Source organism: Xyrauchen texanus, chromosome 10 (genome assembly GCF_025860055.1).
Source record: "Xyrauchen texanus isolate HMW12.3.18 chromosome 10, RBS_HiC_50CHRs, whole genome shotgun sequence".
Lineage (NCBI taxonomy): Eukaryota > Metazoa > Chordata > Actinopteri > Cypriniformes > Catostomidae > Xyrauchen > Xyrauchen texanus.
The window spans coordinates 35,457,055-35,529,143 of NC_068285.1; the positions used below are offsets into that span (position 1 = coordinate 35,457,055).

The following is a 72,089-nucleotide window of genomic DNA, read 5'->3' on the forward strand; positions in this document are numbered from 1 at the left end:
CTTTTCACACCATTCTTTGTAAACCCTAGAAATGGTTGTGCGTGAAAATCCCAGTAACTGAGCAGATTGTGAAATACTCAGACCGGCCCGTCTGGCACCAACAACCATGCCACGCTCAAAATTGCTTAAATCACCTTTCTTTCCCATTGTCTTGACCAGGACCACACCCCTAAATGCATTGAAGCAACTGACATGTGATTGGTTGATTAGATAATTGCATTAATGAGAAATTGAACAGGTGTTCCTAATAATCCTTTAGGTGAGTGTATTTATCAGGAAAATAGCAAATTGCACTTCGTGACACTTCATTTACATACAATACACCCACATTTTGCACACGTATACCCACAGATGGCGCACACACTCCCATCTAAGCCCACTTGCGCTTTGTTCATGCATGAAAATTGCACTTAGAATTAGTGCGGTCATGGAAATAGAGCCTGTAGTGTTTTCTGAATGTTCAAACTACATATTTCAAAGCCTTCTTGATCTGCTGGAGACCAGCTCAGCGATGACGAGAACATGTGGCTTTGACTTCAGTGGGAACATTATAATGTTTTCCACAGACAAACAGATGGGCTACCAGTGTTTCTCATCTGTTTTGACCTTCAAGACCCTCAACAAATTGGTTAGTATTGTGACCACTGGTAATTCAAGAAATAACAATGATGCTTCTATTCAGAAGCCTTACTATTTTTTCCCCCACTATTTTTCTCCCACAGAGGGCAACCACCCATATCAGTCCATACCTGGCAGTGAATCAAAAATCACAAGTGCAGTGTGGGGTCCACTGGGACAGTTTGTGATCGCTGGCCATGAAAATTGAGAAATCAACCAGTTTCGTGCTGAGGTTTGTTTCTTTTATTTCTCTTATGTGCAAATGAGTTGAATATTTGAGTATGTTGGCTGTCTAAAGGTAGATATGTTTGTGTTGTTATTTAGGCAGGAGATATTCTGAAGACTGCAAAGGAACACACCAAGCAGATTAATGACACCCAGTCATCTGTGGATCTCACAATGGTCATCATTGCTTCCAAAGACTGTACTGCTAAGGTTTGTGTTGTAAAATTGGAGTGGTGGTGGCGTAGTGGGCTAAAGCACATAACTGTTAATCAGAAGGTCACTGGTTCGATCCCCACAGCCACCAGCATTGTGTCCTTGAGCAAGGCACTTAACTCCAGGTTGCTCCGGGGGGATTGTCCCTGTAATAAGTGCACTGTAAGTCACTTTGGATAAAAGCGTCTGCCAAATGCATAAATGTAAATGTAAAATTGAATGGTACAATGGTCTGCTGCAACTGGAATAATGCTTATCTAGAATTGCTTACCAAGTTCTTCATTTTGCAGTTGTTTGATTCCACAACACATGAACACCTTCAAGACAGAGTGACTTGTTAACTCTTCAGCCATCTCAACCATCATGGACCATGTAAGGGATCCTTAACCACTTAACTGAGATGCTTTTGTCTATTAGAAATAGTTATTTTGAGTGTGTTGTCTGTTTTGATGCTGCAGCTGTTCAATTTTGTCAATTTCGATGACTTCCCTAATTTATTGCATTTATTTATGTTGATGTATTGCGAACAAGTTGAGTGTTGTTAAATCGAGAGCAGATCGGTTAAGACCTCTAGATTCTTAAGAGATGTTCGTTATGTTTTGCTCAGGTGGTTATGGGAGGCCATGGAAATCACAACCACTTCTACTAGGATTGGCAAATTTGAGGCCAGGTTTGTTTTTCTAATAATCTGTGCTCCATGTAATTATACCATTTTGAATAGGTGTTATTGTCCTTGAATGAGCAAAGAGTTGCCTATGTCAATATTGTGTTCCTGATGTGTTGTCACAAACACTTCCAGGTTTTTCCATACAGCCTATGAAGAAGAGTTTGGGCGTGTGAAGGGACATTTCGGCCCTATCAATTGTGTGGCATTCCACCCAGATGGGAAAAGGTTAGACATTGAATTTCCAACCATTCTGTTACTGGATTTATATTTCAAATGGAGGTCACAAGGTCGTGTAATGCTCTGATAAAGGAACCCATTTTATTACATCAGAAAAGGGGATTTCAGTTAAAAATGACGAACATTATAGGACGTTTAATCCCAGGTGTAAACAGCCTCAGTCAGGGATGAATGGTCGTGTAGCTTATCAATCGTTTCGGTGATCAGATGTGGTGTGCGCAGACTGTCGCAGGGCGCCAACGGCAAGTCGTATAGTGTGCGATTGGCTTTAGAAGCAACTGTGTGAGTATTTGCCTCTCAGTCATCTGCAATAAATGGATAATGCTTGTAGCTGACTATCATTATCTTGGTTTTTATATATATTTTTCTGATGACAATTTTTACATTTGTTTTTTCTCATTCAGTTACAGCAGTGGAGGAGAGGATGGTTGTGTCAGAATTCATTACTTCGATCTTGTGCTTGAGGTGTAGTAGCTCCGGATACCACCTGCATTCAACAACACTTCTGTAACATCTGAATACCAGACCTGCACACCGAACATTACACAAGGCTGATCATGCAGGCAGCATTTTAGATGATCACCTTCATAGCATTTGATGCAGTGTGTATTTACTGAATTTAACATGTGAATGGGATTTTGTAAGTGCTTGACTATTAACAAAGAATAGATTGTTCACACACGCTGTCAAAACAAAAATTATTATACATGCTGAAATGGTTGGACAAATAAGAGTTTGTGCTATGAACCAAACAAACCAGCTCTAATAGGAACCACAACATTACAAATTTTAATTTGTAGCTAAATAGTATTAGAAAACTGGAGACTTTTTGAAATACAAGAGTGTATTTAATGTCTCTCATCAGGGAATGATCTGCAATCACATGAAGCATTGCAAAGGTCAGTCTAATTAAACTATGGGAGAAAATAGGTCTAGTACATGGCAAACAAATTCTGATATTTACAACTATAAAAGCAGTTTGAGAGTGTAGGGAGATAACTTGATTGCTTCATTAACTGGGCAGTTGCCGTTTGAGCTGTTTTCCACAAGGTTTGTTTACTGCAATTCTCTAATGGATCTTTGTAGTGAATAACAAAGTCTGATGTAAAACACCTTTTTTTTTTTTAAATAAAAATTAAACACAGATGGCTTGAAAAGTAGCAGACATTAACTCACAGTAAGTCTGTGTTTAAAGGCTAATAAGTTATTGTTGATAATTCCCCTATGGGAAAAAAATAAAATAAAAAAATCTTTAAGTTTACATCACAAAATTCAACAGAATAAAAGTAATTAAATTAATTGTGAAAAAAGATTGCATCTATGCAAGAGTAATGTAATCCACAAAGTTAAAGATATTTCTTTAATTTCTTTAACAAAGTCATTGATAATATAAGGACATTTCACAACCACAGAACTTGAGCGCCAAATGGCTAAATCCAGTCAGCCCTGTGACTGAATTGCTAGCAACACAACAATATAGCAAGCCTTTGCCATGCCCCACCAGACAGGGGAAGTTCAGAACAGAGCAATCAATACAGACACCATAATAAAAAACACATTTAAATCGCTTAAAAACGAGGTAAAGGAAACCGAACAAACGGCATCCACAGTGAAATTCAAAACCAAATAAAAGACGACCTATATGTGGGAGTCCATGATTTAAAATGACTTCCAAAAGCAGAGACCTCTGTGATGGGAGAGAAAAGATTTGTGCTGTCCCTGGTCCTGTTTGAGGTGCTATTGTAGGTCAACAGTAACATTTAGGTTTGAAGTAAGGGGGAAACACATTTTTAAAGCACTAAATAAAAAGGTACATAATTTCACACTTGTAATGTAAAATCCTTTATACCGCTTCATTAGAATACAAATTGTAAAATCAGTCTTACAAAATAATTTACAGTCTTTAGCTCTGGGGTGAACATGTGCTTATGTGGGTTTGACGTGTGAGAAGAATGTCAACGTAAGTTCATGCATCTGTGCCCACCGAGCATTCTTTTTTTCAGACAGTTTTTAATTCTTCTTTTGGCCTGCAAAAAAAACAAAGCATTAGGAGGTCAATATTGCTCAAATATTTTTCCAAGGCACCAATTCTCAAATACATTGTGACACACAAATGAAGAAAACCGCTATCAAACAAAATAACCATGTCCTAACCATCGCGATGCAGCAAGTAATGAGTACACACTTAACATGAAAACATTCCACAACCTTACATAATCATAGCTGATCAGAACATCTTTGATGGAAAGTTAAACATACTGTACATTTTTTTTATTGATTTTTTTTTTTATGCATGTTGCAGAAATGGACAGTGTTCTGAATGATGAGCAGAAAAATATTTTGTGCTTATATTTGATGACTTGAACACTTAAGACATTAATGAAAGACATAACTCACCCCTTTGTGTCCATTTTTTCTTCTGGAGCCTTCTCTTCTTTAACATCTGGAACAGATTGGGAGAGAAAATGTGTCACAATACAAACTCTCTCATACATTTTTAAATAGATTTCTCTCATTGATAACATGTCCCTTAAATGCAAGTCAAAATAATTTAATACATTTCCTAATATTGCAAAATGTAATAAATACAAAAGAAACCAATAACAACATTAGGGGTGGCTCGATACCACTTTTTCATGTCCGATACCACAACCTTGAGTATCTTGCCGAAACCGATACACTACCATCTTTTACTCCCTCTTAAACAATTAAGCCGTTAATAACACATTTGTCAGGAGAATGCACTATGCTTAACCTATCCATCTAAAAAAAGCATCATGCTCAAACAGTGCAACAAACGTTCTACTCCCCTAAAGGAAGAAATAAAGTAGCCCACAACATGACTCAGTTGTGCAATACTGCTGCTTAATTTTTATTTAAATTTTCAAAACATAACTTGTTGCAGCATTTTTAATTAGTCAGCACAATTCAAACATTCAAAATTAAATTTAAAGAATTATAATTCCAGTCAAATACTGGATGTAACTCAACACTCAATGTAGTCATACCTTTATTGTAAACCATAACTTAAAATAAATACAAAAATAATAGTATGTACAGTAGAACACAGTACAATAAGTACAATATTTGAACTGTAAAACACCTGTATAAAACAGTATGAAATTCCAGTACGAAAAGATAATTGCAATGTAAACAAAAATATAAGTCCCCCCCCCAAGACAAAAAGATCAGTAGCTGCTTGACCTTAAAACATTCACAAAAAACTCTGTGCATACACAGCAGAATACAACCTAAAAACAGTGGTCAGTGATCAGAGGGCCCATTTCTGTGCAATGAGGCTCTCGATCATATTATAGGTACTGTTCCACCTCGTTCGTACATCTTGTTGCAGACGCTTGGGCGGCATATTCAGCTCCACTTGAATGTCCTCCAAGCATGAATAGGCAAGTGTTGAGTGCTTGAAGTGACCAAAGATCTTTCTACTGATAGCCAGTGCATCACTTAAACTGGGCTGTGCTAGCAGTCCCTCGTTCACAATAAGTTGCAGGGCATGCGCGAAGCAACCCAATACTGGGAACTCCAAGGCGATCCATTGCTTTTATTACATTACTAGCATTGTCTCTTAAAATTACATGGACTTTACTCTTCTCAATTTTCCATGTATTTAACATCTCCATTGCTACAGTGGTGGACTCTCCTGTCTGTGAGCCAAGAAAGTGTTTAGCATGCAGCACTGCTTTTTGCAAATTAAAGCTTGAGTCTATCCACTATGCAGTCAGGCTTAGTAATGACATCGGACACACGTCTGAGCTCCAGATGACAGTTGTGAAGCCAATCATGGCAACATTTTCTAAACATTTCAAAATTAATTCACAAACTTGCTTGTACTTATTTGGGACAGCCGTGTCAGAGATGAAATGCCGGTTTGGCATCAAATAGCCAGGCTCCAAACACTCCATTAAGCGTCGAAACCCCATATTCTCAACAACAGAATGGGGTTGGTCATCCAGCACAATAAAGTCAGTCACTTTCTCCATTATCAGCTTTGCTGCTGTTCAGGGGGCATTTTTCACGCTTCTGAATTGTTTCTAGCAAAGTTTGTTGTTGCGGCATACTCATTTCCGTGATGCTTCTGCTGCTGCCACCTCTCGAAACACTTACGTTGCATAAATTGCACTCAGCTTTGTTTTTTCTTGAGTTTAAAATAACTCCACACAACTGACATGATGATAGTGCTGACAGGTCTCACCTATCTATCATTCACTTGACGGCAGTTTTCCCAAGTCCGATTTTTTCCTCCACCTGAAACGCGATTCGGCTAGTTTTGAGCAGCAAATGCGTGAGATTTTGTTGTGAAAACCTGGCAACCTTGGGTGATGCATGCTGCTCATCTCTCTTCACGGCATGTTGCTCAGGTGTTAAGCATTTGTATGACAGTTTAGGACCAAGTTCGTGATCGTATCGGAATATACATCCCGGCTCATACAATATCCGATCCAGTGATTTTGGCCAGTATCGAACTAATACCGATACTGAATATCGGATTGGCGCACCCCTAAATAACATGCCAGTTGCTGATATTAATGAGTTTAAATCCAATATGAATGAAATTGGCAGTACCTGTAGGCTCACCTTTCTTTTCCTCTCCATCCTTCTCTTCTTCGGTCTTCACTCGTTTAACCTTCTTGTAATTGGCTGCATTTCTCCGGCCGCCCTGTCCTTCATCCTCAGAGTCTGAGAACTCTTCATCACAGGCTATCCGCTTGTCATGGGCAAGGACTTGTGGGACAAGAATTAACATAGTCATTCTTTGCCCTTAGAAAAAAAGAGCTAAGATCACAAACTAACTGAATAGATACTAGTCATCAGTGCACATGAAGCAGGGCCATTGCAAAATGTGAAGACCTGCACTACCATGTCTTGCATCTTCTAGTGTTTGTAAAAATGTGGCAGTTAGTGACAAAAGAATGAGTCATTGGGAAGCAATTGGACTGCGAGGTGGCACTAACTTGAGATGCGTTTGTCAGGGTTTTCCTCCTCGTCTCCGCTATCTTCCTGAACAGCATCCTCTGGGATTGCCTGCATCTGCACACCAGGGGCGTGAGGCAACATTCGTAGATTCTCAAACAGACGCTGTCTGTATGTAAAAAGAGGCACCAAATATTTAGAGGTACCCAAGGAAAGATCAGATCAGCAAAATCACAAATGTAAAAAAAAAAATAATAATAATTTAAGTTGTTGAACTTGCATTCAAACCAAATCAAAACGATCAATTAAATATTCGTTTCTATTGCTACCCCTAAGGAGCAGAGGTAAGAAAAAAAAACAACTTGTGACATAAAATGGCCATAATATCAACAGTATCCGAGAATACTGTAGTTATTTTGGATTAAATATATATATTTGGTCTGAAGCCAAGTGTTTTTTAGCTTTTTAATATTATGCATCAACCACCCAGCACTATTCACTTTTGTATTTTGTTTGCGTGGTTATTGATTCCACTTACTTGATCTTTTCCAGATAGTCATTTGTGTTCTGATTGGTCATGTTGGAGGGGCTGATGTGGAGCTTGAAATCAGGTCCAAAATACTCAAAATAGTCATTGTACGGGAGCTCTGGTGTAACAAAAGAAGGGTAAATTATATCTACCATCCAAAGAATACGACATGACAAAAACTAGCAAAACAACAGCCGTTAGTGATGCACCATTAGGAATTGCGCTGTCCAGTGCTACAGCGGTCTCAAAAGTCCAGCATCGGGCCACGTTCCTGATGGTGTAGCCTCCACCTCCCAGCATGAGAAGGGGCAGGTTAAAGCTCTTCATGTACTCCACACATTTAGCATGACCTGAAGAACAAAGGGGTTCAAGTTAGACAAGCACATAAATACCAGTCACAGGTCAGAAATTAAGAGGGGCTCATGGATAAAGTGCCACCAAAAGTGACAAATTGGCCCCTTGATGGAAAAGATAATTTCTGACACTGCCAGTCATTGAGAACCCATTTCCACATGGTACCAAGATGAATTTCAGGTGACTTTATCAAGTGGTCAGTGTTAAATACAGGTCTAAACTGGGTTTTAAAAAGTGTTGTGATTGGACACAAAAACCACATACGACAACATTGCATGAGGTATAAACACTAATCCCTCCTGAATGTGACCTGGACACCAGTAAAGCACCACCCTTTCACCTGTCAATCACATGTGGCTTTGAAAAGAAATAACTGTCAGATCGGGAAATTAGAAAATACAGATAAATACATAAGCACGAGAACTTCACAGATTTTCTTCTGTGTGTCCGAGATCAACATTCAGAGTAACTAATGAGAAGCACACACACACACAAGGGCCTTTAATACAGGTAAATCCACTAAAATAAGAGATAATTCTGATCAAAATATTTTAACTATTAGATTCAATTTCAACTGCACCTGGAAGAAACAGCACGCCGGTTTTGTTGATACTTTTTGCGCTTTAATATCATATACTGTAGAATCAAAATGACAGAGATTGATGTATGTATTGATGTAATCAGAGACTCTCCCCTCAATATCCACACACAAGTGGCACAGGAGATGCATTTAAGCAACCAGATGTAAACAGCGATGGCTCTCACCTGACCACAAAGGTTTGGATCACTCGAGACACATCTTAATACTTTTCCCGGGGAGGGAAAATGGCTAATTGGGCCCAATTTGGACATTTTCACTTAGGGGTGTACTCACTTTTGTTGTCAGTGGTTTAGACATTAATGGCTGTGTGTTGAGTTATTTTGAGGGGACAGCAAATGTACACTGTTATACAAGCTGTACGCTCACTACTTTACATTGTAGCAAAGTGTCATTTCTTCAGTGTTATCACATGAAAAGATATAATCAAATATTGACAAAAATGTGAGGGGTGTATTCACTTTTGTGAGATACTGTATGTATGTGTAATATATACACATATTATATATATATATATATATATATATATATATATGAGAGAGAAAAATAAAAAATTATTGATTTGAACTTGAATACAATTAATGAATATGACTAGGGACGTAACGATTTACTTTTCTCGATGCATTGATTGCATCTAGAACAGCAGGATTGGTATCGATCTTGAAATATTATTTTTCAAATCACGAATTATGAATAAATCGTCAATTTAAAATACAACCCCAATTCTGAAAAAGTTGGGATAGTATGAAAAATGCTAATAAAAACAAAAAGGAGTGATTTGTAATTTATATTCACATTTGCTAAATTGAAAGCACTACAACTACATATTATATGATGTTTTTCCTTGAATTTCCTTGTTTTTTGAAAATGTACAGTAATTTCAAATCAGATGATTGCAACACACTCCAAAAAAGTTGGGTCAGTTGAGAATTTACCCATATGAAACGTCACCATTTCATCTCATAACACTTATGAAGCATTTGGGCACTGAAGACACAAGTTCATCCAATATGTAGCTCTTCAGCTGCACAATTGTAAGGGGTCTTTGTTGCCGTATTGTGCACTTCATAACGCACCACACATTCTCAATTGAAGATGGTCAGGACTGCAGGAAGACCAATCTAGCACCCACACTCTCTGCTTATTTGGCCAGTATGTGGTTTGAAGTTGTCCTGCTGAAAATTCCTGGATGTCTCTGGAAAAGATGGTGCTGGATGGCAGTATATGCTGCTCCAAAAATTTTAAATATCTATCTGCATTCATACAGATGTGTGAGTTACCCATGCCATGGGCACTGACACACCCCTGGCCCATATGGACACTGGCTTTTGGACCTGATGCTGATAACATTTGGATGGTCCTTTTACTCTTTGGCCCAGAGAACGGCTGTGTTTTTAAAAAACGCATTTGAAATGTGGACTCATCGGACCAAAAAATGGTTCCAGTGTTCTACTCTCCATCTAAGATGAGACAGAGCTCAGAGAATTTGGCAGCACTTCTGGACAGTGTTGATGTAGCGCTTCTGCTTTGCATACTAAAGTCTTTAGTTGTAGTGTTTTCAGTTTAGCAAAGGGTGAATTTAAATTTACAATAATCACTCCTTTTTGTTTTCATTAGCATTTTTCATACGGTCCCATACGGTACTTTTTTGAAAATTGGGGTTGTACTAAGAATCACAATTCAACAAAACAGTGAACAAAATATTAAAAATACAAAAATATTTAATTAGTAACAGGTGCAATTTAATGGAGACATGTATGGTGGCATTCTTCACGGGATCACGCCTGCTCCATTCTGTCCGTAAATCTCATTAAACCATTTTCTGAACAGTTTGAGCATCTCGTGTCTGATCTCTCCTCAGGATGGCTGCAATAGACAGCTCGCGCTCTCAACTTTAGTGAAATTCGCTGAAAGCAATTTACAGCTGCAAACGCATTGTGTGGCCACTACTCAAATAATAGTTGTCATTGCGGGGAAACTTAGCCATTTATTTTAAGATAAAATGTGCCATTTTACTGGTATCATTGTTTAGTTGGGGACTTGCCATTCAGAAAACATTTAAGTTGAAGTCATCCATTAAATATTGCTCTCTCTTTTCCTTATTTGTATGAGGCTTTGAGGAAGCTGAATGTAGTTATATGATGTTACTTTAATGCTGTAAAATTTGGATTGTTTTATCATTTCAGGAAATATCAAAACATTCAAAGTGTTTTCCAGGCCCGAAAAAGTCATGCAAATTAATAAAATGCCAGTAGCCATATCACCCTGTTGCTCAAGACTGGATGCTTACTTAAGCTAAGCTGGGCTGAGCCTGGTCAGGGTGTAACCCCGGTGTCCTAGCCAAATTTCCCCCATTGGCCATTTCAATCATGGCTTCCTAATAATCCCAATACATTAATTGGCTCCATCACTCCACTCTCTCCTCTCCACCAATAGCTGGTGTCTGGTGAGCGTACTGGTGCACTATGTCTGCCGTCGCATCATCCAGGTGGATGCTGCACACTGGTGGTGGTGGAGGAGAGTCCCCTGTTCAATGTGAACAGTGCTTTGAGTGTAGAGTAAGAAAAGTGCTATATAAAATGTAACGTTCATTCATCAAATGTAAAAAAATTATTATTTATATATATATATATATATATATAATTTATTTTATATTGTGAAATACTGAATACTGTTGTAGTTCTGCATGGCTCTAAAATATTTTATAGGCACATCACACTCTGTTGTATTCCAAGAAGCCTGTCTGTACATGAATTTAAAGTGTTCTCTTTCAAGCTACTTTTGGTGAAGCATTTTGTCCTATTTTTTTTGTAGTTGCCTAAAACACAAAAAGGACATTTTCGACAAAGGCCAAAAATAAACAAACACTTTTGTATGTGGTGCTTGCAGTACCTTTGATGGTGAGGTTAAAGCAGCCCAATCGGTCTCCAGACAGAGAGTCAGCACCGCACTGCAGAACCACAGCACTGGGCTGGTACATCTCCATTACTTTGGCCATGATCTGCAACACATTCACAAACATGGACAGATTAAAAATCGACTTATTTCAATGCAATTCAGTATTAAGAACATTTAAAAGGACAAGCGTATTTCGAGATTATTTTATCTTTTGCAATGCAAAATGTTTACAAACTTACAGGTTTGAATATGGCTTCATAAGATTCATCATCTATACCATCCCTGAGTGGGTAGTTCACAGCATAGTACTTTCCCTTTCCAGCACCAATATCCTGCAAAAGAACATTTGAGGGTATATAGTTTCACGTCCATGTTTCAAAGTGTTTACTGGCAACATCAGCAGCTAGATGATATAACAGAGTCAAATATCAGTAAAAACCTTTCTGAATAAAGATCAATGAAAAGGGACGTACTCGGAGGTCTCCTGTACCAGGAAAATACTCTCCATACTTGTGGAAGGACACAGTCATGACACGGTCTGTTGTGTAGAAGGCTTCCTCAACTCCATCACCATGATGAATGTCGATGTCAATGTAAAGCACTCTTTGATGGTACCTAGAGAGATTGAAAATGTCAAAGTGTGTGCTACAACAAAACAAATTATCTTTGTACAGATGCAGTACACACCAATTATGAATTCTGTGAAATATTTCACAAAAACAATGTGAATCAGGGCTGCATAATATATCAAAACATTGCAAAAAAAATAAAATAATATATCACAAGGGCTTGTGATAACAATGATTTTAACAGGGTTTGTACAGATGCTTTAAAAGTTAAATTCAAGCACTTAAAAGGATTTAAGCAAATTTTTATTTGTTTTCAATGACTGCTCGAGATTATTATACAATTAAATTATTTGTAAATTTTAAATAAAAAATAATTTTATTCATTCAGTTAATTGGATATAAAACACTGCTTATTAAAAGTACAATATACAGTGAGGAAAATAAGTATTTGAACACCCTGCTATTTTGCAAGTTCTCCCACTTGGAAATCATGGAGGGGTCTGAAATTGTCATCGTAGGTGCATGTCCACTGTGAGAGACATAATCTAAAAAAAAAAATCCAGAAATCACAATATATGATTTTTTAACTATTTATTTGTATGATACAGCTGCAAATAAGTATTTGAACACCTGTCTATCAGCTAGAATTCTGACCCTCAAAGAACTGTTAGTCTGCCTTTAAAATGTCCACCTCCACTCCATTTATTATCCTAAATTAGATGCACCTGTTTGAGGTCGTTAGCTGCATAAAGACACCTGTCCACCCCATACAATCAGTAAGAATCCAACTACTAACATGGCCAAGACCAAAGAGCTGTCCAAAGACACTAGAGACAAAATTGTACACCTCCACAAGGCTGGAAAGGGCTACGGGGAAATTGCCAAGCAGCTTGGTGAAAAAAGGTCCACTGTTAGAGCAATCATTAGAAAATGGAAGAAGCTAAACATGACTGTCAATCTCCCTCGGACTGGGGCTCCATGCAAGATCTCACCTTGTGGGGTCTCAATGATCCTAAGAAAGGTGAGAAATCAGCCCAGGACTACACGGGAGGAGCTGGTCACTGACCTGAAAAGAGCTGGGACCACCGTTTCCAAGGTTACTGTTGGTAATACACTAAGACGTCATGGTTTGAAATCATGCATGGCACGGAAGGTTCCCCTGCTTAAACCAGCACATGTCAAGGCCCGTCTTAAGTTTGCAATGACCATTTGGATGATCCAGAGGAGTCATGGGAGAAAGTCATGTGGTCAGATGAGACCAAAATAGAACTTTTTGGTCATAATTCCACTAACCGTGTTTGGAGGAAGAAGAATGATGAGTACCATCCCAAGAACACCATCCCTACTGTGAAGCATGGGGGTGGTAGCATCATGCTTTGGGGGTGTTTTTCTGCACATGGGACAGGGCTGACTGCACTGTATTAAGGAGAGGATGACCGGGGCCATGTATTGCAAGATTTTGGGGAACAACCTCCTTCCCTCAGTTAGAGCATTGAAGATGGGTCGAGGCTGGGTCTTCCAACATGACAATGACCCGAAGCACACAGCCAGGATAACCAAGGAGTGGCTCTGTAAGAAGCATATCAAGGTTCTGGCGTGGCCTAGCCAGTCTCCAGACCTAAACCCAATAGAGAATCTTTGGAAGGAGCTCAAACTCCGTGTTTCTCAGCGACAGCCCAGAAACCTGACTGATCTAGAGAAGATCTGTGTGGAGGAGTGGGCCAAAATCCCTCCTGCAGTGTGTGCAAACCTGGTGAAAATCTACAGGAAACGTTTGACCTCTGTAATTGCAAACAAAGGCTACTGTACCAAATATTAACATTGATTTTCTCAGGTGTTCAAATACTTATTTGCAGCTGTATCATACAAATAAATAGTTAAAAAAATCATACATTGTGATGTCTCTCACAGTGGACATGCACCTACGATGACAATTTCAGACCCCTCCATGATTTCTAAGTGGGAGAACTTGCAAAATAGCAGGGTGTTCAAATACTTATTTTCCTCACTGTATCTCAATGTGCATCTTTAACTAAATATTCTCACAGTAACAATTCTTTATTCCTTCATGACAAAATTGATGTGCAATTGTAGTGTGCTCCCTTAAAATGCACTTCGCTTTCCAACAAAAGTGAATAACTGTGTCCATAAACAGTATGACTCGTGCTATGTTCAATGTTTTCTAAAGTCACACAACAGATTTATGTGAGGAACTGACCCATTTGCAATTTCAGTCATTCTCAGAAAATCTTGAATTTCCAACTTACAAAATATTAACATTTTCAGTTTTTGCCTATAAACGAGGATAAACATTTTGACATTACTTTTTATTCATAAAGGACCGCTTGGCTGTTGTTCTTTTAATGGTTTAATTTTGTTTCACGAAGTTAACACTGATGAGGGTTAAATGGGTTACACCACCACATTTTGAGGGTTCAATGGGGTACAACATATATGAAAATATTAGTTAAAATGTGAATAACTTACATGATGGGGAAAATCACTATATTAATATTTAAGCAGCCTCTGAACATGAACCTTAAATTTTCAACAATTTCAAGTTTTTAACATTGATGACAACAATGCAACGAAATAAAGGGACAAACAAACTTTTAAAATTATTAATAATAAATTTGTTTCACTTTTTTGCACAATTATTCGGCCTTGCGCTAATGCTTTATTTAAAGTACAAAGTGAATCCAGAAATAACTTTACATGTCATAGAAGTGGTGTACTAGCTGATTTTTTTCAGGCCATTGACAATTTCAAATATATTTTATAAAAAATCTGCAAAACAGTGTCAAGCCAGTTCATATCATTAAAATGTTAGGTTATAAATTGATACCTTTTTTATTTTTCACTATTTGAAAGCTTTTATATGACTAAAAAAAAGATATTCGTATTTTGATATTGACCCAAATGTTGTCAGAAATAACCTATTGTGTGAGACGCAAAGCTTTCTCTACAGAAGCATGCCCTAGACATCTCATCTCATCATTTTTTTCATTCTGGAGAGTAATTTGTAATTAAAACTGATAGCTGCAAGGATTCATACTTGTTAAATCTACCACAGCAGTATCTATAAAAAAAACTATATATATATATATATATATTTTATCCTCTAGTAACAATTGATTGTGATTGTCCCATTCTGAACAGCGCTGCCAAAAATAACAGGCGACATGACATTTCATTTTTTAAACGAAATAAGTAACGTATTTTAAGATTTTATGTAATTCAAGAACTTTAAGCACCTCTTGGTAAAAATTGCTATTTTCAAGGGTTTTACAGGATTAAATGTAAAAAAGCCAAATTCAAATACTTCAAGCAGCTTGTATGAACCCGGTTTTAATATAGTAACTTTCAATGCAGATAGCAGAGAATAGACTGGGCGTGTGATTGTCATTTGGTGTGTGTGCAAGCAGTCTACATATGTAGCTGTAACTGGTGATGTCCTGTGCTTTTACTCTGCGTTGTGCGTGCAGATAATGAGACAAGATGCCGATAAACAAACTCAAAACTTGGCTTGTTTATTGGCCGCTGTGGATCCATCAATTAATGCATTGTCCTGTGAAATTATTCCTCTCAATCAAGTTCAGCAGAGACAGATAACAAGCTCCTTAAACCCAAGTAGAAGGCGAATGTCTACGGTAAAATAAAAGTACCAATATGAATTAACACTTTTTAATTAATTCAAACACAAATATTTAAATATTCTACAACACTGATTCTTTTAGGATATCCTAAAATATGAGGAAATTAACATGGTGAATTAACTATGATGAATTTTAATATCCGTTACATAGCTAATAGAAAAACTACATATTTTATGCAGTCTATATGTAATTTGGAACAAAAGACAACTTTGTTTTTGATCTCTGGGAGAGATGGACCTTTTTTTTATTCCAATAAACGTCTGTTCTTATGGGCGGTGGGGGATCTGGTGTTCCATGCGCTCAGATGACGTCATCATAGGATTATCGTATCACGGATCACATTTTTCAACAACTTATCGCATTTTACTCCATATTGTGCAGCCTTAATGCGAATGAAAGTGTTTCCATGCCATGTGGTGAAAAGAAAATCGTCACTTCTGAGAAAATTTGGCAAAACATTTAACTGGAAGTAACAGCCACTGGGGAAGCCACTGTGCTTTTATTAAATGTAATAAATCACTTGCGCTTTAGAGCACACAGACAAAATGGTCTGACAAACTTCATGTTTGCTAGCAATTGGCAGCAGATGCCTTATATCTGAGAGCGACAGCAGACAGTTCCGAGATGTAATAGTAGCCACAAATTCTGATGACAGGCTTAAGCTCTGGCATTTCAGAATGACCAGAGCAACTTTGAGATGCCATGTGCTAATGTAGGTCCTCAGGTTAGCCCAGTTATGAGCAAATAATTCAGTCACAATACATATTTTTTATTTATTTTTTTTAAATCGCATCTAGGAACTAATTTAGTGAAAGCATTTCCATTGCAGTTCATGCACATCATGTGTATTATCTGAATAAAAAAACTGAAATCAACCTCAAGCTTGTGTAAACATTTTTGTGTGCATTTTGAAAAATGTATCCATCTGCATAATTTATGCAATATCCCCAAATTTTCATAAAAATACAGGAAGGAAACCCAGCTACTGATTAATTCTATGAAATGCAGCATTAAAACACAATTATTCTTGAAATATGTTTAAAGTGTTGTGGTAGTGATCATTGATCTTTAGGGAAATGCATACTTGAGCAGTTCCAGAATGGCCAGCACGATGTCGTTTACATAGCAGAAACCGGATGCCTCAGATTTCTTTGCGTGATGAAGACCTCCTGCCCAGTTAATGGCGATGTCTGTCTGCTGTTTGTTAAGTTTCACAGCTCCAGCTGAGAATAATCAGGATATAGTGTTAGACAGAATAAATAAATGCATACCTGCAAATACACGATACTCTGAATTAAAACACACTTACCAACAGAACCACCTGTTGAGAGCTGACAGAATTCAAATAAGCCGTCAAAGACCGGACAATCCTCCCCTACATTAACTGCAGAGACAAAAATACTTAAAATTGAATGCATGTCCATAAAATGGAAACCATTTTTACGATTTCAAAAGTCAGATATGGTTAAGACTAAACTTTTTCACTTACATTTTCAAATTAATTCACAATATGATCTTGCTATGCATTAAAAAGAGTCATGAAACACCCTAGTTCAGCCCCAATTTTTCACACCTCAGACCGAAAGACTCTCGAAATGGGTGGGAAAATATGTAAATATGTGGGCAAGGAGATGGTAAACGGGAATGGGGACAAGAGCCATTTCAAAACGCACACAACAGACAGATGGCTGAACCTCACATTATAAGTGGAGATGAAAACAGTTTGGGGCTGTATATTAATCAAGGGACAAAAGTGTGAAGACGATAGAAACGTTTACAAATCTACAAAAGTGAGATTTGTTTTGTTCAAACTTTTGAGAATAAAGTGAGAACAGCACTCAGAGCAGACATTATCATCAAAACCAGCGCTGCTTTTTGACTACATTAATTCATAATGTTTATTCTCAAGTTAAAGTCTACTGACAGAATTTGTGGCACAATGTTGATTGCCACAGAAAATAATTTACTCATTCATATTTTATTGAAAAGAAAAAAAAAAATCAGTAAGGCATACAATGAAAATGCATCCAAACACAAAACATAAAATACATGCTATTTTTAAAAGTATAGCCACAATACTGGAGCATAATGTGTGTTAACATGACTCTAGTGAGATAAAATCACTTACTAACCTTGACAATGTAACACTGGTAATCCATTTTGACATAAATCCCAGAAACTATGTAAAATAGAATAGCCATGGCTTTGAGGTTTTCATTATAGTCTTTTGTTTTTGAGCAAGTCGTCGTGTTATCCTGTTTATGAGACGCATGGCGGCAAGACGACGCTATTGGAGCCAACTGAACAGAACAGCCGCCCCAAATACATAAGGAATCCACAACAGTGGCCGGCCAACAAACATGCTCGCTTCGGTTTGGTTCTGGACTGTGGTCCATTATGACATGTGATTTCAATCTTATGTCCATGATCCGATACATGGAGGGCAAGCGATGGAATCAGCACTCCATCTAACAGCTCTCCCTCATAAACAGCATGTTTGGAGTGCAAGTAGCACAACCGCAGCTAAGAAAAGCTCGCACTGGTCCGGATATGGACTGTGGTCCGTTTTGTGGAGTGATTTCGATGGGAACACAGTGTTAAGTGTAAAAGTCAGCTGTCACTTCAGTTCCCAGAGTGCTGTTGAAGTCCTGTTCATTAAATCAATGAGCTTGAATTATCTGCTGTTGCCGTAATGCCAGCTTATGCACAATGCAGCGCTGTGATTTAATGGAAGCGCTCCTCATCAATAATGTGGAGAAACACTCAAACATGTGCTGTCCAACCAATCATAACTCAAGGGTTTACGTATAGACCTAAATTTTGTGAAATTGCTTCAATTTCTTTTTGAAACCGGAAGAACGGAATGGCTCAATAAAATATAAATAACCACTTCCCCTTAACAATAAATATAGGAGTGCTATCTTTATTTTCAGTGATGTGCAACCTGTACATATCTGTTTACATCTCAAAAAAATGTGTTTTGGTGTAAAAACTTACATCTCTGCATCTGTTTGCTGTACTCCGACATGTTGTCTGGGCGGATGGAACGGAGGAACTTGATGTAGTCATCACTGTGGTACTTAGTCATTTCTTCACCATTGGCCTTATGAGGCCTCTGAACATACAAGCAAGCAATCAAATCAGTTTAACCCAAATCTGAATAAATCCTCAAATTTAATGTGGAATTGTTTTTCCATTCCTTACATAAATTTCCATTTTCCTATAGAGGCCATAGTTTAGAAGGAGGTTGTGGGTCATGCGGATTCTGTGGGGTTTCATGGGGTGACCCTGTCCATAGTAGTAATTCCCAACATCACCTGGGAAAAAAGATGCAGTACATTACAACAAAAAAGACAGACAGCTACTGTTTAGCTCTAGATTAGTGTTGTCATGATACCAAAATTTCAGTAGTCGGTACTGATAACACAAAATGAATATGCTAATGTGCTATTAAACACTCTTTTAGCCTATTTCAAATTTAATGTAATTAATACATTATAAATACATGCATGTTTCCTTCAAAAGTTTCTAATTTAAATATGCATTGCTAGTGTTTTAAATAGGTCCCTACTGAAATATAATTTTTCATTTTTTTATTGTTAGTTTGTTTTATTTAAGTGAAAATAAAATTTAAAAAAATCCTATAACGTTTTGATATATTTCTATTGTAATTTCTACAATTTCAGGTGTCTAGCTTTTATTTTTTATGTGCGTTTTTGACGGAGACTTCAAAAATCCAGTTAAACAGTTCGCTACATGGCCCAGTGTGTTATCATCAAAATGCAAATGCTGTGATTTAATGAATAAATACATATAGTCTACATGTGCTTCACACATTTAAAGCATGCAGCTCAACCAGACTAAGATTGCAGCCTTTCCAAGCTTAATAATCACACTGGGACATATCATAATTTTAATTTATTAATGACCCATTTCAGTGTAAAATAAATAACAGAGCACATGCATGAATAAGCATGCGAGCATTTGAAAGCAGCAAGTGTCAGTCACACAGATGTGTATGACTTTCTTCTAGATGAATATTTCAGCTCTGTAGGTCCATTCAATGCAAGTGAATGGTGGCCAAAACTTTGAAGCACATACAAGCATCATAAAAGTAATCCATACGACTCCAGTGGTTTAATCCATGTCTTCAGAAGCGATCCAATCGGTTTTGGGTGAGAACACACCAACATATAACTCCTTTTCCACTGTACATCTTGCCATTGCAGTCTCTAGACATGATCATAATTTCAAGCTTGATTACGCTTTCTAGTTCTTGAGGCACGTTCAGAGCGAGCTGCATGGCAATAGGACGTGAAATGAGCCTGAACTCATGATCAACAAGGAGACAGCTAATGTCAAGTTTTATTATGAAAAAGGAGTAACATTTTGATCTGCTCTTACCGAAAACCAACTGGATTGCTTCTGGAGATATGGATTAAACTACTGGAGTCTTGTGGATTACTTTTATGATGCTTGTATGTGCTTTTTGGAGCTTTATAGTTTTGGATCACCATTCACTTGCATAGCATGGCCTACAAAACTGAGATATTTTTTGTAAAGTCATGCACATTTGTGATGGCATGAGTATGAGTAAATGATGAGAGAATTTCACCTTTATGGGTGAACTGTTGCTTTAAATTTGTTTGTTTGCAAATGCTGTCATTTACTCGAAAACAACTTAAGAATTGATGCAGAGTTTATTGATCACCGGTTCGGCTGACCCAGAAATGCAATCAATTTCTGCAACAGGCCCAAAACTACATTGGCAAAGCATGCTGCTGATTATTCGTTTCATCAATCCAAAACATGACGTTAAAAATTGTATCGTAGAGGCAAATTATGAAAGTCAGGAGGAAAAGACCAAGAGAAAACAACTCACACTATAAACTACAGCATCATTCGTACACGCTCAGAATTGACAATCCTAATCAGTAAAGACATCATTAACTGCGAGACGCTCAAGTCAGAAATACTATAGTTTCACACAGCATACATGTAACTAGAGGAGAGAAAACTTAACGCTGGTATATTTTACTTGCAAAAAGAGCCAGAATTATCCTGTTAGCTCCATGCTGTAGTCTAGTTGCTAACAGAGTCCATCAGAACAACAGGATGCTAACACTAGCCTTAGCACTTTGCTCGCGGTGCAGCAGCTAAACCCGGCTGACAAATCTCGCGCACTCAACGGAACTCAAGCATCACGCGGAATTTATCCAAAACACATGGCGCGCTTCATTGCTCTGGAAATAAAAGCTCGGTATTTCGACATTTTAAATGTCATTCTTACCGTCATAATAATAGCAAACTTTCTTCTTTGTTCCTTGAGAACTCAGCGCCATTTTACCCCCCAATTACAGCCAGCGCCTGCCGGGCTTTCTGATCACCGAGGAACTTCACTGGCAAATTGTCTCGGGTCGCTTTGAGCCAATCACAGTTAATATTTTCTTATAGGGGGCGTGACAGTTGAGTGTCTCGACCAATCGTCTCTCTAGAGTCTATTTGCCTTTACTCCACAGCTGTTTAAATGCCCACCACTGTGTACCTGCGAATATTACATGCATTGCAATATCAGACATGATAATCAGTTATCATTTCTTTTGTAGACATATTTTTCTTCTATTGTTATTCAGTTCTAAAATATAATAAGGATGGGAGTACTCAACCATTTTCCTTAATGATTTATAATAACTGCTAGAAAAGCTTTCTACTGGACTTTGTGATAAATTGGAACAAAATGGGAATTCTGTCATCATTTACCATACACCATATGACCTCCTTCGGTGAGGATGTGGATTATATTTAGCATCCTACAGATTATCTTAACATGAAATTGACATTGCTGCATTTGCATAAAGAATAAATAAATAAAAACTGTCTGAACTTATGTTGATTGTTTTCATAATGTATTTTATATTGCAGCATCTTTGCACTTGTATCACTTTAATAAACAACTTTTATGGATCTTACATAGCAAATTATGATTTTGAGAAGAATATCTCAGCTTTATTGGTCCTCAAAATGTAGTGAATGGTGACCAAAACTTTGAAAGCTAAAAAGCACATCAAGGGAAGTAATCCATATGACTCCAGTGGTTAAATCCTCTTCTGAAGTGATATGATGTGTGTGTGATGGTTTGGGTGAGAAACAGATAAATAATTATGTCCTCTCCACTTTCACTTTCTTCATCTTTTGTTTTTGGGGATTTGCTTTCGCCACCAACTGGGCAGGGAGAATTTATAGTAAAAAATAAAAAACAAAGCACTTAAATATTGATCTGTTTCTCACCCACACCTATCATATCACTTCTGAAGACATGGATTTAACCACTAGAGCCATATTGATTGCTTTTGTTTATTTTATGTGATTCTGGAGCTTAAAAGTTCTGGCCACCATTAATTTGCATTGTACGGACCTTCAGAGCTGAAATATTATTTAAAAAATCTCTATTTGAATTCTGCTGAAGAAAGAAAGTCATACACATCTGGGATGGCATGAGGGTGAGTAAATGATGAGAGAATTTTCATTTTTGAGTGAACTAATCCCTTTAATAGTGGTGGCTGTGGGTCAGGTGGTAGAGCGGGTTGGCCACTAATTGCAGGTTTGGTGGTTCGATTACAGGCCCACACGACTCCACATGCTGAAATGTCCTTGGGCAAGACACTGAATCCCAAGTTGCTCCCAATGGCAGGCTAGTGCCTTGCATGGCATCTCTGCTGTCTTTGGTGGGTGAATGAGATGCAGTGTAAAGCACTTTGAATATTAATAATATTAAAAAGGGCGCTATATACTGTAAGTGCAGACCATTAATAGTGCACTCTTTGCTTACATACTTGGTCTTTGTATCAAAGTGTCTTTGCAAACCAAAAACATGGAGATTTCATCACAAAAATTATGTAGCTTTATCGTTTTGGCTGTGCTGTAGTGCACAGTCAAGAACAGCTTTGCTGTTGTTTTAAAATATTAAGTCAAAGGGTTTTGTTTGTTGGGATTTGTTTTTTATTGCTTGCATAAAGCTGAGCATCTAGAAGTCAAGTTAAATTCATAACTGAACAGTTCAAACATGCCGTGATCTAAAACATGTGTACATAACACAGAGGTGCATGGCAAGAAAACATCAGTATTGTTCCAACTGATATTTATTTTAACAGCCATTATGTTACGTTGTTATTATTAAGTCACTGTTCTATGGTATAATGTTGAAAACAAATGCATTTTGCAGTAGAAAACATGCTCATTCAGAAGTTCAAAACTAGTAATGCCACATAGGATATTTCTAAACTTTTGCGCTTTGTGCAACCTAGCTCACCTGTTTGATGCTCAGGTGGAAGTAGTAAAGGGGCAGTGGTGGCTTGGTGGCCAAGGCTGTGGGTTACTGACCTGAAGGTCAGGGGTTCAAGCCCCAACACTGCCCTATCTGCACTCAGCTTAGCTGGGATATGTGGAAAAAATAATTTCACTGTATATATGCAGAAATGTATGTATAATGTGTGACAATAGATCAATTATTATTATTAAACTATACAAATGTGTCTGAACGATAACTGCAATACTTTTACTCAACACACGATGGCGCCATTTGCTTACATTTGTCCCTCATATTCATCGGCGATAAATCCTTTACTTTCAGGAGACAGACGACGAAAACAAATGAATTTTTTTGTTTTTGTTTTTAATATGTAATACGAACACTATTCATCCAATAACCGGTAAGAGAAAACGTAAAAGAAAAACAATTAATCCATGAAACTACTGTCAAATTTGGTAAATTAACCGCTCACTCTTTCAGAAGACCAAAGAAACAACATCCCCCTAGAGAAATCCTTCACGAGCAATGGAAAGAAACAAAAAAGCATAAGCGTCAGCATTAATCACTGAAAACTTCTTGCCAAGCAAAATCATCAAATCAAATAATTTTGCTATACGAAAACCACGATCGAAACGTGAAGCATTACAATGTTAAAAAATAGATACAAAATTAATTATATAGCCTAATTATTTCTTAAATATTCTACCAAATGCAATATATGTTCATTTATATTAGGCCTTTAATTATATTCTTTCAGGGTATCAATGTTATATTCAGCCAATTTTATTAAAGAAAATAAATGACTTGTGCGTAAACAGGTTAGCTTTGCTAATAGATTATTAACATTTCAGTGTGCTTACTCATCTCTGTGTGATGGCATTTTTTTATGTTCATTATGTTATTATCATTATGTGGATTAATTTAGCTGTCTAAGCCCTCTTAAAAGTTATGGTGACACATGTAATTACATGTGACTTGTGTAAAGACGTACAATGACTTGTGTAAAGACATATAATGAGTGTTTTGATTGGCTTTCACTTAATACTCCCTGTAGAGAAGGAAAAACACAAAATGATCATACATAGGTAACCAACATTTATTTACCATTATCAACTTTACAATAAAACCAGTAACATCTTTAAACATTAGTAAAATAAAGAACAAAATTGGTCAAATGTATTTACAGAGACCAAAAAGCAGATCAAGGCTCACATTTAACACATAACTCTGCTTCTTTTAAAACTTCAAATGTGAACATAGCAAGCTAAAATGTGTTTTTATATAGTTTTGTGTTTTTTTAAGCCAAGATGAAAATTAAAATGCAATTTCAAACAAACGAGGCAAAGCCTTTTTCTGGATATTTAAAATGGTTCTCTATACACCACAAAATACTTAAATTTGGGTTAAAATATAGGAATGTAGAAAGTTGGCAAGTCCTTTTCAATTTCCTTTTTTAACAGTCATTACATGTGGTGATGCTTATCTCGCACAATTCATCTGTATCATTGCATCTTATTCAATGGTGGGCTTCAAAGATGTTTCTCATTGATCCCATCCCAAAACTCTTAACTCACTCCTGCGTTGACATCCCACATCCAAGAGGTATCGGCCTACACATTTGGAATTCCATCTTTGAGCCATTATCAGGGAAGTGAACTAGTGAATCTAGTCTGTCATTTGTTATTAATCTTGAAGAAAGTGGCACGAGGAGTCTTTTTTTCACATACATGTGTATATATACATATACATATATCCATGTATATATACATATGTATACATATATAAATATATATATATTTTATTTTTTTTGAAAAACAGTTCACAAAGTCCTTTGTGAAGTACAATCACTCCTTCTGTTCGGATGGTGCAGGTGTTGAGCTGGTCTCCTCTGTTGGTTTTGTGGGCTCTGCAGCAGGTGCAGCAGCCTCTTCCTTGGGGGCAGCAGCAGCAGCCTCCTCAGGTTTGGCTGCGGTTTCCTCGGCCTTGGGGGTCTCTGCAGGGGTGGGTGTCTCCTCGGCCTTGGTCTCCTCCTCCTTCTCAGCGGCTGCCCCGTTCTCCTCAGGCTTTTCTTCGGTAGCCGGAGCAGCAGCTGCCTCTTCCTTCACCTCTGCACACTTCTTGTTCTTCTTCAGCGAGATGCCCTTGAATTTGAAGGAGTTCTTCAACGAAAACTTCTTCTTCTTCTTCTTGGGTGTCTCCTTGGTGGCCTCGCCCTCGGGTTTGGCCGCCTCTCCCTCGGTGGCGGGTGCAGGTTCGATGGCATCACCAGCCTCTGATTCTTTGGCTGTCTCTGCGGAACCATTAGTGGTGGCGGCGTCTCCTTCTGCCTTGACGTCACCATTGGTCTTAACATGACCATTCTCCTGAAAAACAATAAAAGATGACATTCAGATTTATTTGCTTTTTATATATATATATATATATATATATATATATATATATATATATATATATATTCACACAGGAAACCCCTAAAAAATGCATTAATTGTCATTCCACCATAGTCTAGGCCTAAATATATTTACATATGTGTCAGGGGATCCCTTTAAACGTCGACGGTCACGTCAATAATGCATGTCTACGAGGTGACGCCTTGCAGTACCACTCACTACCATGCGAGGGCGACCGAGTCATATAAAACACAGTCCATGCGAACCGAGACAGCAGCTTCCAAACAAAAGACTGAGACCGATCGAAGCTCGATGGAGCATTTCGTCGAATTTGATTCACCATCGACGATGGAATCAATCGAAATAGTATTTCCACAAATTAATACAAAACACAAGTACACTCATTGATGAGAAAGCTTTTTAATAACATTAAACATCCCCAGCTTGACCAAGTTTGGAGTTGGCGCCTATGTCTAGACTTTACAGACCGCGCGTCTGTAAATTAAGACTCCACGCGCTCAACAGAGGAAAAATGAATAAACACGAATGCCGCATGAATTAAAAGTCAATACAAAATCTATTCTCTCAAATACCAATTTTTCCTGATAAATCTCATCCCCCTGCTGTTAACCCATGCATAGTGAGTACGTGCAGCATCCTCCGCCAACACTGGCGTTAATGGAGCTCGCATGGCAACAACACCGACAGTCTCCAGATGGACTTCAATGCTGTACTCATGTATGATACCAACCACTTTTATTGCCAAACACAAAGCCTTTAAATAGCATACATGCATAATGTTTTGCGAATGCAAATTTTTACCGCGTGACACCAAAAATGTAATACTAAATCATAAAATTATGTTGCATGTTTACCAAATTTTTTTAAACCAAATTTCTTTCAGTATTTTTAATAAAAAAAATCAACACGTTATCCTTGATTCGTCACACACTTGAGTAATGCTAAAATCGCTCGCGGTGTTTTTGCTACTCTCGGTAAAAAAGCACTTGTTGGTCAGATGTGGGTGTGTCGCTGAGGGTGAGATGGATTTGTGCTTTTCGTCTTTTGCCTACCTGTCCGTTTGTCTTGACGGCAGCCGGATCAGCATCGGCGGCTTTCCCCTCCACAGCCACTCCTCCCTTTGATGCCTGGGATCCCATTATGATCAATTTGTTTTTTAAAGTAAATTAAAAAGAACTCAAATTCAGGTAGGTGGAAAAAAAATAATCCAGACCAACGCGCGTAGCGTGCATCCAAAGGTGCGAATTAAGTTGATGATTATTTTTTTCGCCTTTGTGAGGACAATTTGAGATGATCCACTCCTGTCTTCCACCCGTGTACGTCGAGGGCGACCTACTACTACCAGTTCCAGTTCTACAGCGCTTCAAGATAACCCAAGGCCCCGCCCATGGGTGTGTCTCTGTAATTATAACCAATCAGGAGCTAGTGACCACCCACTTCTGGACCTCTATGTGTCCCACCTCTACTTGCTTCCACATCAGATCATAGAAATATAAAATGGCATCAAACTGTTAAGAGGGAACCAACTGCGTGACTTGTTGAACTTTCTGGAAACTGAACGCAATGGGGCTCCAGGTTAATTGAACCCATATACAAAGTAGAACTGAAGTATTAGGTATAATCTATTCAGTATCTTTATGACAACACTAAAATGGAACAATTCTGCTGGTTTCATTTGAAACATTCTTCATCTTCGTCACATGAAACATTGCATAGTTTCAGCTTTTCTGACACACAACCTGTATGCTGCACTGATGCTTGAACTGTTAATGGCATTAGTTAATGCAAGTGGACTCTTGAACTAAACTTGCAGTTAACTTACACTGTATTCTTGACAGTCTGGCTTAAATTTGTAATTGAATGTGCATTAATGGCAATTACAGAACATATTTATGCCTGTGGTAATAGCACATGTTCTCATTCCCATTTGGAACCAAAGATTAAGGCATGTCAAAAAATTATGATATTATGCATTTGACATCAAGTGGTGGTCCAGTATAGTATTAAAATGCAGTAGTTTATTATAAAATGTCCTAAGAATTGAACATTGGTAATAAATTAATTAATAATACTATTACCTCCGTAGGCCCAACAGTATGCAAATTATCATCATCACATTGGCTGAATTGGAAAATGTATTCTTTTGTAAATGCATAAACATCGGCATAAGTGTGATTTACCAGCCTTACACATGGCACAAACTTTGTACCACATATCGTTTTAGCATTAACCAAATAACCAAGTGATAGATTAATTTGAGAGAGTGAACTTTTAAAAGTTGATTAGCCTATTTTGTAATTCTATAACCTAGTCTCATAGAATGAACGTTATTATAACTAAATTTTAGCAAACTGACTTTTACATGCAGCGTTTTACATTCATAACAGTTTCCTGGTGAAATTAGCAGTAGAGGTCCTACAACAACTGCGTTTTGTTCACTTTCACACAAATCACAAATATGATGGCTGATTATGTCTATATAAACTCTTATTTCTATTACTTACACTGATATGTTATGATATCAGAATGCTTTAATGCATCTTTTGAAAAAAATATTTTAACGCTTGTTTAACCTACATTTACACATTTATTCCAACATGATTAGCTTCCGCGGAAGTTCACCTCATAGAATATTGGAATTTGGACTCTGCATGGTAATTTAATGTTCATGAGACCAGGCTGTAATTCGAATATGCACAATTATATGGTTAGTTGCATTTAGCATTGTTTTTCTCTTCTGTGTGTGACCTGCCATTTGACAACCACTGTTTTACATAATTGATCACTTTTGAGTCAAGACTAGTCAGATGTTTTATTATGTAATATTATATCATTTAACCTCATAAATCTCTATCATTAAATCTCTTTATTTTCCTTTCCATCTTTCTCTCCTTCCAATTCTAGAATTAATTCTCCTCTCGGTCTTGCACCCTTCTGTTTTTCCTCCTTTGCCTTGTCAAATGACATAAAGTCTAAACTGTTTGTGGAGGAATGCAAGGCATCCGAACTCTCTTGAAGAATTTCTTTACCGCATTTGCGTCTTGCTACTTTCTCAGAATGGTCAGAACCTCAGGCAGGAAGGGAACAGGGCAGAATATGGTTTTGTGTGTGTCAGATGAGAGAATGTAATGAATGAGTTCATATATTGAAAACCGTCTCCTCTTTTACTTGGGTTGGGTGTGACGAAATGCAGGGGAGAAGAGATGCTTCTTTTGCCCCGAGATCTTTTTATTTGGTTCATATTCTTGATGACATGTCAGGACATATCATCCATGCGTCAGACTCACACTTTCCACTTTCCTGATCAGCTGGCTGAAAGGCTTTTATTGTCACCCGGTTATTCAAAATTTGGTGGGATAACTCCATAGTGAGGCCTGTAGTTCACACCTTTTATCTAGCGTAGGATTTTCTATGAGCTGGTGTTTCAATCCCTGTGTAGCTGCATGACCAGACGACAAATAGCTCCTGTAGGAGCAACATCTCACACATGAATGTGAATGGGTGTGTTGATATGCCAATGATAGGGACATCAGATATAGGGCAGGGCAGGTGAGAACTGGTTATCAGTCACTGTCCACTGTTTTGACCACAGCAGCTAGCGAAAGAGGAGGATGGGGATGGTGTGAACATTGGGGGTTGGTTGCCCTCGAGCAATATGGACTAAACTAAAACTAGAGTCCAGTGCAGGGCTTGGGAAATTTGCCAAGAAGAGAATAAATGACACATTGAATTGCTCCCAACCAAACTAAGGGTTTTTGGTAAGCTCAGTGGTAACCACTGTGAGTTTCCCAGATGCCCTGCATCTTCTTAGCTTCAACAGGCTTCTTAGCTGATATGTGCTCCCCAAAAGAGAAAATATATCTCAATATTTTACAGCCTTTTTCTTGATTTTCAATATGAATATGTTCTGAAAAGGCTTAAAAGGCTGATTTCTTTCAGAGGACCAATCATTTCAACCAAACATCTATTGTTTCTTAGTACATTCAAAATGTACCATGAACTAAAACACAGTGAAATAATAATAATAATAATAATACAAAATGTAGTTAGAAATCATCATGGCATGTGTTCCTCATGCTTATGCACTAAATGAGCATAAGGAAGAATTATATTTATTATTTTTAGTGCTCCAACCCAAAGCTGACCTTCTTCAAACTTAATCTTTTCAGAGTTTTTCTCTGCACCCAAGATTGCAGATCTGCATTTAGATCTTGGAGGGAATCATTCCATCCACAAGGAGAGATCCAACTGTAGATGACCAGATAACTGAAAAAATATCTGTGTTAGTGTCTTTGGCTAAACAACAGCACGCTCTTAAGACCATGTGAGCTCTAGCGTGTGATCTGTTGAGGCAATGGTAATTATATAGGTTATGTTTTATAGTTTAAGTGATCACCGGCAGGACTCAACAGAACACGTCGCTTACCGGGTCCCCATGTGAGAGCAGAGAGTTTTGAGCCAGATTGCACTTTTAAACTTTCAAACTCAGCTGTCTGGATGAGAAATCAGTGTTGTTGCTCCACTGTCCTTTGAGCAAACTTCGCCCCCAATAGAAGTGAGAGTTCGGGGGAGGACATCAAGTGGAGGTGCGTGACCCTCTCCAAACTCTTTCTATTTTTTGATGCTTAATAGCATATTAAGTTATATCTGTCTCGAAATATGGCCTTGGGGCAGTTGGCTGGTTTCTGCAATACTCAACGATGGGCATCTTATCTTTTTCTTGGTTTTTCTTCACAACACTCAATGGCTCTTTTTGTTTGGTTTCCAAGATTTCATGCCTGAACACAGAGTGAGATTTATTTTCTCAAAAGGCCCTATTGTTCTCCATTCAGAAAGGCAACTGATGAGCATCACAAGTCGTGGTGGGGGGAGGAGAGAGAGATGGAGAGAGATGTGACATTGTATTGCTTAATAAATCGATGTATCACAAATGACTCACTTAATACAGTTTCACACATTGGCAACTTTACACAAACATCTCTTTTTCCTCTTTCAATGAACCAAAGCTTTGACTAAACATTTTTACCAGTCATTTGAGAATGTCCATGTTATAAAGGAAAGATGGGCTATTCTACAGTTTTTTTTATTGGTGGTTTTGTGAATTTTGTCTCATTAAAAGTTTATTATCCAAAATATGTCTGTTGCTTTAATCTGGCTGCCTTGATCAGTCAGTAAGTAGAGATAAAAATTGTCAGAGACAATGGGAGCATATGGCATTGCTTTTAAAGTGACAGATGTTCAAGTCAGCCAAAGATGAAGGCAAGAAAATAATCTTGACTTTAGCTGTGAGCTTTCGTGTGGAGTTCATGGGGGTCAAAAGGCCAGAAGGTCACTCAGCTCTTGGACGTTTTCTTAGATGTTTTGCATCAGGCCTGCATGTCTGGCATGTCACAATAATAAAGTATCTGGTGGATAAGCAAAGTTCAGGGTACCACACGCTGCCCTATACATGCCACTCCTTACTCCCTAGGTCTTGCTGCAGCTCTCTTAAAAATACCCTCTATCATTCTTGCAGGTAAAGAGTGATAAAATTGTGTTCTTGATGTACTGCAGGAGGTTTTGATGTCAATGATGCCAAAAAGCATTGGTTCTTTCATGTCTCCTAACTGTTTGCAATTTAGAACGTTTGAATGTAAAAAAGCGTGACTGAGATTTGAGAGCTATGGCATAGAGCAACATTTTCGGTAAATAATGACATAATTTAGTCCAATCTTGTGATAAGTCGCAATAATTGAATGAGTTGCTCTTACAAAACTACACGATTTTTATTCCCATTGGGGAAAAAATGATATGTTTTTGGATTTTTTCTAAGATTAACCCCTAACCCAAATCTAAACCTAACCATGAAGTTACCAAAACCTTAATTTTAAAGAAAATTAGTGTTGGAAAAAAATCATCAGGGTTTTAAACAAGCCGTATTAAGATAACTTTTATAAATAACTTTTGTATGCCATGGAAGAAAAAATCTAAAACATTAGGGTTTGGAAAGAGAAAAGGGAAGTATGTTATCAGTCATTTGTATTGCAAAAATACATGGAATGAGTTGCCAAATTTGTTCTTTGACGTTTCCTTTCTAAAAATAAAGTGTCGGATAGAAGGCTAGCTAAAATCTGATAGCTGAAATGTATCGATTTGAAACTCTGTTTGTTGATTGGTTGATCTCTTTATGGGAATCAACCTAATCTAATTTACCAAAATGTAATATACCTTTCCGTACGAGCCAAGTCTTACAATATCTGTCTGCTCATATGAATTATTGCAAGCTGTCACAAGACATAGTTTTGGTTGAATCCCCTCACAAAGCTATTATATGGCTTCAGAATATTTGGAATCTAGTGCACAAGTGCGCTGTCTTATTTTATCGTACTTTTATGGTGCCTCTTTGACCTTTTTGGAGCTTGACAGTCCGTGGTCACAATATGCTTTCTTTCTTTTGCAAAGAGCACTATGAACATTCTGGTAAACTTCTCCTTTGCTGTTCCACTGAAGAAAGAAAGTCATGTAGAATTTTCATTTTTGGTGAAGCCTGGATTTTCACCCACAGAAACAGTAAAGTCCCCTAACAAGGGACTTTAATCTACCAAACCCGACTCAGTCCCCCATCAGCTACAACTTTCCTTCAGTGTAAAACTACATCAGTTGTTATGGTTGTATTTCAATATGCCAGCACTTGGACACAGTAAGTTCCGTATTGATAACGATGATGGGAAAACACCTGCTGTCCCCACATGAATGATAGGAAATGTTCATGCGGCTGAAGCAAGTACATGCCTCACCTGTGATTAGAAACCAACAAACATGTGTTAGAAGCGTAAGGTGCTTTCCGAGGCGCAATATCCACTGGGAATCCCTCAGATGAGTTCATGATTGCAACACTTACTCTTAGAGTGTGGCTTTCGCTTTCGCTTTGTCACATCTCTCAATGTCAGTTTCTGCTTTTACTTTACCTTTTTCTGTAACTTCCTTGGGACAAGCCATATCAGCTGTATCTGGGAAATTCCAAAGCGCAAATTCCAGAAAGTATGCCAATTAGCCATTAAACAGCGAGATCAAATTTACCAGGGCATTTCTGCCTCAGTAAGTACCAGGCTATTCATTAAGCGGAAGATCCTATATTACATAAGAGGTGACTGCTGGCCATCTAATAGTGTTTACTCCGTATTTGCATTGTCAATCCGCAAGAGCTGACCACACTGGCAGTTTAAACGGCTAAACATGATGGATTTATTGTTTACAGTAAATGTTATTACCTGCCACCTACCTCTCATTTTCCTTGCCACTAACAAGTCAAACAATGGCCCTCATGCCGTCTTATCACTGATGACTGTGGAGCATCTGTTTTACTGCGGTCTCCAAATTAGAAAAACAGTTTGTTTACTGCAAGAAGAGATTTTGTGAATTGAATTATGGCAAATGCTCAAGCTGTGTATTGTGAAAGGATGCATGTTTTTCGCATATGGCTACTCACTCTTTGGCTACATTCACACAGCAGCAGAATCCAGATTTCAGCCCAGTTTTATAGTGCTAAATATGATTATGTTCACTCGCAATTTGGTTATGAATAACTATAATTAAAGTGACTTCCTTATATTTTAAAGATTCACAACCATATTTTGAGAGTGGGTTTGTTAAACCTGTGCTTTGTGAACACCTACTAGTTGTCCATCTACATCATTCAATGCGACAGGCCCTCAACTTTGCAGACATTTTTTATTGTTTGTGTTGCATTTATTTATGTAGCATTCTAGTAACAGAAACAAATCTAGGGTGATTATTAAATCTGTCCTGATCTTATTTTACTCCAAGATGGTCATTATGCTATTCTTGCTACTGTTACAAAAAAATGTAGTATTTATATTGTAAAGTATTTATGAATCGTAGTAGTACTACCTTGGAACTGTCTTTCATTTTTACTGATTTTAATTAAAATAAAATACAGTAAAAACAATTGTTACAGTAAAAGAATCATCATTGAAAACTATGAGAAGAGTAAATATAAAACATCTGGACATGTAACTATAATGAAAACTGAGGGTTTTAATGTGCTTAAGTCTTGTAAAAAGTAATGTCACAGGCTTACAATGCAGAAATTATGGTCATAAATGTAAGAAGTTTGCAAAATATAATTTAATATATTTTATATTGATATGGGGTTACTTTAAATATGACCAGGACATTTTCTTGTCAGGTTTCGTGAGAATCACTCTATAAACTTTGTGTCATCTGAAGGTTTTAGATTCAGTGGTTTGTCTTCCATTGTAGCTGTAGTAGTTTGGCCCAACCCAAATGCTGCGCTCTCTTCTCTGTTAAAAAGAAGAAAACAATTTAAAAAAATAAAGCTTTTAAAGCTGCTGGTTAGTTAAGATTTGATGGATGAACTTCAGCTTTGATTCAAACTCATTTAATATATTACATCAGGTCAGTTGTGATAACACTTTCCAGTAATCTTTGATATTAACTTTAGTCACTGTCACTAAGGTTACAGCCGATATTCAATGAGAATAGGAAAGGGTGTGATTTTGGTTTTACGTTTAAACAGACAGTATTCGGTCCCCTGTGTTCGCCGCAGTAGGAAAAGCACAAAGGATCTCTTTCCATTTTGCTCACCAGTGCCTTTCACCAGTGCTTCTCCCATTCTTCTTGTTTCTCCTCTGCTGTTTATCGATTTGGGAGAGGAAAGGAGAGAAACGTGAGGATATTGGCTGAATCTACTCACAGTTAAAAAAAAAAGGTTATTTTTATCCCCCTCCCACACACACACACACATTCACCCACACAAATACACACACATGGGTGTATGAGGAAGTGAATGAGCCTTCTTAGGAAACACATCCACATTTACATCAGATCCAAAACAGTGTGCATAACAGATGTTAATTTTATAGCATTATTTATAGCAAGATACAACAACAAACAAAAGAATGAACAAAAGGAAAGAAAAATGTTGATATTATTGCTGCTTATTACTAGTGGTGCTAATATTATTGCTCATAATTAGGGTTAGGGGTTTGTTCTAGCAACCACTCAGAACACCTAGCAACAACATTGTAAAGTACTAAAAACTACTCAGAACACCTTAGCAACCATCTGTTAATGTGCTAAAAACAACCCAACCACCTTAGAAACCACTAAGAACACCCTAGCAAACACCTAATTTGTTAAAAAACACTCTGACCATCACAGCAACCATATAATGTGCTAAAAACACTCAGACCACCTTAGCATCCACACAGAACACATTATAAACCACCTAGAATTGTGCAAAAAACAACAATGACCACCTTAGCAACTATATGGTAATGTGATAAAACCACTTAGAACACCTTAGCAGCCACATAACACCACCACTGCAACCACCCTCAACAACGTAGCATTGTTTTGCACTGGCCAGCCATTCATTTTCTTTGAATACTTAGTAATTTTAAAGTTTTAATATATATATATATTTATTCACTTTTTATTTGTATTTCATTTTAAATGATGTATTTTATTTGTAAGAGTAGGCTGCAGTGCAAAGCTGAGACATTTAAGCATCCCAACTGTGCCAACCTAGTTTTGGAATTTAAATTAAGCAGTATTTGCATTTGTGCAACACACACAAATAAACCTGTTTACAGCTGTTGTCATAGTAATAAGGTCACTGAAATGCTCACGTGTCGAAAAGGATTTGCACTAGTGCCTCACCGTTTAACAGTGCTGCGGAAACAAAATTGTGTAACCCAGTTTGTGAGTGTGTATTCTTGCATGTGTGAGTGTGTGTTTGTGTGCGTGTGTGGATTGCTACCACCTGTGTTAGCGGATAGATGGTATGTCCTCATTTCTGTTAACACTATATTAAATAAAATGACTGAATGAATAAAATATAAAAGTATTTCATAATTGTTTCCTATATTAGTCAAGCCATGCCAAAACGAAATGACATGCAGAAAACACCTCTATTACCTATCAGATATCACTGGATAGGTGCCATAAAATATCACACCTGTCTCTGTAACAGCCATAAGCTCAGTAAACAGCAGTGAAAAAGATATCCGCGTGCCATGGTCAGATCGTTTGTTTAGCCAATCAGCAGACTTTCTGCCTGTCGATCGTTGAGCCCGTTCACAGGACAGCCCATATATGCTCGTATAAATGCTAGTACAGTATCCTGATACTGTGAAACGCTCAGGGTCGGACGATGATGTGCTCCACCTACATCTGCTCCAACACAACGGTCACTAGTGTGTCTGTGCCTGTGCATGGGTCTTTGGAGTGCTGGTTTTTGGAAAGAGAGGGCATGGCTAATTCAAGGGTTAGTCTGGTGGAAGTTCCAGAACCTCATACAGCACATTTATGGCACTTTTCCAATGCACGTTACAGTTCAACTCGACTCGACTCTGCTCGCTTTACTTTTCTGAGCTTGCTTTTCCACTGCAGTTTAGTGCAGCCTCAACGTGGGTGGGCTGCATTAAAGTTATAGGCTGATCGTCATAGCAGCGCCACTTCTACTGCCGTGACATCAGCTTAAACACAAACACACAACAAAGGAGCAATGGAGTATATCGAAGGAATGGTGTTCTTAATTCTCGGTATGTGGCTGTTTTTCACAGCAAGGCGAAAAAACTTTGTTTCAAAAGAGGCTGACGGCAGCAAGATGAAATACCGCAAAAAAAAAAGAGTTTGGGATATCATACACCAAAGCCCAGACTAGGACATCACTGTGTTAGCACGACGACGCACAAGGGTAAGCTGACCTGCCATCTAGCTTATAGATTTTCTCTGACCAATCAGTGATCTGCAGGGCTTTGATGTCACATTTAGTATCGGCTCGGCTCGCTTGGAACCTCAACCGAGGTGGCACTAAAAAAGTACAAGGTACCAGGTACAATCCGCAGCGAAAAACCCGCAAAAAGCGAGCAGAGTTGAGTCGAGTTGATTCGAGCTGTACCGTGCAGTGGAAAAGCCCCATTTGTTAAAAGAATATTTTAGCCACAAATAAAAATTATGTCAATTTATTCGCCCTCATGTTTTTCATAACCCTTACGACCCCTCTGGAGATATTTAGCAGAATGATTTAGCAGAATGCCCGAGCTGCTCTTTTCCATACAATGAAATTGGATGTGGAGTGGGGTCAGTCATTATCACCATTCACTTTCATTGTGTAGAGAAGAGCAGCTTCAACATTCTGCTACATAATAAAAAGCTATGCAGGTGACATGAGAGTGTTTAAATAATTACTTAATTTTCATTTTCAAATTAACTATCCCTTTAAACACTGAAGGTTATAGACAGAGAGGAAGAATGTATTCCTGTTGACTGCCACGCACATTTTGGCATTTTAAGGGTGATTTCCAACATGAAAGAGTGAACAGTGATGCCAAATAACATGATGGCACACTGACCCAGTAATGCTGCAGCTGCAATGCCAGTGGGCCTGCTCTGCCCTACTGAACCACACATCCCCCCTTTACTAAAACCACACACATTCACACCCAGCTGTCGTTTATATTGTCTGCCCATAAAAATGCCCTATTAGACGCACCATGAAGATGAGGCTATTTATGCAAAAGAAACAGTTCTGACACACTGCTTTAATTCAGCTTAACTATAAGTCTCCTTTTCCACCCACAACACAAAAAACTCAAACAAATTGGAAGGGCGATGTGGAGACAATGCAGGCATCTAAATGATGGAGCAGTGGTTTTATTTCCCAAACGCTCTAATAGAGAATAGTGTGCTTTGGCTACCGGGATGTGTACTTTCTGGGGAGAAAGAGATAAGCTTGAGTTTAGTTGACTGAGGCTAAATGTAATATAAACAGACAGAGCTGTATCCCTTCCTTGTAAATTGCTGTATGTGTGTGTGTAAGAGAGAGAGAGCTTGAAAGATTTAGGGGCGAAAAACATCGCAGCCAAAAAACTCTGCAGCCAAGAGCAGTAATGAGGTGAGATATACCTGGGTCATTCCTTGGATTCAGTAATATTTCATTCCCCAAGACATTTTAAAGCGGTGGTTCACTGAAATTAAATGTCGAAAGTTTCCTACAATATGTTGATATGTTTATTATAATGAATTATTGCATTAAAATAATCTTTCTCATAAAATAATGTCTTCTTTCTATCTTATACCAAGCATTTTGTCATGTCCCTGAGGACATGATCAAGATCATGATTTTTTAATAAAAACCAGGGTATAAAGTGTGTCTCTCAGCCTTAACTCAACCCTGTCACACCAAGCATTTTCAGCCCATAAGAAGTTTTCTTCCAAACTTATGTGACATTATTAATCATTCAGCTATCTTTAACATTGTAGTATAGACACAGGTAAGAAATATCATAATCTGTATTCATATTTTGAAGTGTATTATAATACTTTTCAAGATTATGCTTTAATCCATAAATATATATAGAATGTATTATTTCATGCAATCAATGTGATCTGCTATACGCCACAAGGAACAGTAGCCATTTTGAGCAAACAAAACCCCCACAACTCTGTCACAATTCTTCACTGTCAACCTGTGATGGGGTTGGGGAGTTATTCACTACATTTATGAAAATTGTAACAAAACTATGGAATAGTCAATATATTATGCATTTAAAATTATACTGTATATATTTATTTTGAATGAATCATGGTGTTAAAAATATGTGAGTGCAAATAGCCTAATGGTGGGTGAGTTGTGACGAGAATGACAATATTGGATCATTAAAATGGGAACTGTGGTGGCGTGAGCAAGAGACAACACAGAGACAATGTCCAAAAAAGGTGAATTGATGTATTAAAAAGGAGAAAATGTCCAAAATAAAGGGGGATCTGGTACCCTTGTGGTGAATCGGGGGATTGTTCTGTTTGTTCACACCTGTTATATCGCTTGTGAAGATATGGATTTGAATGCTGTCATATGGAACACTTTTATGTTTCTTTTATGTGATTTTTGGAGCTACAAATGTCAGATCACCATGCTCTTGCATTGTATGGACCTACAGAGCTGAGACATATTTTCTAAAAATCTTTGAGTTCTGTTGGAGAAAGAAAGTTATACACATCTGGGATGGCATGAGGGTGAGTAGATATTGAGAGTATTTTCATTGTTGGGTGAACTATGCCTTTAAGCTTAAGTCATTTTTTGTGACAAAATATGCTAAATATCTGATTATGAAAGCTAAAATAATTGTGTTATGTCAGAATGCAAATAACTGCTTGTGAATCTCCGAGCTATCAAACAATGCGCCCGACAGTGGCGCTTTCACATTTCATCTGCTGTCAATCATGTACATCAGTGTTTCAATTATTGCCCATTTGTTGCAATGTTCCGCTCATTTGAGAGCTTGACCAATTGTCATATAAAGAAGCCAGACTTCCAGGCAATCTACAAATGCATTGAATAAAAGCCCAATGTCCATTAAACAATCAGTTGCAGATCCCATGCAACTAGCTCTCATGAATCTACCATAGACTCCCAATTTTTACTCCAATGAAATCTAATGATACAGGTATGTGCCAGAGACTCCCACTGAAGCACAGCTTCAGAAGCACTCTATGGGCCGTGCACTTACTGACTTCTGTGGATAAATTCATGTAGGAAAAAAGTGGATTGTGGTACTTGAATGAACAGCATGATAGGAATGTGTGATAGTTTACACTATCATTCGATAAAATGTTGAAATGTTCAAAGATTAATATGAAATTTATATTAAGTGTGCACTCATCTTGACTCATCTTGCCCTCATAGATGTATACATATTTGCCCAATAAAATGCTGTTTGTAGTGAGAAAATGCAAACTAAAGGCTATTGGCTATTGAGATATACTGATGAACTGGCAATGTACCAGTGCATTGTTTTCCCTGTCCACCTGAAATAAAAGGATTTTATTTACAAGTATTAAATTAATGGCTATGACTTTATGATATATTATTTATGATATATTTGAACAAATTCTGACTGTTCCATCAAATCCAGCAAGTGATGGCAATTTAATTATTTTGGACTATCAAGTACGCGCTTAAAACTAATAGTAAGCCTAGAACACAAAGACAGTGATGTGCAGGCATCCCAACCTGCAAAAAGTCATTTCAGGGAGGCATCTATGTGCAGATGCAGAAACATTAATAACATTAAGAGCATTTCTAAACTTTAACAGAAGGCTCTTCCGTTTACTTATACTGAAAATATAACCCATATCATCACTAAAATGATGATCAAGATCAGTACAGCCGTAACACACATTTATGGTTCTTTTTTTTTCCATAAGTTTGGCTGTGAAGTACTATGAACATGTGCTTCTGTAAACACTTTATCAACAACATAAATTGGCGACAATCAACTACTCCCTGCCCTCCCCCACCTCTCGGGTGCCATTCCTAAGAACGAACAAAGTCTTTCAAGTAAGATGGAGGATTCCTTATTCGGGCTGGGAAACGTCTTTCGCACACAGGAGACTGCTGACTGGCTACACACTGTGCTCCGGGTGTGACAGGAGTGTGTGTGTCAGGAACTGTGCTCTCGGGTGCTGGTTCAATTAAGTTAGCAGGTTCTCCAGGAGCCACAGGGGTTGATGAAAGATGGTATCTGTTCCTTCGCAGAGTGCCCCCAGGCATCTCAATGATATATGACCTCGGCGTGCCGGCAGTAGACACCACCGTGCCTCTTTCCAATGTATCATTGACCCACACATGATCACCGGGTTGAAGGTACGGCATGTCGCGTGCTCTGTGTCTTTGGTCATAATTCTGTCGCAGTTTTTGTCTGTACGTTTGCTCTGTCCTTTTCAGGTTATCCATGTCTGCGCACCCTGGGTTGAGCTTGGATGGAATGACAGGAACTGGCGTTCTCATTTTCCTCCCCATCAGAAGTTCAGAGGGACTGTATCCATTCGCCAGGGGAGCAGCTCGATAAGCCATCATTGCTAGATAAGGGTCGCTGGATTTCTTGAGAAGACTTTTGATTGTCCTCACAGCACACTCCGCCTCCCCGTTGCTCTGTGGGAAATGGGGACTGGATGTCACATGACTAAAACCCCAATCCTGTGCGAACTGTCTGAAAATCTCAGATGCAAACTGTGGGCCATTGCCTGAGCGGACCACTTCAGGTATACCATGACGAGCAAAGATAGACTTGACGTGATCAATCACAGCTCCAGATGTTGTAGATGTCAGTTTGGCTACTTCAAAATATCTGGAGAAATAGTCCACGATGACCAGGTATTGTCTGCTGTCTATCTGGAATAAATCCGCTCCTACAGTGGACCATGGTCTTGGCGGAAACTCAGTAGACATCATCTTTTCTTTGAAATTGACTCTTTCACGGCTACACACATCACATTTCTCTATCATGTTTGTCAGCTCTCTGCTGAGCCCTGGCCACCACGAATACTTAGCTCGCTCTCTGCATTTAGTTATTCCCAGGTGGCCCTCGTGCAGCTTTGACAGAATGTCCACCCTGAGTGATGCTGGGATGACTATCCTGCTGCCATACAACAGTAGACCATCTTGGATTGTGAGCTCACCTGAAAATTGCAGATATGGCTGAAACACTCTGTTAATTGAAAATTTATTTGGCCATCCTTCGACACAGAATTTCTTCAAGTGCTTGAGTGTGGAGTCGTCATCCTGGTGTCTCTGAATTTCTCTTAACCTCTTTTCTGTAGCTGGGAGATTCGCTACAACAGAGTCAACATAGAGGTTGATTTCCTCCTCTTGCAATCCTTCTGCTGTGTGACTGATGGGAGCTCGGGACAGCACATCCGCAGTTGCAATGTCTTTGCCGGCCACATGTGATATGGTGTAGGCAAAACGCATTAGTCGCATGCGCAGACGCTGTATGCGTGGAGGAAGTTCATCTAAGCTCTTTGAGCCTAGTAGAGGAATTAGGGGCTTGTGGTCTGTCTCAATATGAAAACTCTTTCCAATGAGGAACTCTGCAAACCTCTCACAGGCCCATGCTGATGCTAGCGCCTCTTTCTCGAGCTGGGCGTAACGCTGCTCAGTGCTGCTGAGGGCTCTCGAGGCATACGCCACAGGTTTCCACTCTGTGTCTGTGTGCCGCTGGAGAAGAACGGCGCCCATCCCATATGAGGAAGAGTCGGCGGAGACAAGCATTTCAGCATTCGGGTCATACAATGCAAGCCCTGGGGGTGTCGTCAGTTCTTTTTTTATGTTATCAAAAGCCTGTTGTTGTTGCGGCCCCCAGGCCCACATACTGGACTTTTTCAGCAGGTCTCTGAGTGGTCGTGTTCTCTCAGCCAAGTGAGGCAGGAACTTCCCCAGATGGTTTGTCATTCCCAGGAAGCGTCTCACCTCACTGACGTTACTGGGTGCTGGCATAGCTTTTACAGCACTCACTTTATCAGGGTCAGCACTGATGCCTGATGCCTCGATGACCTGCCCCAGGAATTTGATCCTGCTCTTAGAAAACTCACACTTGTCGTTGAGCGTCACTCCCGCCTCCTGCAGTCGTGACAGTACTCTCCACAATCTCTCATCATGCTCCGTCTGTGTGGCTCCCCAAATGAGCATGTCATCCATCTGACACAGAACACCCACTAGGCCCTCCAAGATGCGTGACATGCGCTTTTGGAAATGTTCTGGTGCTGATGAGATCCCAAAGCACAGGCGATTGTAACAATACCGCCCGAACGGAGTTATGAAAGTGGTTAGCAGAGTTGACTCCTTGGACAGTGGAATCTGCCAAAAGCCTGCGTTGGCATCTAGCTTTGAAAACACTTTTGCCCCAGCGAGCTGTCCTAAAGTGTGTTCAACTGAGGGGAGGGGGTGCTTCTCTCTCATAACTGATTTGTTCAGCTGTGTGAGATCGGTGCATATTCTCACCTTGCCCGTGCGTTTCGGCACCACCACCATAGGTGCACACCATTCAGTGGGCCCCTCCACCTTTGAGATAACTCCCTGCTGCTCCATATGGTCCAGCTCCTCTCTGACCATTGGCAGGAGTGGGAGGGAGATGCGCCTGGGAGTTGAGAGGGAGAAAGGCTGAGCGCCTGGTTTCAGTACTATGTTGTACTTGCCCTCCATTTTACCTAGTCCACAGAAAAGCTTTGGGAACTCCCTTTTTACTGTCTCTTTGGAGTCCAGGCTGACGTTATTTATTCTGGCGACCAACTGCAGTGCCACTGCAGCAAGCCCGCCTAGCAGTGGTGTGCACAGCCCCTCCACAATGTAAATTTCCTCTTTAGTACTTTTACTGTTTTTTCTGAGAGTGGCGGTGAACTTGCCCTTCACATTCAGACGAGTCCCTCCTGGCCCCAGGAGAACCCTCGTTGACTTCTCCAGCCTGCTGAACTGGCCTTGGTTATACAGCATTTCCGATATAGCGGTGACGTCTGCGCCAGTGTCAATTTTAAAGCGTGCATTGAGATTCTCCACATGTATTTCTGTCATCCATGGGCTGTCATTTGCGTCCGCTGACAGTGAACCCAGAAATGCAACTTCCTCACCAGTGTCCTCAACCACTGTAGCTACATGCATTTCACACATTCTTTTGGTTTTGCATACTCTGGCATAATGTCCTTTTTTTCTGCAGTTATTGCATATTACCTCTTTAGCTGGACATTGTTGTTGGCTATGCCATCTTGAATCACCACATCTGCTGCATTGTGCTTGTCTTTCCTTCTGTTTTTTTTCTGTTTGCTTGTAATGTTGCTTGGGTTGTTTTGGTGTGGGTTGTTTTGTGCGTGCGCCGTTGCGCTGTCGCGCGTGCACGCTGTCAAGCTGAGCGTTAGAGATATCTGTTTTGAAGTTCATTTTTAGCATTTCTTGTTGCTTCTTCACTTGCTCGATTTGTCTAGCTCTGTTAATTGCTTTCTCTAAATTGAGTTGTAGCTGTTCTGACAAGCGTTTATCTCTCAGACCCACAACAAGTCTATCTCTCACCATTTCGTCATGCAGAGCCCCATATCCGCAGTGCTCTGCTAGACAGTGCAGCGCTGTGTGAAAGCTGTCAGCCGACTCGCCCATTTCTTGCTGCCTCTGGTTAAACTTTGCCCTCTCGAAGATCACATTTCTGCGTGTTACAAAGTGAGCATCCAGCTTTCTCTTAACTGTGTCGTACTCACTCGCTTCCTCTGGGCTGAGGTGCAGGGAAACCAGTATATCCTCCGCCTCCTCCCCCATTGTGTAAATCAGTGCATTCACTTGATTTTCGTCCGCTTGTGTCTCCAATCCAGATGCGATGCGGAATCTGTCGAAGCGTTTAATCCATTTAGTCCAGTCTTCGGCTTTAAATGTGAACTTCTCTGGTGGGGAAACTTGAAACTGATTCATTTTGCCGTCCGTGAGATCGCTAGCATTAGCGTTAGCCTCAAACTTTCGGTAATCGGCAGAGAGAAAACAAATAAACAACTAGCCTGCGTCCTGTGGTTTGAAGCACAGTCTAACCGCTCTTGCTCACTCGCTCTTGATTCCGGGAGATTTTAACTAAATTGCGGGCATCAGGGAGCCGCTATCAATACGCGGGAGACTCCCAGAACTTCCGGGAGACTTGGGATGTCTGGATGTGGCATGTTAGTTTGTGGGCAGTTTGTAAAACATGATCAGTTATGTCATTGTTTGCCTCTCAAGTCAATGGAAATGCAGGCCGTTTGTGAGAGAGGTTCTGGTTGGAATGAGTTATCTCACCCTGTTGCTTACGGTTGCTCCCAAACATTCTCCCTAACAGAGCATAGTTCATATAAATTTTGCAGTTAAAGTTAGCCCCATTTCTTATGTGTTTCACATCAGTAGCACTCATTTTTTATGACAATTAACATCACTGCTCCCTCTCCCTCTCAAAGACTTGAAGCTGATCTGCCAACAGAGTGGGAGCCATTGTCCGCTCTTTTGTGCAAGATGAAAACTATGTCAAAGGTTCTCTCGCTTTTCGAAGTGAATGGCAGCCAAAGTAGGTCAACGTCTAAAATTTAAGGAAGAGCAATCCTCATGACAAACCAATTAAAGAGATGAGCCAGAAAAACTCTGCTTCAAAACCAAGTGAGACGTCTTGCTGTCTACTGCAGACACAAGAAGCTGCCTTCTAAGGCAGCATACTAACTGGAATGGAACCTATACAGTGATATAAGGTGAAACACTCTACATAGGCAACAACTTTGCATGGCACACAAGCCACACAAAATAGCTCTACTGATTCCAATATACCAGTAGTTTGTCATTAGCATGTTGCTATGCTAACAACACAATGCTCTAATAAGCAATAAAACTACTGAACGCACACAAATTCCGGGTAAAATAGAACTTTTTTAATGATCTTTGATTTTTTAAAATATGTTTTTAGTGATGAATGAAATATAGTTGACTGAACTTTTTCACTGAGCTTCTCATACTATGGCTGCATATTAACCTTGACATTTCTAAAGCCTTTGGGATGATTTCCTGTCGATTATCACGTCTGCTGCCATAACAAAACGGCTGCTATCAGTCACTTTTCTCCTTGGCACAATGCCATCACCAAAATAGTCTGCGCAAAAGAGGAAGTGGCTACATGGAGGATCTGAGGAAGTTGCTCTGTTGGCCACTGTCATAACAGCTTGCTATTTTCATAACTATATCCCCGCTGTATTTGCGGATGCAAATACTGAATCAAAGTGACCGCAAGGTAGTCGCTGCAAAAATCAGGTCACGCTAAATAGTTTTACACTGGGGTGTGAGACAAAGCGTCACCAGCCAGTAACGATGTTAGCACAGGTTCGGACTGTTTCGGCAGATCACTGGTGACCACGAGCATCAAGCACTTATTTTTATAAAAGGGGCACCAGTCCTGGCTCACTTCTTTACCTATAGGGAAAATAAGACATGACCAAAGAAATTAATTACTTAAGTTCATTACTTAAGTGTAGTCTAGTAAAACAGTTTCCAGTTAGCATGCAAGGAGACTGGGTTCAAATCCTAAACTAACATATATACTGTATATAATGGCAATCAATCACTTAAAATGTTTATTGAATTAAATACATGATATGCTGATTAATTAATTGTGATTAGTCCCATATCTCAATATTTGCTTAAACAAATCCCCCAAATAAAGATTCAAGAATAAATAAAAATAAATAATTATAAATATAATACAATCTATAATACAAATGCATCATATTATTGTGGCAGATGAGTAATTGATTATTAATACAAAAAGGGACTTTAGAAGTTAATACATTACTTTCTTTCATTGAACAGGAACCTATCACTGGCCTGTAGTGCACAGTAATACCATTTTGCTTTTTGAGTTTGACAATCTTTCCTAGGTAGATTTCAGGGCTGTCCTCACAAGACACGTTTTGCATCTATGTACACATGCATGTGTGCCTGCAAGATTAAATCTGAGGGTATGCACAGAAATGTGCCTAATACAAACTTATATCTAGGGGGGTCCGGGGGCATGCTTCCCAGTGAGATTTATTTTTATTTTTTCAAAAGCATTTCTTCCAGTAACCATTCAGAACAAACACGTTCTAGCGCACCACAACACATAGAGCAGAACGCAGGTGTCTCGAGATGCAATTTTATCTGAAGTTCTTTTTAACTTTACACAGTGTCTAAAAATGCAGCGCTCCCATAAGATTTGAAAAACACAGTGAAACATGGCGGAGTTGTCAAAAGACATCCATCTAGCGGATGTTTACATGGAAAAAAATTTAAAAACAGCGCGAGTGGATGCAAAAATACGTTCGGTTTGAACAGCCCCTTGTTCACATGATACAGCACTAGCTGAAGTTTCTCAAAGTAATCCAGGGACGTAGATTCCGGTACAACTCCCCCAGTATTTATACCATGATCAATGGAAACATGTAAATGCTTCATGCTGCATCCCCCTAATGTTCAAGCCAAATCTACATCCTTGTGTCACCTCTTAAAAAGACGGTTTTTGTTTCAGTTGATTGTAAGTCAAATTTCACTTGATCCAGCGCTGTTTGTTCTCTGTGTTCTTAAATATCCTGACAGTTTTACTGTGTGAGAAACCACTCCAAATGATTCAATGAGAGAGCTATCCAAACGAATTGTACTGAATCACGAATCAATTCAGACTGTTTTGCAAGTCTGTTTGGCCAATTGACTCAAAAAATGTCATTTGCAAATTGGGCATCAATAGTTCTTTTAAACAGCCAACAGAAATACAGGATCGGAAACACATATTATGATTGCTGAAGTATTCTGAGGGTAATGTTTCTCAGGTCAGTCGGAGAGCTCATGGCATGCACAGTGCAGAATCACAGCACCTATCCACATCCTCCACAGTTTTAAACATTACAGAGTTTCATATGTGTTATTAATAAAAATGGTATATCCTTTCTTACATGCTAAAATTAGAACTTTCCTGACCCATGTCTTATAAAATATATTTTATAAATACATATATCTTATACATTACATATGTTATATTTAAAAAATATATTTTATTTGTCTTCTTTATCTTATTTATGTATACATTTTGGTAGGTTAATAGGTATTTTTTAATTTTTTTATAATTTTATTTTATTTGTTTATTTTTTCTCCTTCACCTCTACTTGTCTTTATGACTCAGTGATTGTGTTCATACATTGTTTGATCTTATTGAACATTTATATAGAAAAAAATCCACAGTTTTAGCACCAATTGTGGTCTTTTCATACAGTCCCTTTCCTACCATAGGCACATTTTCCAACTTATATCAATGTTAAATTAGTGATCTAGAACGATTTCACCGTGACGCCATCTGACAAATCGCGTCCCATATTGATTCACTACAGGACGCATCATTTTATTTTTAAATATGGGACAATCCCATATTTTACGGGATGGTTGGCAACCCTTGTGACTGTATACATGTGTCAGACAGATGCTTTGGTTGTGTGGTGTCTCACTGGTTTTCAGCATCTTGCACCATAAAAGCCAAGTTTGAAGACACTGTTCAAAGTTAAATGTAGTTTCAAACTTAAACACTACTGGTCAAAAGTTTTGAAAGACTTACTCAATCTTTATTATATTTAGAATAATAGTAAAGTCATCAAAACTATGGAATAACATAAATGGAACTATGGGAATTATGTTGTGATTAAAAAATACAAAATAAATCAAAACTGTGTTATATTTTAGCATCTTCAAAGTGGTCACCCTTTGTCAAGAATTTGCAGAAATGTACTCTTGACATTTTCTCAACCAACTTCTTGAGGTATCACCCTGGGATGCTTTTTAAACAGTATTGAAGGAGTTCCCATCTATGTTGGGCACTAATTGGCTGCTTTTCTTTATTATTTGGTCCAAGTCATCAATTTCAAAACTTTTTTTTATATAACATTTTTGTTTTGTAATGAAATAAATTAATATGGTGGTACAATTGTATTTTTGTCTACAAAACTAATTTCAAGCTTGTAATCATTCGCCTTCAGGTCAAAAGATTTTTAAGTTCACGAGAAACATTTCAGTCAAGTGTTTATACTGTATATGAAAAAAAGACATTTTGTCATTTTGAAAATTGCTCCTGTTCAATTTCATTCAAGAATACGAGTCTTACAAGTTTTGAGTGACAAAGTTGGTAAATGCTGACAAAATATTAAGCAAATGATCTGCGGAATGTATGACTCAACCGAACTGACCAAAATTAGAAATGCGAATGGGTCATTTCTGCCACTATTTTAGATTTTATAAACATCATCATTTCATTATCAAAAATGTTTGCATTCCAAATCCACCTTGCTTAAAATTGGCATGACACTTTGCTGGTGACCCAGGCCAATATGAGAACTGGATGACTACTCATATGGCAAAGGGCGATTTGGGCAATCCATCCTTGTCCCCTCTGCCAGTACTATGTTATGACCTCTTTAAAACCAAGGTCATGGACTCACTGTCAATAAAGTCCCCTAATTAGACAACAGCTCAATCTATATGACTGTTTACCAAAGCTTATAGATTTAATTAAACGTTCAAGCCCTTTTCAATGACAATGATTGTGTGGAGCTGGTACAAGAGTATGCTTTGTGAGAGAGTCATTAAAACTCTCTTTATGGACAGGGAGTGGGGAGGAGATGGAAGAGTAGTTCAGCTCTTTGCATTTGGAGCGAGCCCTAAACAAGCAGGGCTTTGTGAAGTTGCCGTCTTTGAAGTGAGTGAGATGCACTGACAGCTCGAAGCAGGAAGGCTGCCTTGAGCTCATCCCTTTTTGTCCCTCCCAAAATCCTTTGCGCCTCAGATGAGATTGCCTGATGTCAGATCTTGTTAAAATCCTGTCAGTATCTCACTTTCCTAAAGGGGTTCCTAATGATGTCTGTGAATTGTGTTTAGGCTCATCAAATGACAAAATTGGGGCTGGGTGGAAGTATGTTCAGACTAGAAAAAGCAAAGCCATTTCAAAGTGATTAAATTGATGCTAAATTGCCCAAATTCTAAGAAACTCGTGCCTTTTCCCATTTGAAAAGTATATTTCTGTATGATTATAAACATATTATAGTATATTTCTGTATGATTATAAACATATTATCAGATAAATACTGTTTACCTGTTAATAAATTGTGTTATGCCATCTCAAGCAACATATTTCAGTATTCAAATACAGTGCCGGGATACAATTTTGCCTCCAGAAAGGAAACAGGGTTGACAGTTTTACAGTTTATTTGACATAACAAGCCCTGTTGTTATAAAATGTTTATTAGAAAGAGCATTTAATGCTGATATTTCCACAAATGCCAACTTTTTAATAATCTGTAGTTTATTAAACTAAATGCAGGTAACATGGTTGATATATGAAGATCATACTCTACAGACAAACATAACAAAACATAGTAGAAAGTGATATTGGAGAGTTGGTTTTGTGAAAGGATGATGATGTCGTCATGGCAACATCTTTTTCAATTGTGGGAAAGTTCATTACTTTAAAAAGGAGTAAATATGATGGAACAGTGTTGACACAAAACCTATGGACACAATTTCAAGTCTTTTTAATAATACATTATGCCAACAAAAATCGAAAACTACTATATATACAGAGAGATTTAAGACAAAAATGCTAGCTTTTATTTCGATATTTTACTTATTTCACTGTAATAAGAATTTGCTAATATAACAAGGAGAGGTCGGAAACACTATAGGAACAAGCCAATATAGGTAATTTATAAAAAATTTAATAAACTTCTTGAATTTTATCAATGAGTTTAGAAATAAACCCTTTAATGCATAGTAAATGTTGACTTGAATGTATAGTCATTTTACATGTGTAAACATTATGCATATGAGGGACCCAGATTGCATTTCATAAGGACGTCGAATAAACACTCATCACTAAATTGTTGCAATAAAATCTTAAAACACACAGAAAGGAAACTGCACAGCAGGACATGTGCCTGAGATCAAAGAGTGAAACTATGTGTCTACACAATGAGCCACTATATTCGTCTCTCCGTCTCAATAAGATGGTATAGATTTAGTCTTGACTCATTAGCACTCTTTACAATATAAAGTAGGGCCACGTTTACTTTCGATCGTCTAATAAGCTCACAAATTCCTTCAGTCCTAGTCATAAATAAATGGTGAGGGCCGTAACGTATTGAGCAGCCCAACAAAAGGACTTGAATGACTAGATAGCTCTATTAGCTATTTACATAGCTAGCCATTCACAAAGCCTCACTGTGTTTGTTTTTTTCTTCTTAAATAAATTATAAAGTCCTGTGTTTGTATTTGGCTGTCCATTTGAGAGTGTTTTTCAATTGTTTGGTTTGGTCAGGTTAATTCTGAAATCTCGAGAATCCCCCCAAGCAGTACAAGCAGTCCTAGCAGTACTATATCTGTAATGTCAATAAAGCTTGATCCACTTGTACAGGATCAGCTGTTTATGGGAATATGCTAGATTTACAAGAAGCGTGCATGTAAACAACCGAGTGGCATGTTCAAAACATATAGTAGAACCCTTTGATGGAGCCTGGGGAATTTCTGGAATTCTTTTGGAATGCCTGACATTTTGAGGGAGAAGAGAATGGTACCCAGAGGAAATTTTAATTTAACTTGGCTCACGAGACAAAATGGAGTTTGCTAATTTGTTTAATTTAAGTATTAACTGTTTCTTAAATGTTTCACCTACAATTTAAAATGTATGTGGATAGAATAGTTCAGCTATTTTGTTCTTAAAGTAGGCCTATTATTTGTTAACATTAGTTAATGCATTTGGCATCATTAACTAACAATGAACAACACTGTTTTAAAGCATTTATTTATCTTAGTTCATTTATGAAAATACAAATGTTCATTCTAAGTTTATAATGCATTAAATAATGTTAATGTACAACTTTTAATTTTAGAAAAGTATTAGTATATGTTAAAATTAACTTCAGTCAAGATCAATACATGCTGTAAAAGTATTGTTCAGTTTTATACAGTTTTTTGACAACACGGGGATAAGCACAGTGTGAAAAGCCCTAAAGTGACGTTCCATCACACTCGTATCAGTGAACCGGATAATCAGTGCATTGCGAATATCAGAAATATCCACAGATAGACAGTCGCTAACGATGATAAATTAATAGAATACAGGCATATTGTTTTACTCACTGACTAAAAGTGGTTTACAGCATAGAGTTACACATGTTATAAACAGATGTTTCCATGAAACATAAACAGAATATAAAAAATTGTTATATACGATTTCTTAAATCAAATGCTACCGATTAGCTGATAGCAAATACTGCATGATATGATACATACTGTAGATCCTGCCAATGTTAACCTCAGTCACCATACACTTTTCAATAAGTTCTACCTAACATCTACATTTGGGTTCCACCAAAGAAAGAAAGTCACACGGGTTTGGTATAGCACGATGGTGAGTAAATTATGACTTTATTCAATTTCACAATACACTACTCAAATTTTATCAATTTTCTGTTATGAAATTAATGCATTTTGCTGCTTTTCGGATATTTTATTTTCGGATATCTAGTGTGATCAGAGAATCATTGAAAATATCAGCTCAGCGCCCTCTCTGTCGCCCATCGTTGTTTCTCTGTAGTGGAGTGGTGTCTATTGGTGAGATGCAGGGGACTTTGTCGGATTTCTCATTAGTCACGATCTCACAGAGCGGCCATTAAAGCCCCTTTGCCAACACAGACTAATCACTCAGCCCAGTCACCACTTAACAACCTGTGTTTCTCTCCCATCTGCCTCTCTCTCATTTTCTCTCCCTCCATCTCTCCAGAATCTCATCACTTCTCCCTCATCTTCCTATCACTTGTTCATCATCTCATTCCCAGACAGTTATGTGGGCTATTTACTCATCTGACTGTCAACCTGGTATTATTTGGATGTCTGGTAATACTAACTGCTCGCTCAATTCTGTCCTTGATATCTCCTCTCTTTCTCTCACTCCATACTCTCACCCTTGGGCATGCATCCCTCCCCCTCCTTTTGCCAGTTGGTGGTGGGGTGTGTACTGTGAGTGTGTGAGCTGAGGGAAGGGGCGAATGGCGGAGTGTGTGTGGGGTGTGTTGTTGATGGTGATACTGAGGCAAGGCCAGGCAATGGTCAATATGTGTGCTGAGTCAATACCACTGCTCTCTGTGTTCAATAGGAACAATAGGAGGGGTAACTGTGTTTGAGAGAAAGAGCGATGGGGTGTGGGGGGCTGGGGTTGGGTAACAAGCTGACAGCTGGGATCAGGGTTTGAGTGCTGCAGACATGCTTGCACACACAAACACACACACACGTTTGTTTTTCTGTCATGATGGTGACTTTCAATTGACTTCTATTGTTTTTGTACTGAGCTAATGATATTATCCCCTTCCCTGACCCTATATGTAGCCCTTAGAGAAAATGTTATTGAATTTGAAGATTTTGATTAAGACATTTTCCTATGTTTGGTTTTAAAGAGGTACGTGGATGTTAGGTATAGAAATATTGGCTGAATTTGACAAACCACAACATTTACACTGTGGCAAATGAATGCATTTCTCTCGTTCTATTTAAATATTTTCTCATTAGTGTTTAGCGAGGGGATCTGACTGCTAAAAGCCACCAGCCCAATCTCCCTGCCATACTGACATACACCCACTGTGTGAGTTACAATGGGAAAGCCCAGACACGGCTGAGATCACCCAATCAGGAACTGTCAAGTCAGTAAATGCTTAACATCCATTGATATGTCAGCCAATCAGAGATGGCCTGGCTTGTAAATGCTGAGCAACCAAAGAAAGCAGAGCTGCTGGGGGCAAGACTGATCCACACCCCCCCTACCGGAGCACATCTCACCTTCAATTGACTTCCTACTGTGTTTAACCTCAGAAAATGGACCTTTGGTGGGTGAAAAATTTACTAAACAAATTGAAAATGTGGTATAATCCCTCAAAGCAATGGACAATTAAAATACATTTGGTAGAAGTACAAGTTAAACTCTATTACTAGGTGTTCCTTCAACTATAGTCACTGTGGATTTCTAGAAGTAAAGTCTCATAAAAAAAAATGTCATGCTCTCAATTTATGTTTTATTTTGGATACTAACAATGTCCAACAGTGTATGCTTCACAGGAAAATATATGCCATTCTGCAAGTCATGAAACTTCCCTCCACAGTGTCATTTCCAGCACATCTCAAATTCTGTATTGTGTTCATCCGCAAATGACGGCATTGGAAACAATTATTATATATTTTTTAAATAAATTAAAAAGCCACCTTCTTGCTATGGCTAATTTCTTGGCTAATATTTGATGTATCATAAATACACACAGTAAAAAATTTTCACACTTTTTGAATAATTTTGCAGAAATACAGTTTGACTGCAAATGACGCAATAAAAAGATTCTGTTCAAAAGTGATATTTACCTTAAATGTTTTTAGTTTTCTTCAAATATCACTTTATATTTCATATTTACACTCTCATATTTAATCTCCAGCATGCTCTTTATTGACACTTTTGTCAAGTTAACAAGTACAGTAAATTGGAAGTAAATTTTGGAAAAAAGTTGGTGTGGTGGAAAGGATGCCACAACTGTGAGAAATTTTTAAAATGTAAATACATCTGTGACAACCGCCAAAGGAAGGGACGGAAACAGGCGTCAGCTTAAGGGGTAAGCTTTTTATTTTACTAAACATACACATATATTTTGAGTCACAGTCTTTCTTGGACGGGTTGTCGGGCTCCCCATGCTCCGTCGCTGCTGCACTTTTATGCCGCTCTCCTCATGTTACTGAAATCAGACACAGGTGTTAGTCATCATTTAGCTCAGGTGTGAGTGCCCTTACTGCTTTTCTCTCCCGGACGGGCGCTTGACCACGCCCCCGCTGCCACATACCCCCACCGCCCGACTCAGGCCGGGGCGTCATCCGGCCTGCCTACCACTCCCCCCCATTTCTGGAGAGGAAGTCAGCGGCAGCCATCTGCACCCCCGGTCTGTGGACCACCTTGAACTTAAAAGGCTGGAGGGCCAGATACCAACGGGTGATCCGGGCGTTAGCATCTTTCATGCGGTGGAGCCACTGCAGTGGGGCATGATCCGAGCAGAGGGTGAAGGCCCGCCCCAGCAGGTAGTATCGGAGGGTGAGGACCGCCCACTTGATGGCCAGACACTCCTTCTCTACGGTGCTGTACTTAGTCTCCCTCAAGGAGAGCTTCCGGTTAATGTACAACACCGGGCGCTCCTCTCCCTCCACCACCTGCGAGAGTACGGCCCCCAACCCTCTGTCTGAAGCGTCCGTCTGCAAAACAAAAGGGAGAGAGAAGTCAGGTGCATGCAAAAGCGGCCCCCACAAAGTGCAGCTTTAATCTGTGTAAACGCCTGTTGGCACTGCTCTGACCATTGGACCGGATCTGGAGCCCCCTTTTTAGTAAGGTCAGTCAGCGGGCTGGTGACATCCGAATAATTAGGTACAAACCGTCTGTAATAGCCAGCCAGCCCCAGGAACTGCCTCACCCCCTTTTTGGTCTTGGGTCTAGGGCAAGTCGCAATCGCCTCGGTCTTGTCAATTTGGGGACGCACCTGGCCATGACCCAAGTGGAACCCCAGATACCGTACCTCCACACACCCAACCGCGCACTTTTTCGGGTTTGCCGTGAGCCCCGCCCGCCGCAGCGATCTCAGGATGGCCCTCAGATGTTGCAAGTGCCGCTGCCAATCATTGCTATAAATGATGATATCATCTAGATAGGCAGCGGTGTAAGCAGTATGCGGTCTGAGGATCCTATCCATGAGGCGCTGAAACGTGGCTGGTGCCCCGAACAAACCGAAAGGAAGCGTCACGAATTGGTGTAATCCGAACGGCGTGGTGAAGGCTGTTTTTTCACGGGATATTGGTGTCAAGGGGATCTGCCAATAACCCTTCGTTAGATCCAAGGTCGAATAAAACCGAGCAGTACCTAACCGATCGAGCAGTTCATCAACACGGGGCATTGGGTACACGTCAAATTTAGACACCGCGTTGACTTTTCTATAATCCACACAGAAACGTACAGACCCGTCGCTCTTGGGAACAAGGACGACCGGGCTGGAACAATCGCTGTGAGATTCTTCTATTACTCCCATGTCAAGCATCGTGTCCAATTCTTCCCGAACTATTTTCTTTTTATGTTCGGGCAAGCGTTAAGGGTGGCAACGTACCACTACGCCCGGCTCGGTCTCGATGTGGTGTTGTATGATGTCTGTGCGGCCCGGTAGAGGACAGAACACGTCTGCAAACTCCTTTTGTAGTTCTGAAACCTCTGCGAGTTGGCGTGGTGAGAGGTGGTCTCCACAAGGAACCGGGGTGTTAGGATTGCAGGCTTTGTTTACCTCCGGTCCGAGCTCCGCCCTCTCCGGAACTACCGTTGCCAACGTCACAGAGGCCGCCTCTTCCCTCCACAATATCAGGAGGTTGAGGTGATATATTTGACACGTGCCCCCTCTATCGGTACGTTTAACTTCATAATCGAGGTCCCCTACTCGTCGTGTGACCTCAAAGGGTCCTTGCCACTTGGCGAGTAATTTCGAGCTTGATGTTGGGAGTAATACAAGCACTTTATCTCCCGGTGCAAATTCCCGTAGCTGAGCACCCCTGTCATACAGCCGGCGTTGGCGTTCTTGAGCCTGGAGCAAATTCTCCTGTGTTAATTGCCCCAGTGTGTGGAGTTTTGCTCGAAAATCAAGAACATATTGAATTTCATTTTTAGCATTAGAAGGTCCCTCCTCCCAAGCTTCACGGATGACGTCGAGGACCCCGCGTGGGCGTCGTCCGTACAGCAGCTCAAATGGGGAAAATCCCGTGGAGGCTTGCGGAACCTCTCGTACTGCGAATAACAGGGGGTCCAGCCACTTATCCCAATTCCTAGCGTCTTCGTGCACGCAATTTACTGAATCATATTTTTGAGTGTTTTATTAAATCGTTCCACCAGTCCATCCGTCTGAGGATGGTACACGCTAGTGCGAATCGACTTAATGTCCAATAGTTCGTAAAGTTCGCGAAGTGTTCGTGACATAAAAGTAGTGCCTTGGTCGGTGAGGATTTCTTTCGGAACCCCCACCCGGGAGATTATCTTGAAGAGTGCCCCGGCAACACTACGTACTGAGATGTTGCTCAGAGGCACTGCTTCCGGATACCGCGTTGCGTAATCCACCAGGACTAACACAAAGCGATGTCCGCGTGATGTCCGTTCTAATGGCCCGACGAGGTCCATTCCAATTCTCTCGAAGGGAACCTCGATCAATGGAAGGGGGCGCAAAGGCGCTTTTGGGGTGGCCGGTGGGTTTACCAGCTGACATACGCGGCACACCGCACACCACCTGCGGACGTCGCCGCCAATGCCCGGCCAATAGAAATGGGCTATTAGACGAAAAAGTGTTTTCCGTTCCCCTAGGTGACCGGCCATAGGATTATAGTGAGCCGCCTAGAAAACCATTTCCCGGCGGCTCCGTGGAATCAACAATTGTGTCACCTCCTCCTTTGTTTAAGTGTCCTGCGTCACTCTGTACAACCGATCTTTAATAACTGAAAAATACGGATATGAAATGGCGATACCCGGCCGGAGTTGTTGACCATCGATTACTCTCACTTGGTCAAAAGCGTGCTTAAGGGTTTCATCCCGCGACTGCTCCAAGGGGAAGTCCCCCTCAGGGAACTCCCTGAGAGGAGGGGTGACCCCCTCGCCCCTTCCCTCGTCACTCGGAGCAGCCGAGGACGGCCCCTTCTCCGCCTCCCCTGCCAAAGCATTGCACATCACACACCTCTTCACTTTCATGCAGGACCCAGCCGCACAAACTCCCTCTAATACATTTCTAAAATTCGGCCAATCAGTACCCAAGATTAGCGGATGGGTGAGGCGGGAACTAACCACTGCCTCCACACTATGTTTTTCTCCCTGGAATTTGATCGCTAAAGTCACCATGGGGTACTTGTGAATATCCCCATGCACACACCTCACCCTCAACCGTTTAGCTGTGCCTAAAGCCCCGGGTTGAACCAAGCGTTGGTGGATGGTGGTCTGATTATAGCCGGTATCCAACAATGCTTGGTATGTACCCCCCTGGATCCTTACCGGGACCTGGTACGTTCCAGCCCGACCGGGGGCAGCCTGCGGGACATCGGAGACCCGCACCACCGTCCCCACCTCCATCAGCGGACACTGATCCCGGAAGTGGTCCGGGTCTCCGCACCTCCAGCAGACCGGCCCAGGCGCCACGGCCGCATCCGTGCTGGCGGGCGCCACCACCTGAGGAGGAGAGCGGCTGAAGGACGGGGAAGGGTTAGGCGGGTTCTCCCACGGCCGGGAAGTTGGCCTGGTGTATCCTCCACGCCTGCGGGGGGCAGGAACGGGCCCTGGGGAGAGAGCAGAGCGAGAGGGAACGGGGGGGGGAGAAACAGGGGAAGACACAGGGGAAGGGGAGAGAGAGAGAGAGGGGGAGTGCTCATCCGCCCTCGGTATCGCCGACAAGTGGTCCTCCGCGTGCTGAACAGCTGCCTCCAGCGACGCCGGGCAGTGGCACTGGACCCATTCCGCCGTTCTCCTGGGCAGTCGTTGCGCGAATTGCTCCAGTACCACCTGATTGATGACTCCCTCGACGTCGCGGTCCCCCACGAGCAGCCACCGCCGACAGGCGTCCCGGAGCCGTTGAGCAAACGCAAACGGGCGGTCGGACTTCTCAAGCTTCATGCTCCGGAAGAGCTGGCGATTCTCTTCCGGGCTCCGACCAACCCGTTGCAGAATGGCCCTCTTCAGGTCAGAGTAAGCCAGGAGGTTCGTCGCCGGCAGTTGTTGTGCCGCGAGCTGTGCTTCCCTGGACAGGAGAGGAATTAGACGGGCTGCCCACTGTTCGGGCGGCCAGCCCCAGATTTCAGCCGTCTTCTCGAACAAGTCGAGGAAGGTCTCAGGATCATCTGCTATCCCCATCTTCTGTAATGTGGGCGGGGGCAGCGTAGCGTGGGTGTCCGGGGTCGCGGCTGGGGCCGACGCAGCCTCCTGGCTGAGGAGGCTCCAGATAGCGAGTCGGTCCTCTGCCTGAGCCCGCATGATCTCGAAGAACCGCCGATCTTGATCCTGCCGGAGCTCAAGCAGGGATTGTTGGTGGCCTTGATGGAGAGTAGCGAGGGACTGGAGGATTTCCGCCAGCTGGGAGGACTCTATGGGGCGATCTTGTTCCATAACAAAAAAAAAATGTTCCCGGGTTTCTGCACCAATGTGACAACCGCAAAAGGAAGGGACGGAAACAGGCGTCAGCTTAAGGGGTAAGCTTTTTATTTTACTAAATATACACATATATTTTGAGTCACAGTCTTTCTTGGACGGGTTGTCGGGCTCCCCATGCTCCGTCGCTGCTGCACTTTTATGCCGCTCTCCTCATGTTACTGAAATCAAACACAGGTGTTAGTCATCATTTAGCTCAGGTGTGAGCGCCCTTACCGCTTTTCTCTCCCGGACGGGCGCTTGACCATGCCCCCGCTGCCACAACATCATTTTCACACATTATTATAGATGCAATAATTATCAGAGAGACAGAGTGAGCTTTATTGCCAAGTACGCTTACACATACAAGAAATGTATCTTTGTGTCAGAAGCTTCCAGTGCACAAACAATACAACAACAATACAGAGATAATACAAAAATCGAAAAATAGAAAATATAACTCTATATATATAAATACACGGGGGTAAACAATATTCTGCTCAGCAGTCTGAACTGTCCTTTATAGTCTTCTGATGTCTGATTTCATAGCTGAACCAAACCAGACAGTTATTGAAGTGCAGAGGACAGACTGAATGACTGCTGAGTAGAACAATTATTATTTTCATAACAGATTTTCTATATTCGGTTTTAATATTGAAAGACTGGGTCTGGGACAAGGTAAAAACAGTAAAATCTATATAAAAAAATTATTTTGAAAAGGACCAAAACTAAGGCCTGGAAAAAGTTTTCCAATTCAATTTTAATGAGACCACCATATAAAAAAATTTATACAAAAGTTTTAATAAACACCCCCGGGACTTCTTAAAGTTGAAGAAATACAGTACTAAAGAAAAAAATTCAAGCAGAGACTATTTAGCAGTCCAATGGTCCACGGATGTAGAAAGGAAGTCCCGCCTTACAGGTGAAAGAGCCAATCAACTTTTAGATATAGACATTGCCCATCAATCAACTTTAGAACATGCATACGCATTAGCTATACAGACCTGGAAAATTGCATTTTTTTGCGTATTATGAGGCAAAGAATCGCAATTTATGATTCCAGTATTTTAAGATTTTATTGCTGATTTGATATATTTTATTTGATTCTAACCTTGACCAACCATTTTTGAGATTTCAGTCTTTCTCCATTCAAATAGATAGGAGCTGCACAGGCATGACTGAAAATAGCCTCCCAAAAGTGTTCCAAAGATGGCCGACAGTGGACTGATTTGCTAGAAAGACTTTGATTCAAGTCATAACTCATTAAAAAAACCCAGTGTAAATAGAATAAAATCATCTGGGGAAACTATTGTACACATAACTTACAATGAAAGTATACGGTGTAACCATTGTCCATAACTGTCTACCCATGTTTTGTTTTTTTGGGATATATATTTTTTAAACTAAAGTATGATTTTGAAATAATTTCCTGTGGTGATTTACAGCATACCACAGATGCACAGCATAGTAAATAACACAATATTCCTACAAAAGCAATGCCCCCCCCAGACATCACCATAAATCTAATGATCAATTTTCCATCAACTGTACAAACTCTTTATACAAAGTACATCAGAGATGGGTGAGATTTCCTCCGTAAATAAACCACACAATGGTAGACCAACACTTTCATACAGTCAGCTGTTAAATCTACACAGTATCCTCTCAGGAGTAAGAACGGACAGATCTGACCTACATTTGCATCAGCGCTACAATCTGAAACCTCTGTGGGCTGAGTAGGTGTTCATTTTTAACTGTAATGCTTCTCATGTCCCACATTCCCACCACACTACTCCAAACATGCTACAAATACCCAAAAGTCCCCAGCCAACCGGATGTTTAAGATATAACAGCCAGGTGATGTTCTGCTCTAGTGCCATATAGCAAAGAGACAGAGATATCATTAGTTATTAGTAGTGCAGGCATCTTTGTTACTATTGCACATTTTTCAAAACCCATAATGCTGTAGTAACACTGTCATTGCAATAAATGTGACTGATACCTAAAATAATGCAATAAGGTGAGGTGTGTTACTACTTTTCTAAGTGATCAGACTATGATTTTTACCTGGCAGATGATAAAAATGGCAAAAACATTGCATAGACTAACATAGAAGGGAGGACCTGAACGATATCTGTAGGGACCAAAACGTCATTGGGGTTGGTCTTTTTTGTGCAATCACACATTTGTGTAAGATAATGCATCTTAGATGTGTAAAAGCATCAGCATTATTACTTTGATAATGGATAGAAGGATATATTTGTTTAATTACTTTTCTTCTCTCTCTCTCTCTCTCTCTCTCTCTCTCTCTCTCTATCTCTCTCTCTCTTTGTGTCTCTCTCCTAAAAGTCAAGAGGGACCATTGTTGTGATGTGGGACACAAAAACCTGATTTGAGGTCTGATAAATAAAGTCAGATGAATAAAATAATGAATACCACATACCATTAACATATTAAAATGACCTTTTGATGTATATCTCACACCCAAATGCAACAGTTTAATAGACAGAGTATTTGTGCTAGTGGCTGACCCTCTCTAAACACTGTTTTAACCTGGTGTTCCAGCCCAGCTCTCCTGTGAGGCAGGAAGACAGTGCGAAAGAGAAAAGGGAAGACAACAGGGAGGACTGAGATGACAGATCACCCAAGACTGCACTCTGTTGTGCCAGCTCTAATAAATCATACAGCACATGGCTTCTCAGACACACTGCCATGTTATACTCTAATGATCAGCACAGGCCACCTTATTCACTCAACTTCTTCTCCCATGATTCCCTTGTTTAAAAGTTTCACCATTCTCAGAGCTCCAATGCATGCTGGAAATGCATTACATTTTAGTCTTTAAACGAGCAGGGTTTACAGTAGATATTTCCATGCATGAACCCCAGGCGTTAGATACTCTTTTATGAAGAGAGTCTTTATAAGGTTTATGTATTGTGCAGAGTTCTTGTGAATGTTAATGAACGAAAGCTGACATGTATGCACGGATAGGGGCCAATATCCCACTTGCTGTCCCAGCGAGAATGGCCTAAATTGACATCAACATTTATTCTTCAAGCAAATACATGTTAAGAGAGCATTTCTTTGGTTAGAAGGAGCCTAATCTCAAGAAAATTACATGTCTATAGCAACATTTTAGCCAAATGACATAAAGTAATGCATTACACATATCACAGCATTTCCGAGGTGAAATGTCCACTAAGTGGCGTTAAAAGCAAGTAAAATTTTCTTCCAAACAGATGAGGATTTAAAAGGTTAGTTCACCCAAAAATGAAAATTATCCCATAATTTAGTCACCCTTAAGCCATCCTGGGTGTATATGACTTTCTTCTTTCAGCCAAACACAATCTAAGTTATATAAAAAAATATCCTGGCTCTTCCAAGCTTTAAAATGGGAGTGAATGGTACCTTAGATTTTGAAGCCCAAAAAAGCGCATCCATCCATCCATCCATCCATCCATCCATCCAGCCAACCATCCATCCATCCATCCATTCCTCCATCCATCCATCAAAAATGTAATCCATACGCCTCAAGGGGGTTAATAAAGGTCACACCTGGGATATCGAAGAAGCGAAGCAATGCGTTTTTGTATGAAAAACATCCATATTTATATCTTTATAAACTATAATCACTGGCTTCCTCTATCCTCTGCGCTTCTGCGTACCTCACTTCTCACATGAGCTTACGCTATGCCTACGTCATATGCCGGAACTCAACTGTCTCATGAACGCATGGACGGCTGTTACCGGAATTCAGTGATTATAGTTTATAAAGTTATAAATATGGATGTTTTTCTTACAAAAACGCATTGCTTCGCTTCTTCGATATCCCAGGTGTGCATGACTTTCTTTCTTCACCAGGACACCTTTGAAGAAAAACTGAAAAATATCTCAGCTCAGTAGGTCCTTAAAAAAATCACAGTCAGTATAAACGTCATCGATACGACTCGATGACGTTTGGAGTGGTGGTGGCGTAGTGGCTAAAGCACAGGGCTGTTAATCAGAAGGTCCTTGGTTCGAACCCCACGGCCACCACCATTGTGCCCTTGAGCAAGGCACTTAACTCCAAGCTGTTCCAGGGGGATTGTCCCTGTAATAATTGCACTGTAAGTCGCTTTGGATAAAAGCATCTGCCAAATGCATAAATAAATGATACGACTCCATGATGATACGATGATACCTTTTGGTGCAAAAAGATAAATACTGAAATACTTTTTTAATTTTATTTGTACTTTTATCCCCTTTTCTCCCAATTTGGAATGCCCAATTCCCACTACTTAGAAGGTCCTCGTGATGGCGCGGTTATTCGCCTCAATCCAGGTGGCGGAGGGTGGCCTCCGTTTTTGAGACAGTCAATCTTATCATGTGGATTGCTGTGCATGACACTGTGGAGACTCCGCATGTGGAGGCTCATGCTACTATCCACACAACTTACCACAAGCCACATTGAGAGCGAGAACCACTAATCGCAACCACAAGGTGGTTACCTCATGTGACTCTACCCTCTATAGCAACCTGTCCAATTTGGATGCTTAGGAGAGCTGGATGGAGTCACTCAGCACACCCTGGATTCAAACTCGCGACTCCAGGGGTGGTAATCCAACACTTCCGTTAAGCTTCACGAGAGGGTGGAGATCACTTGGTCTCTCATGTGACATATTCGCGTTGGCATGTTACGGACATAATCTCACATTCTCCTCTCGGTTGAGATATCCAAGATGAGCACACAAATGCACCATTGTTTAAAGAAACAGATAAATACAGATCTAAACCAAAACCAACAAAGATTCTGTACAGCGTTCCTCCTCCTCAGTTGTAAACAGCGCTGCTCTTTCGGCTGTGACGCATGTGCCTCAGTTCTCGCTAAATAACTGTATTTTTTTTAATTTTATTTATTTAATGAATTTACATGCAAACAAATAATAAATGGGGAAAGAACATTTCATAATTTTAATAATTTTTCTGTCTCCATTTATGGCATACCTTCTCTGAAGGCTTTGAAGTGGCTGACTGCTGACTAAATATACATACATAACTATATTTAGCAGTTTACAAATGTGTTATATAATAAATGCTGAGGTTATTTACTTGTGCCATCGCTTCTCCGTGCTTTCTGACAAATCAGATGCTGACGAAGGCATCAGTAACTAAGGGAAGCGGGGCTTTTGTACCATATCTCATTTCTGTGTTTGGTTGCATGTGCATGCAAGAGAGAGGGAGCGCTATCATCCAAGGCCATGAGAATTGCAAAAATAACCAAAAGTATAACAACTGATACAAATAATATATTACAATATAATGATTTATATTGGAATGCTCATTCTTTGCCATGCGACGAAATTTTGCATAACTGCAATAGACACAATACTTTAACATTTCTTGCAGTCTGTACTGGTATTTCGTCCACCCCAATGCAGAGCCCTGCATCCATTTGATGGTTTTCTTATAATGCGTTAACATATCAACAAAGTATGCAGTTTTAATACATTATTGCAGTCTTGCAGTGCATGGTTATAATGTTGCAGTTATTCCAAAATTCAAGAAAAGTCAACTCACAAGCACTTGGCCATGAGACAGTCAGTGGACCTCTGCAGAATATATTTGATGCAAGTCATCCTCATGCAGTTTTGTAAAGAGGCTCTGGTCAGTTGAGTGACATTACATGAAGTATTGCTACAGATAACAGGGTGTCAAGTCTTCACAAGTTTTTTTTATATTGAGATATCTGACATGCTGTCTAACTGGTATTGCACATTTTATCAATCATTGACCACATCAAATTTGCGAGGTTCCGTGCGCTCCCTGTGAACTCTGGTGCCCCCCCTAAGGAGAGCACGGACCCCAGATTGGGAACCACTGCTTTAGAAGACATCAATTTAAGCGCTGGAGTCGTATGGATGACGTTTCTGTTGACTGTCTGTGATTTTTGTAGCTTCAAAAGTCTGATCACCATCCACTTGCATTTAAGGACCTACTGAGCTGAGATATTTTTCATATTTTCTTCAAATGTGTTCTGGTGAAGAAAGAAAGTTATACACACCTGAGATATCATGAGGTTGAGTAAATGATGAGAGAATTTTTATTTTTGGTTGAACTATCCCTTTAATGCTCTATTGAGTTTTAAATCAACAAACTTACTTCAATACCTTAAACCTAAACTTAATCATCATTTTATTGTGCTTCTATAACACTTTCAGATTACAAGTCCACTTGCATGCTCTTCAGGACTCATACCCTGGTCCTTTGAATCGCAAGTGCAATGCTCAGTTGAGCTACTGCCCAATTTGACCACAAATGAACAAGTTTGTTAATCTAGTAATAATTTACATACAGTTTCTTTGTTTCCAAATGTCTCTATGTTCTACTCCTTTCATATTAGTTTTCTTAATGCACTGATATTAATTGCCCTTCCTTTTAGCCCAGCATGCACCTGTGTTATTCCCCATATGCTTACTGTGCTAATGGCTCTATATGCATTGAGAGTGACTCTCTCCTTCATGCATTAAAAATACTAGTGGCTCACATGTGAGGAAGAGAGAGACTTAAGGGGCTGCATTCTGCTGTTCTCTCTCCCACTCCTCTGCCAGCTGTGATGTGAAAGAGAATTGATAATCGGGAGGCTGAGGAGAAGAAACGAGCGGGAGAAGCGAGAGAGAGGGAGGGGAAGGATTGGAAGAGAAAGTGTTGACCTAATTCTGTGCAAATGGCGGCTGCTCTGCTGTAGTAGGCTGCTCTCTCTCTCTTGCTCTCTCTCTTTTGTAAATGAAATGCCTGAAAGTACACTTTAGAAGACATGGAGCTTGTGCCTAGTCCTTCTCTTGGGTCTTCTCCTAACTGTGTTTCTTGAAGGCTTTAAGCTTCTCTGCTGCCGCCATACATTTCTGCATGCTAGGCGTATGAGGATGCTTCAAACAACACAAACATGAAAACAAACTATGTATGGATTAAAGTAGGCCACTGTTAAAATTCACAAAGCAACTTGATGGCATTGCACTTTAAAAGGGATAGTTCGGCCAAAAATTAAATGATGTCAACATTTATTCGCCCTCATGTTGTTTCAAACCCATACGACTTTGATTATTTGGAACACACTTATTGTATGGATGAAAGATGCATTGAAAGTGAATTGAGATTGAGGCTAACATAATTCCCAACATCTCCTTTTGTGTTCCATAGATGAAAGACAGTCATTTGGTTTTAGAAGTTTTAGTAAATAATGACAGACTTTTTATTTTTGGGAGAACCATCCCTTATCGAATGCTTAAAGACTGGATGAGAATAAAAATTCAAAGGAAAATGCAGATGAACAATGTAAACTTATACAATACATCAGTACTTTTTCCATGATGGGACAAAAAAGATAATCATCCAATAATACTGAAAAAAGAAGTAAAAAATGCTAGCTATTAATAGCATGATTGTGTAGTATCTCCAGGGGATACAGACAACAAAGTTTAAATAATGAACAAGATTACTCAGCCACTAGTGAAGATGAAGGTCAAGGAATGAACTCTCAACACAAGGACTCTTTGGAGCACAAAGCTTTTGTAAACACACCGCAAAAGAGTCATTCACTTCCCACAGTCCCATTTCATACTTAACCCTATGGGTTACTCTTATTCTCTGGATTATATTCACCAACACTGTGTTCCCACGTCTAACTGTCAGTGGATCACCAGCTTTCTGACGGACAGGCAGCAGCTAGTGAGAATTGGAAAATTCACTTCCAGCACAAGTACAGTCAGAACTGGTGCCCCCAGGAATGTGTGCCCTCCCCACTACTCCTCTCCCTCTACACAAATGACTGCACCACCAAGAACCCCTCTGTCAAGCTCCTAAAGTTTGCAGATGACACTACTGTCATCTGCCTCATCCAGGATGACGATGAGTCTGCATACAGAAAGGAGGTTGAACAGCTGGCCGTATGGTGCAGTCAAAACAACCTGGAGCTGAACACGCTCAAAACAGTGGAGATGATTTTGGACATTCAACATTGACCCTGCTCACCATTCTAAACAGCACTGTGGCAACAGTGGAGTCATTCAGGATCATGGGCACTACCATCTCACAGAACCTGAAGTGGGAGACCCACATTGATTCTATTTTGAAAAAGGCCCAGTAGAGGTTGTACTTTCTTTGCCAGCTGAGGAAGTTCAACCTGCCACAGAAGCTGCTGATACAGTTCTACTCAGCAGTCATTGAGTCTGTCCTCTGCACTTCAATAACTGTCTGGTTTGGTTCAGATACAAAATCGGACATCAGAAGACTATAAAGGACAGTTCAGACTGCTGAGTGGATTACTGGTTATCCCCCTGCCCTCCCTTCAAGAACTGTACACTTCCAGAGTGAGGAAAAGGGCTGTAAATATCACTCTGGACCCCACTCACCCAGCCCACTACCTTTTTGAATTGTTGCCTTCTGGCCGGCACTACAGAGCACTAAGCACGAGAACTGCCAGGCACAGGAACTTTTTGTTTCCCTCAGGCTATCATCTCATAAACAGTTAAAACTGCCCCATTGAGCAATAATTATGTTTAATACACAGCTTAGTCTATTTATCCAAAGTACCCTACCTCTTCTGCCATACTTGCCTTTGAATCTGTATCAGATTTGTATTTCATGTTAACTAATGTTAACAAATGGAACCTTATTGTAAAGTGTTACCCATTAGATTCTGTGCAATAATTAGTGGATGAGTCCCATCATATCATTTCTTCAAATCATCCTTCCAAAAAGGGCCTTCTTTGGGTCTAATTTGTAATTACTTTTGGATTCACACTTGATTTTGCATTAAGTAGAATAGAGTAGATGCTTTGTTTAATGTGTACTATGATGCATGCTGTATAGAGCTGTTTCTGAACATTTTGGTGCCCTGTGCGAAATTCCTATTGCCATCCGTTGAGGGGGTATCTGGGGACCACCTACTTCACCTATGCCTAAAATTGGCCCTGGTACATTGTGACCCTAAACTAAAGAGTGCAAGGCTGCAAAAGATGGGCTTCTGTTCTCTGTGGGGTTTAAAGGTGAATATCCACCTCATCTGTGTTGGTTCTCCCCTTGTGTTGACAGGTGCTGTCTGGGGGTAATTGGTTCCTATCAAAGTGCTACTCAGCACAGGGTCAAGCACTGGAAAAGGAGACACCACTTACTCTCTTGTCAAAGGCATTGATACCACAGCAGGGTGCATGAGGGACAGGAACAACACCTTCTGAAAGGCCAAACAGAGATATCTTGGTTATTTAATTAAGCTCTCCTTACTACAGTACATTTAACAGCAGACAGACTGACATATTTTGGGTAGCAAGGCCATCTGTAGTTGATTAGGGCCCAAATCTTTGCCCACAAACAGAGCTGTGTCCTTGTGTTTGTTGCAAACTAGATTCTTTCACATTAAAACAAATATTTTAGCCTTTTATAAGATTTATGCATTTCAATTTCATAACAAAATTCCATAAATTGAATTGCGTAATCTTTAACAAATCAAATTAATAAAACAAGTACATTTTGTATGAAATTTAAAGTAGGCTACTTAAATTTTCTTTTGGGTGTAAATTGTTTGAAAAGTAGTGCTATGCAAAACTCTCTATCACAATGCTATGGTGTTGTGGCCGTTTGCAAGGGAAGGTGCTGTGTGGTTGCTAAGGTGTTCTGAGAATTTTTAAGCATGTTGCTCTGCGGTTATTAGAGTGTTCTGGATGGTTGCTAGGGCATTGCTATGTGGTTGCTAAGATGTTTGGGTGAAATGTACTCTATGCAAGTATGTGAACGCAGATGTTTCTAGCTATACAAGCGCAATTTCTTGATTGTTGCATTCCACAGTGACTGCAATTCATAAAACAATGCAAATACACATTGCATTCTCAAAATTGCCACAAGGGGTGCTTTAGCAGAGGTGGAAAATAACGAATTACAACTACACTCGTTACAGTAGTTCATTAAAAATTAAGCATTCAACTTCACTACAATTATTTGTGACAAAGTACAACAAAAAAACATAATATTTAAAACATTTTGGGAGAAGAAAGATATAAGCACTAAATGTGTTTATTAACTAAAACGCTTGTGATCTCGCATTTGTGGTATGATGTAAGCCCGCAGGGCACAGCATCATGAGCACAGCAGCGGCTTGCATAAACTACCGCCAGTGTCCTCTCTTGTCTAGCTTCTCCAAGACTTTCTGCCCTGTCACTATACAAGAACTTTAATACTGTGATTTACTGTATATTTCATTTTATTCTGGAAAGGAGCCATTCATTTAAGGACAAGGGAAGAGTCTGAACACGTTTAACCACTGATCAAACTTGTTTTTGAGGTAGGCAATGTTTAAACTCTGTCAAACATTAACACAATGTAGTTTGACAAATATGTGGGGATATCAAGTTAACTTAATACTATATGTCTAAAACAAACTTTTTATATGCCTTAGAAAGATACAGTGCCAATAGTGTCAGAAATAAATGGGGACTCAGGGCAAGAATGCCACAGAAAATAGAAAAAAATATACCAGAAATTCAAAATATGGAGGCAAAACAATGCCCATGCAACGAGTTGCCGTGTTTTATTAATAATATCTGATATATTTACAATTACATACATTGCATACTTTTGATTTTTCAATGAAAATATATTTTTTTCCCACTGTCCGGTTCCTCGTACCATCGTAAGCACAGATGGGCTGTCCGCTTCTATCAATCCGCATCAGTTCAGTATTGTACTTCTGCATTAAATTATGTAACCGTTCGCATCTCTTATTCAAAATAAACTGTCCTAGTGGGTAACACTCTCACTCACGTTAATGTACTGTACCTCCCTGCCCTGTGCTGCTGTTTATCTGTCTGAAACGCCTCACCTTCTACAGTAGAGGCCATAAGTGCACAATTTAATTTAATTTAATTGATCAATTGTCACACATTATACATACATTTCTGCATATACATGGTGAAATTATTTATTTTTCACATATCCCAGCTAAGCTGAGTGCAGGGTCAGCCATGATACGGCGCCCCTGGAGCAGATAGGTTTAAGGGCCTTGCTCAAGGGCCCAACAGTGGTGTCTTGGTGGTGTTGGGGCTTGAACCCCTGACCTCAACCCAGAGCCTTAACTGCTGAGCCACCACTGCCCCCACAAGAGATGGATGTTATATAAAGAAGGTATGAGTAATCCCCAAATATAATGTAACAAAATGCAACAGTTTACATAATAATAATAATACCTCAATAGGTTAAATAACCATAAAGTTAATTAAGACTTTAATATTACAACTGTAATACTATAATACATATACAGAACAACCATTTTTAGTGTTTGAATCAGTCATATCTCTCACTAAACACTGTGTGAAATGTTTAGTTTTACCTTATTTTATTCAGTTGGCATGTAAAGTTGATAACAGTTTGCTTAATAATCTCATTCCATAACTGGATAATTGCTGCAAAATCATAGAGGATAAATTTCCTTGATATTGCATTATATTAGTTTTGTACAGTATGTTAACTTAATAGCCAATATACTTGGACATACGGTAATGAGAATAAACCTGAAATAGGAATGTTTTTGTCACAATGCACATTATGTAATTTAGAGATGATTTAGACACATTTAAAATGTTGCAAATTACTATTACTTTTTAAATAAATGTTGTATTCTAAAAACTTTCTGTTTGTCCAAGAATCCTCCAGCAGCAATGCAGGTCTTTGGCATTTAGAAGCTGCTTGTTTAGGACCTGTGAGGAGTCTGTTTCTCAAACTTGAGACTGTGATTTATTTGTGTTTTTGGTGTGCATCTGGGCCGTCCACTTCCCTCACTATCCTGGTTAGAGATTATTTACAAAACAGTAATGCATGGATGAAATAGCCTTCATCTCTTTAAATCAATATACTTTACGAGAAAATAGAATTTCATGAGAAATGTGTTTCTTTTTGCCAATTTTTAAAACTCAATACCTCAGCAAATGGGGAAAAAACACACTATATTGTGATTTTTTTGCATGGTAGTGCAACCATTTTCAATTGTTCCAATAATAAGAAACTTCTTGAGTACCAAATTAGCACTTTAGAATGCTTTTGTAAGGAACAGGTGACACAGTATGTTTGCCCTCACGGGCAAAGAAACAACTGAATAAATATCACTTAAAAATAATTTCAAACCGTAATAATAATTTGCAATTAATGATTTATATCAGTTTAACGTATGAAAGGAAGCATAAGTTACAAAAATGTCTTTGTGTTCTAAAAATGGAAGTGCATATACTAATTTTCATAAAGTAACTTGTAGCGTAATTTACTCTTATGTGGCGGAATTATCCACCCTTCTGGCTCGTCATCGTCGCCCTGTTCTTCGGACCCCCGGATGAGTTGAAGAGTCGCCGTGGTTGAACAGTTCATGTTGCCGCCTACGGGCTAGATGCCTGGCCACCTACCCCTCCCGCTTGCTGCGGGCCTGGGAAGACAGGCCACCAGTGATGCCACCGCCCCTCGCGCCATGGACCTTGGAGGGGAGCGTGAGCGGCCGATTTACCCAGCTCGTGCCTGGGCCTTCCAATGGACTCTGCCATGCCCTTTTACGGAGCCCCGTTCACCGCGAGGATGCCAGACTCCCCCTTTATTCTGAACACTATTCCCCCTTCGACACTTTTTCACCCCTTTTGGACATTTTATGTTTATTATTATTTTCAATAAATGCCAAGGCTTGACACCACACCCACTGTGTCTGTCTCTCACTCAACCTGCTACACTTATTGAATCATAATATTTTTTAGTACTCCTACTTATACTCAAGTGAATTATTTCTTCAGTAGAAGTACTTTTAATTAAGTAAAAAAAATCTGAACTCTTTCCAGCACTGGCATAAATGTTAACTGTCTGCTTCTACAGTGAGTTGTCTCTTCAATTATTAAAAGTCAATTACTTGCATGGCTGAGCAAGAATTTGAAGAGAATTTTGCTGAGCAATTAATTTAGTCAATATTTTCCATTGTAAAAATTGTTTGGATTATATTGCCTGCTAGGCAAAAAGATCTGATTGCTTAGATAAGTAATTGCACAAATCTCCGCAGAAGTTTTGTATTTAAGGTTAGTTCAAATCCATATTGCTATGTATAAGCAATAATATAAGTGATGTTTTCCAAAAGCTCAATGCAATTGAGTCCAATGCTTTTGGAAAACATCACTTATATTATTGCTTATACATAGCAATATGGATTTGAACTAACCTTAAATACAAAACTTCTGCGGAGATTTGTGCAATTACTTATCTAAGCAAAAGGTCAGTTGGTTTTTGTAGCAGATGGCCTCTTTGCATTCTTGAGTGACTCTGAAGCTCTATTGGTTGAGGGAGTAGTGTGAATGAAGCAAAAGAAATAAACAAATAGGCCTGTGTGATGAAAAGCTTTTAGCAGCCTTGTATTTGTTATCAAGCACCAGTTAAGCTCATATTGTACTTTGTGATGCAAATCACAGTGGATCAATAGACTTGTATTTACCCTATCAGAACCCCCCTGATGGCCACAATTACTGCCCCTGAGACCAATCAAATCAAAGTTGGACTGTCCTCTCCGCAAACATCCCATACACACACACTATTAGAAAAAGTTTACATTTATGACACTTAGCAGACATGCATATCCAGAGTCTCTTTGAAAAAGTGCTTTAGTTTCACGCAACAGACTGCCACGAAAAACACTTTAGATTGAGTAGACTCATGTCGAAACTAATACAGCTGAGTGAACATGCTGTGAAGGCTTCAATTCCAAACAAACACAGACAAATTGACAATAAAGCAAGTTGATCAGAAACAAATATTTGGATTCCAGACAGCGGTGGGTGGTCAGATCTCATCAGCCAGACCAAAGCACAGTGATGAGTGACAGGCAACCTGTGTGGGTTAAAAGAAAGGGGAGGGTATAGGGTGATGCCCACCATATGTCCACATTAGCCTAAGAAAGTCAATCATATAGCCACAGGGGACTGATAGCAGGTCATTTTCCAGCAGAGTGAGATGATAAACTACTGCCTGTCTAGCCTAGCACAAAAGCACCTGTGGGCATTCTGCATGCGTGATGAAATGAAAGACATTCAAATTACATATATTTGTAAATTGTGTTCCTATACTGTTTATTAATACTTAAAGTAGCTTTATAAAACTGTTGATTCAAGTTCTGGATGCTGACTGGTCAATACAGTGTTCCAGCCAAAATAATACAGTAGTTTCGGTGTGAAACCATTATCAGTATGACTATATCAATATTAACTCAAAAAGCACCCACCAATTATAAACAAAATGTTTAAATTCAACAATATAAAATGTGT

The 72,089-nt window shown here is 39.6% G+C and overlaps 2 protein-coding genes and 1 pseudogene across 3 annotated transcripts; 1 reads left to right on the forward strand and 2 right to left on the reverse strand.

Annotated features, from left to right (window-relative positions):
• Positions 1-427: 427 nt before the first annotated feature.
• On the forward strand, positions 428-2,431 carry LOC127650111 (eukaryotic translation initiation factor 3 subunit I-like; annotated as a pseudogene).
• A 298-nt stretch (positions 2,432-2,729) lies between these two features.
• On the reverse strand, positions 2,730-20,893 carry LOC127650494 (probable histone deacetylase 1-B). 2 transcript variants are annotated; one of them, XM_052135938.1, is made up of 14 exons: positions 20,784-20,893; positions 18,698-18,810; positions 18,491-18,608; positions 16,803-16,877; positions 16,578-16,716; positions 11,742-11,883; positions 11,508-11,600; positions 11,263-11,371; positions 7,628-7,768; positions 7,428-7,536; positions 6,931-7,058; positions 6,554-6,700; positions 4,358-4,403; positions 2,730-3,987 (listed from the first exon to the last, which is right to left on the reverse strand). In XM_052135938.1, exons 1-14 carry the CDS (start codon positions 20,833-20,835, stop codon positions 3,960-3,962), a joined length of 1,440 nt encoding a protein of 479 aa, XP_051991898.1. In that variant the 5' UTR covers positions 20,836-20,893; the 3' UTR covers positions 2,730-3,959. The 2 variants fall into 2 exon arrangements, with proteins under 2 accessions (XP_051991898.1, XP_051991897.1); XM_052135937.1 differs by having other exon boundaries at positions 6,542-6,700.
• Positions 20,894-23,884: 2,991 nt separating this feature from the next.
• On the reverse strand, positions 23,885-26,550 carry LOC127650615 (MARCKS-related protein 1-B-like). The gene is made up of 2 exons (XM_052136130.1): positions 26,266-26,550; positions 23,885-25,165 (listed from the first exon to the last, which is right to left on the reverse strand). The coding sequence occupies exons 1-2, from the start codon at positions 26,350-26,352 to the stop codon at positions 24,647-24,649; spliced, it is 606 nt and encodes a 201-aa protein (XP_051992090.1). The 5' UTR covers positions 26,353-26,550; the 3' UTR covers positions 23,885-24,646.
• Positions 26,551-72,089: the final 45,539 nt, after the last annotated feature.

Bases quoted from the DNA above. Each gene is read 5' to 3' on its own strand.
- LOC127650615 (XM_052136130.1), bottom strand. From the start codon at position 26,352: ATGGGATCCCAGGCATCAAAGGGAGGAGTGGCTGTGGAGGGGAAAGCC. The intron at 25,166-26,265 runs GTAGGCAAAAGA...ATTGTTTTTCAG, and splicing joins CCGTCAAGACAAACGGACAG to GAGAATGGTCATGTTAAGAC.
- LOC127650494 (XM_052135937.1), bottom strand. From the start codon at position 20,835: ATGGCGCTGAGTTCTCAAGGAACAAAGAAGAAAGTTTGCTATTATTAT. The intron at 16,878-18,490 runs GTAAGTTTTTAC...TTGTCTCTGCAG, and splicing joins CAGCAAACAGATGCAGAGAT to TTAATGTAGGGGAGGATTGT. The intron at 7,769-11,262 runs GTACTGCAAGCA...TTTGTTCTTCAG, and splicing joins CTTTAACCTCACCATCAAAG to GTCATGCTAAATGTGTGGAG.